This window comes from Plectropomus leopardus, chromosome 12, assembly GCF_008729295.1.
Source record: "Plectropomus leopardus isolate mb chromosome 12, YSFRI_Pleo_2.0, whole genome shotgun sequence".
NCBI classification, from domain to species: domain Eukaryota; kingdom Metazoa; phylum Chordata; class Actinopteri; order Perciformes; family Serranidae; genus Plectropomus; species Plectropomus leopardus.
In genome coordinates, this window is record NC_056474.1 from 4203951 (window position 1) to 4259610 (window position 55660).

The following is a 55660-nucleotide window of genomic DNA, read 5'->3' on the forward strand; positions in this document are numbered from 1 at the left end:
TCGTCCTGCGGTGGTTCGTAAAGCCACTCATACATACATACATAAGAACTGTATTAAATTGCAGAAGCAGTGCACTGGATTCTAAGCCATTAACAGGAGAGCGAAAGCGAGCGTTGAGGTCGCTGCTGGGTCCTGGTAGACTTTTTGTTTTTCATTAAATTGCAGAAGCAGTGCACTGGATTCTAAGCCATTAACAGGAGAGCGAAAGCGAGCGTTGAGGTCGCTGCTGGGTCCTGGAAGACTTTTTGTTTTTGTTTTTTTTTCCAACGGCAGAAAAAAAAAGATGAGTAAAGATCCGGGGTTCCTGCAGAAACAAGAGTTTGATCGACCTGAAGTTGAATGTATTTCATCTCACATTTCCTGCAACTTATCGTCCTCATAAAGAAATCATGAACATCCCTCTCCAGACTTTTCCAAACTTTTCGGACCTGCGTAGGAACCCTGAGGATCGCCGTCGTCTTCAAAAGGCCTCAACCGTTTTTAGTGCATCTTTAAACGGATCACTGCAGCCCTGGACTGTGCTCTCCTTTAGCGACATGGACCTGGAAAAAGTATAAGAATGTATTCCTCCTGTTTCTGTTAGAGGGATATTTCAGATTTTTTGATTTGGGGTCGTATGAGGTACTGATCCACAGTCGGTGTTTTACAAACGTTAGATGTCAGTCGTCACGCCCCCAGTTTGGAGAAACAGGCTGGTACTGACACTGACGCTAAGCGATGCAACAAATCGTAAAAAAACAAAACTAAAAACGCTGTTAAAGCGTTTGCTATATTCAGGTTATTTTCACCGCTTTACCTTTTTTGTCAGCCCATTTTGGCGGGGAAGCTATTAACCCTTTGAAATGTAAATTTACATCACTTTTCTTGGGCTGCATTCGGACACCTTTCACATAGGGCTGGGCCATATGGCTTTTAGATAATATCACGATATTTGTAGGCTTTATTGTGATACACGATATATCTCTCAATATTTTGAAACTACTAATTACTCTACACTACTTATATACTAAATTATTAAACTACAGTTACAAATAAATAATTCTTAAGTTGCTTGTTGTCTTCTTCCCATGTTTTTGAAAGAACTTAAGCCGATTTACTAACAGCTTCAGTTCCCCATCAATGCTCTTGTCGGAGCCACCAGACTCCACTGAGAAAAACATCAATTTTAGCTCGCTGAACACGGAGCTGCTGCTTTGATCAGTTACTTATTTTGTGTTATTGTGTGACTTTTGGTGAATCTGAACTAACCCCTTTAATGCCAAAGTAAAAAAAATAACACAAACAAACTGAAAAAATCGAGGCAGCAGTAGAGCAGCAGCTCCTGTGTTCAGCGACGTTAAATCGCTGATTTTCTAAAAGAAGTCTGGCTGTGAAGAGAGCAACATAACGGCTTCATTTTCAAGTTGGAAATCACTGTCTGGCATTAAGGTAAAGCAGTGAAAATACTCTCAATATAGCGTACACTGATATTGATTTTTTTAGGTGGCTATAGTATATTTTGTTGCTGACAGCATCCACAGCAGTACATTGCTTAGCTTCCATGTCAAAGTCCAGCCTGCTTCTCCAAACTGGGGGCGTGCCGAACGCCATTTACTGTTTTTAATAAAGTGTCTATGGGTACTTTACCCATACAACCCCATTTTTCAAAAAAATCTGAACTATCCCTTTAAAATCTGCAAAGTATGTGTGTTTTTTCTCTGGCTAGACTAATCACCAAAAACCACCCTGTCCTGTCAAAAATGCTCTGTACAGTAATCATTCTGCATTTTTCTCCGTCTTTAATCATGCTAATATAAAACCAGAAGGGGCTACACAAAAAAAGTGCTGTTACTTTAGTGCGAGAGGTTTTGTTGAAGCATCATCACAAGTGAGAATCAGACAATCACATGAAAATCTGCAGACGAGCCGACGCTTCGACGAGTTTAAAATTAGACCCGTAGCTGTTCTGTATTCGTTTAGTACTCGATTAGGAGCTACTGTAGCAAAGTAATGTTAGTGAAGCCGATTTTAAAATGTTGATTAAATACCGACTGAGAGGTCAAAAGGTCACCAGTTTCTGGGTTTATTACTGTGATCATACCAGAGTTGGTGTATCTCAATCACTGTGTCTTCACTGTGTGACGTTCATCAGCCGCCGCCGGCAGTTCTGTTTTTATAAATTAGCATTCATGAAGAGGAGATGTAAGGAATTATTTTTTCTGTTTCTGTTTTCCTGTTTTGTTTTGGCGTTTTCTGACGTGTGCAATATGTCCTGAATCCAAAAGAAGAAAAAAGGTGCAATTTGTTTTGACTGAAAAAGTAGCATTTTTCTTTTTGTATTCAGTTGTAAGATGTTACGATCCGAACTTATAACATGCATGCAAACGAGCTTGAAACGGTGACGAGAGCAAATCAACTTTACATTATAACAGTTATATCTTCTAGTTTGTGGATGAGACAAAACAAAAAAAATCCATTCACGTAGTTCTGTCATTGACTGGGTTATGTTAAAAATAATTTTCTTTCTTTTTTTTAAAAAAAAAAATAAACATCAGTCAAAAATGTTTGAAAAGCCAAAAACCCTGTACTTTTTTTTTCTTTACACTTACAAATGTCAAGAAAAGTGGTCTTTATCAAAAAACTGTAGTATATGTAAAATAAAAACTTATAGAAAATTGAACTGTGCTTAGCTTTTTTTTAAATTCCTTAATCTGTTTTTTGTTGTTTTTCCAGCAGAACAAAAAGACATAAATATCACGAAATTAAAACAAGATATTTTTAATTGGTACATTTTTAAGCAGGGTATGCAAATTTAATCCACAATTAAAAACAAAATATAGCCTTGATTCAGTTTTAGAGCTTATTGTTACAGACTTTGTAAATACAAACAACATGACATCATCGATCTTTGTAAACAGATATGTTTAACAGAAAATGAAATGATGGATAACAGTGTGTTTTCATTATTTATGCCAATGTTAAGAGCAAACATGATGCACTGAGTGTTTTTCCTACAGAGGAGAAACAGAGAAATGGTGTGACCACAGTAACTTTTGGCAACTAAATAATGTTGCAGACAGTTTTGAGGTAAACATGTTGGAAAATGGTGTTTATGTCATTGGCTCAGTGTTTTTATGGCTTATTTTAGCATTTATTTCAATGCTGCAGGTGAAACTTTAAAGGTCCAGTGTGGAGGATTTAGTGCCATCTAGTGGTGATGTGCAGAAACTGAAACTTCTCACGTGTACGAGAACTACGGTGGCCGATACGAAAAAGCAAGTGGCCCCATTTAAAGCCAGTTTGGTTGGTCTGTTTTGGGTTACTATAGAAACAACATAAAAGGGGACTTGCTCTGTATGTAGATATAAACATCTCATTCTAACGTAACAAAACACAAATTTTTATTTCAGGTGATTATACACCAAAGAAATTGTAGTCATGATTATTAACTATATTAATTTCTGCTAATAGATTCCCCTAAATCCTTCACACTGGACCTTAAATCTTTGGGGATGCAACTTAGAGTTATTTAACTCAGACTGTCGGTTAGTCTTTTTTATTTTTTCCGCCATGTTGCTCTTAAGTAGCCAAGAAGGGATTCCTGAAAGAAGACCTGCTCCCAATGTTAATACTCTAAGGTAACGTTTCCCAAAACTCTTCTTGAGCACCACTAGTCCTGCATGTTTTAGATGTCTCCCTGCTGCACCACAGCTGAATTAAATAATCAACTCGTTATCAAGCAGCTTTGGGAGTTCATGACGAGTCGCTCATTTGAATCAGCTGTGTTTGAGCAGAGAGATCCAAAACATGCAGGACTAGTCAAGAGGATGGGAAACGCTGTTCTCAGGTAAAGAAGTTATTATTTTCAGGTGATTATACACTAAAGAAAACGTTAATGAAAATTTTATTTAAAATTTCTGCCAATAGATGCTTTGAAATCCTACACGCTGGACCTTTAAAGGGTCAGTTCACTCAAATTATTACCAGAGAACTTCTTCAACTTCTTTTTGAATATCACTCTTAACAGCAACGTCTTTTCAGAAAGAACCAAAGGTGGGAAAAATTATTGTTTTGCAAGTCCCGAGTCAAGTCCTACGTTTTGAGTCCTAAACAAGTGATGACTCACTTTTTACCCAAAGTAATGCCATTTTATCAGAATAATAAGGTTAGGTAAGCATTATCTCACTAAACGTGTTAATATTGGCCTCTGCTTAATGTTCTTTGTGCAACTTTAAATGTTGAGCAAAGTTCGAAGTTGTTGCATCTTCGTCTGTAATAATTGACGTTTTGCATACTGCAAACTGTTTTCTGTTGACCTCTAATTCGTTTTAATATTTGAACAAATAGTATCATGTTTTCCAACTGGCAATCAGTAACGTAACAAAGGCTCTTCATGGTTTTCTCCTGCAACTTGACTGGATGATGTCAGATTGGATCAATCAAATAGTGTCTGAGAAATTAAGTTTTAGACTTGCCGGGGGTAGCATTAATGTTCAGGAAATGAAGGGAGTTTCATTTATTCATGCACACTTTCTAAAAAAACATGCTTTTGATATCTGGGTTCGGGGGAAGGTTTCAAGTGTTTTCAGAAAAGTGAAGTCACAAGTGTTAAAGTCCACGTAAAGTTGCAAATCTTTTTTGATTTTGTCGAGTCTAAAGTCATCAAACGTGACCTGAGGCCACACCTCTGAAGACAATGTACTTACTCTTTAAAACTCAAATCAGCAGTGTTCATTTAGGATTTAATCCTCAGTAAAATGTTGCTCCAATAAAACTGTTCAAGCAGGATTTTGTTCTCATAAACTTTGTTTATGAGAAGACACGATAACGGACAAAACAGTCTCCTCGCAGGGTCACTTTAGTTTCTGATCTGGAGCTTTTTGATCAGCAGATTCAGTTAATGTTCAAATTTCCATTATTTTCTCCAGGCACTTTAAAGACTGAATGTCCATGTTAGCTTATAGTTCATTACTGTCCTCAAACTCTTTTTCCTCGGTTGAAAAAAAAGAAATTTCAAATGATATTTTTCAAACTTTTCAGCAGCACAAAATAAAGAAAATTCAACCTTCATGGGTTCAGATCACAACAAGTAAATAAGATAAATATAAACCTGTCTGTAATTTGGGTGAACTGGCCCTTTAAGACTATGAAAAGGGTCTGATGCATAGTAGTAAAAAGTAGCTTTTAAAGGAATAGTCGGACATTTTGGGAAATACTCTTTTTTTCCGTCAAACGTCCGATGAAACGAGTCAGGAGGTGATTAGCTTAGCTTAGCACAAAGACTGGGAGCAGATGGAAACCGTTAGCCCGGCTCGGTCCTGCCAGCAGCTCTAAAGCACAAATTAACCCTTAGAAAACCAGAGCAAACCGGGGAGAAATGGGGAAAACCTAATGAGCAACTTATTAACAAATTATCAACAAGTTGGTAAAAAGTTACTAGAAAATTCTCTGAAATAAGTTTTGAAAAGGAAAAAAAAAAAACAACAAAAGTGCTGAAAATTGGAGAAAGAAATTCTGTGACATAATTAAAAAACATAATTATAAACAGAGTTTTCTGGACTTTTTTTTTTTTTAATTTATCAATTTGTATGAAAACAAATTTTCCAGGCGTCTTTTTGTCACCTTTATAATTTCTTGCAATTTGTGAGACACTTTTTGTGAAGTTGCTTGTTTGCCTTTTCTCCCGTGTTTTTGAAAGACATTAAATTGATTTGTTCAGGTTCCAAAGGGTTAAATAGGTTGTGAAAGTTGTCAAACTGATGTCAATCCAGGATTCAAAGAGTTAAAGTCTTTTGAATTAATGAGCTTTAGAGGTGTATTTCTTTTACCTTTGGAGGGAGACGTGCTGCCTGTTTCTAGTCATAATGCTAAGCTAAGCTAATGGTGTCCTGCTATAGCTTCATATTTAATATTCAGACATGAGAATTGAGTCAAATTTCTCTTTAAACTGCAAGAAACGAAATAAGTACATTACCCAAAACTATTCCTTCAACTAAAATATGTACGAGATACTATCAAAGTTCAGTCGTCCAATCGTGTTTACTGAAAAATGACCTTTAAGCCACCTGATCGTCGGCATAGAAATGGATGTTCGTCTTAAAATAAAACTAATTTTCACCTTTTTAGACATTAAAGATCAACTAAACTGAGCTTAGTTGTGATTCTGTGCTATTACTGTAAACGTGATAAATATATCGAACACACCTAAAGCCGCAGACGTGAGTAAATGTGCAGTTTAGTGATCGATCGAAGTGAAAGGTGCCAAAAAAGGAGTGTGGTCTTCAAAATAATTATATAGTCGTACCTTCGATATCATCGTCGTTTTTTGGCTTACTCCTTTAAAACGTGTACGAGGGGTTGCTGCGTCCGCCTGCGATCTGAACACCAGGCGATTTGTGAACCGGTCCCGTCACGTTGAACCCTCGCGTCTTCGGAACAGGTTTGGCAGCTAAAGGGCGACTTCAAATATGCAGGATTTTACAGCAACAGTGATTACTTTGGTATTAGTGCATAGGTGCAGTTCTAGATACCAGAGCTGTAATAATACGAGGAATATTTACACATTCTTTGATATATTATTTTAACTAAAGTCACGTCGGGCAGCAGGATCAGGTTAGCTCGACACTGAGCCCCTTGAGCAGAGACACACTGGCTGACGTCCTCCAGGAGACGGACTGAAGCACGGGGGGGACTTTTGTGGGAAACAGGATGCTTTTTATTATGCTAACGTGTCTCCTTGCTTTCTCCAATCATTACTTAGCCCCGCCGGGTGACGATCAAGGAGCCTTTGAAGCTCAAAACGTCCCCACAGCGGTAATCTAGTGTGCACTTTATTTTTTCTTCTCTTGTGATTAGGGGTCGACAGATTATCGGCCTGGCCGATTATCGGGCCGATATTTGGCATTTTGACAATTATCTGTTTCAACATTTTATTTTAATGATCGACGATAAAATGAATTAAAACGTGCAAACAAAGTGTCAGCATGGGAGGAACTTTTACTTTGTTAAACCTCAGGGAGCTATTTTTATTTATTTTTTATTTTTACTTGACTTTATTAAAAAAAAGTTGCAGGGAAATTGCTGTACATGATGTAAAATGGTTTCATTTAGATTAAATATTTGCTAAATGCATTTAAAAAAAAAATTGGTGTTGAAGTTTGTTATATTACAAATTCTAAAGATTTTCATTTCCACTGTAATCTGCTCAAAATATTGCTAATCGCTCTCATTAACTTAATAATCAGCGTCGGTATCGGCCCTGAAATACCGATATCAGTCGACCCCTAATTGTAATATCTCTTGTCCAGCGTCTGTTTTTCAGTCGTCTGGATGTGCGCGCAACATGTGGGCATAGAAGTATTTTCACTGAATAACCGATTCTCTCTATTCTGTCGTTTTTAGGTCAAATCGCTCTTAAATATGCTGCACCGTCCCTGTGATTTCTGGCGTTACAGCTCCATTTCGTCCGTGTCTGTGAGCTTTCAGAAAATGTGCACAAATACAGACTTGACTTGCATTTAAGGATAATTAAGATCCTCAGTTTGGGCCGACTGGGATCGACTGATGCACAAGTTCGCACAATAAAAAGCACCTCGTGATTGTTCCCTGAATATTTTCTTCTGATTGAAGGAGGCTTCGCCTCGTCTGCTCTGCTGCATCACGAGCTTCTATCTGCATTCACTCTGCGTGAATCACCAGCGAAGAGACAAACAAGAGAACAACCCGTCCATCCGTGTGGACAAGTATTTGTCCATCAGCTGGAGCCGGACTGAAGCCAGACAGACCAGCCGACCCACCGTAAACCAGCTCCGTGTCTCCTCCTGGTGGACTGCAGTGTCAAAGGGAGCTCTCGTGTCTCGCAAATGTGCAAAAGTTTTCAAACAAGTCAAAGACCCGCGAAGGTCTGAGACGCCGAACAACAGCCCGTCCTCATCATGAACTCCGTCCTCATCATAAACTCCGTCCTCTGAGCGCTTTTGATTGAGTGCCTTTAATCTGCAAGACAGAGAAGGTTGTTATCAGCTAGGTGAGTCGAATACACCCAAACAAACATTTAACCCTTTGAAACCAAACTGGTTTCTTTAAAAAACATGGAAGGACGGTAGTGAAAAAAGAAAGAAGAAATTAACCCCAGAAATGCAAGAAATTAGTTAAAAGTACAGGAAAATTACCTGAAAAATGAGTTTAAAAAACAACAACAAAAACACACAGAGAGGACCCGGAGGAAGCAATTAAAAATTACATATGTAATTATTATAATTATGAATATTTTTTTCCATAGCTTTTTCTCTTTTTTCTCAAGACATTTTTCCTAGCCTTTAAAAAATAATAAATCACCACTCATACACCAATATGAAACTACAGCCAGTAGCCAGTTAGCTTAAAGGGGCCTTTTTTTCTGTCACATTTCTGCTGGCTGAAGTTTCATATTTAACACAGATATGAGAGTGGCATCGATCCTCTACGCTGACTCTCAGCAAGAAAATTAATACGCTGATTTCCTGTGTCAAACATTTCTCTTTATTTTCATCCAATTCTGACCAAAAAAAATGAAGAAAATTACCTTTCATCCTGTCAAATCTTTAATCTTTCAGCAGCATCTAAACAAGAACCTTGGAGATAAAAAAAGAACCAAAATCAGATGTTTTTACACAATCTCAGGTTTGTCTTAAAATTAACAGTGCCTCAAAAGTATTAATACTGTGTATATAAGCTTAGAGGCTGCCGCTTGATTCTGACCCATAATCCTTTGTGCAGCAGAAAACACATCCCATGGACTGAGCTGCAGACGAATGTAACCATATTTTTTGCAACGCGTCTAAAGTTAACACATTAATATAATTTAATGTCGTGCTATGGATTTAATGGATTTATGAAAAAAAGGGACAAAGTTCAATGTCACCATGTTTGCATACTCCGTGCAACAGTGCGTTCTTTGTAAAGACAACTGCAACTCAAACAGAAAGTAAAATGACAAAGTACGTAAATCAGAGCGTAGCGTTATTGTTACCTGTGTGGGGTCGATCACCAGCCAGCGCTCGGTGCTCTTCTGCATGTCCTGCCCGCTCAGAGGCTCCCGCAGTCGCACCTTCACTTCAACACGACCTCCTGTGGGCTTACGACCGTCCATCACCTGACAGATACGCAGGAGTCACAGTTACTCTGAGATTTTAGTCGGTGAACATCTTCGCTAACTTCTTTCCTTGTTTCATGGTGCTGATTTCAGTCTGACTCACCTCTACGATCTCCCTGATTTCACTCTGCGACTCCAGTTTCTCCAGCTTTACGAGGGCCGTCCCGATCGGCTTGTCGCTCCGCAGGAAGCCGCTGTTAAGACGACACACAGCGACAGGAAACCGTGAGAGGAGAGAGAGGAATCGAGGAAATGATGCTCTAAGAGCGCGGCTCACCCTTTGTGAAACAGCTCCAGTTTGAGGCCTTTAGACGTCACCACCCTCTTGAAGCCGCGGTGGTTACGGTTGATCGTCAGAGTGAAGCTCTGGTTATATTCTGGTTTAAAAGAGACGAAAGGAAAGTTAGAAAATTGGTTTCCAGAAATTTAAGCCACACTGAAGACGTCTTCAAAAGCACAGAGTTCAGTATTTGCTTGACAAAGTTACAAAATATTAAGAATCAAGGAAAACACCCTTTTTTTCTCCAAACAGCAGAGTTCAGTGTCACATTCTGAAATAAAATATCCACGTTTGTGAAGAAATGTCACAGCAGATGTTAGTGTTCGACACAAAGAGACGACACACAGATGTATGTCGACGCTCACGTCTCACCGGGGGAGTTTGTGTTCTTGATGACGGCTGTTTTGTGTTTCTGCGGCTGCTCCTGGTGGCAACAAAACGGAAAGACTTTAAAGGAGAGAAGTCTGAGGCGGCTGTGAACATTAAAACGAGCTGCAGTTTGAGTCTCTTACCGAGTTCGGGTAGGGGAACTCAAACTTGACGTATGCATCCAGATCGTTTGTTTGGATTCCTGAAGGAGGAACGTAAAGTTTATCACAAAGCATCACGCAATGTTTGCATTTTTTAGAGCTCATATTCTCAGCTAAAGATTTTGTTTAAGTATAAATTATTCAAAAAAGTCGCAATGACATAAAGCTAAACTTCTATTGAAGACTTTTTAAGACAAATTTTAGCTCTAAACAGAAAACAGGCGAACTTCAAACACAGAGAAAACTACAAAATAACTAATTAATAACTAAAAAATTTACAGTTTTATTTTCACCACAGCCAAGCAAGAAAGCATCATTTTAAGGCGTCTAAAATTAAGGCTATAGTTTACTAATATCTATAATCATTTTTCTTGCAGACACCATGAAGACCTGCTGCACTGAACGTGAGGAATGATGGGTGAAGATTTTAGATTTTACCGCTTGGAGCAGGAAGATTCATCCCTTTGACGATTTCAACGACCATGTCGGTGCTACTCAGGTCCGGAAATATCCTGCAGGTAAGAACAGAGGAGAGAAAGAACGAAAAAGATGTTTTATTTCACTTTTACAATTGTGAGAGGAGAAATGTTTGAAACTGCAGCATCACAACTAACCTACGATAAAAATATAGTCGAATTAACGGCCTCTTTACATTAAAATCTTCCTAAATGTGGCAGATTTGTTTTGGATTGTATTAAATTATGGAAAAGGCCTCCTATGCAGAGGCAGTTTTATGGAGGAATATGATTATAAGACTGAGTTTGGTTAATCTTTGTTTTGCCAGCAGGTTAGAAAAAATATCAAATAAAAAGACAGTGTAAGGTTCGATGGTCGGTTTAAAAATTTGTGACATCAAAGTGTCGACTTTCACACAGAAAAGCTTTACAAAAACAAATAAGATGAATGAAGAGAAATTAGATTTTCTTTTAAAAAATGACCTTTAATGCTTAATATTTATATCATTAAATTTAAGAAAGTTAAAGACTTTTTAAGGACTGGTTGACACCCTGCAGAACTTGTCAGGATGACAAAAAAAAATCATATGAAATTTGAATTAAGTGTAAACTTTTTGCGGTGTAATACCGACCTGACGGTGTGAAACGATCTCTCCTCGAAGTGATGTTTAGGAGGAGGCAGACCTCTCGACTGAGCCAGCTTCAAGATCTCCAGACTCTTCTTACAACTCTCTGCCATCTTCTCAAACCTGCGTAACACACACACACACACACACACACACCACACACCCACACACACACACACACACACACACACACACACACACACACACACACACACAGGGAGCAAATATCAGCTGATGCTTTGTACGACACCAATCGCTGCTCTTTGCTGCATGTCCTCCCCTCTGTTATTTTAAGATTTAAATAATTATTTTTTTAAATTACATTATTAAATGTAATTATTTAATTCTTTAATTTTTTAAAGACATTTTATGGCTTTTTCACCTTTATTTGATAGGATAGAGTATATGTGTGAAAGGGGGAGACAGAGGGGACGACATGCAGCAAAGGGCAGCGATTGGAGTCGAACCTGCAACCACTGGGGCGAGGACTCAGCCTCCGTACATGCCCAATTCTTTTTTTTTGTTTAATTTAATTACAATAAATGATGAGACTTATTTGTTCATGCAAACAGTTGTTAGTTGCAGCTCAGTCCAACGTTAGAACTTTCACTTTTTTTATTTTTCTGTAACTATCTGTACGTGACGTGTTGTGACACGGGAAGCTTACTTTGTTGTTTCGGTGATGTTCCCCAGGTGTGTGAACTGCTTGGAGTGAGTCATACATTTCTGTGAGGGATGAAAGGAAGAAGAAATCTCAGACATCTCAAGGAAAAAGGTTTGAGAACCGCGCAGAGCAACCAGACAGGGAATGAAAAAAATAAAAATCTTTCAGGCATCAGAATTAATTTGGAAACTTTTAGATTAATGTCAGAGAGCAGAAAATGTTGGATTCTGGAGAAAGACTTCTGAACATCGAGACGTTTACTTAGATGATAAAAATGTTAAATTAAAAAGGAAAGTACATTAAAATGCATTCATTTAAACAATCACCAAATTTGTGATGAGCGTTAATATCAAAATTAGAGAGATCTGTTGTTATTTTGTAAATATACTTCACACTTCAGAATCAACATTTTTACTTTTGGAAAATGTTACACGACAACAATTTCTCAAATCAAAAGAGGTAAGACTTTGGTGATAAGAGGGAAGAAAGTGTAGTTAGGGAGCACTGACACAATAAAAACCTTTATTAATAACTGTGGACACGACATCATAATAATCCGTGATCCTGCAGGTTTACCTCGTGCTGCTCTTTGAGGATTTTGGCGAGTTGGGCGTAAAGCTGCTCTGCTTTCTCTGAGATCTGCACGTCGGCGTGATGAACCAGGATGAAGTCCTCGTCTTCGTCACCAGGGGGCGACGGCACCTACAGTGAGTTCACATCACGCATCGAATGTTTGAACAGAAGACACCAAAACCGCTCGTCCCCTAATTTTGACCAAAGTCAGTCCCTCCAGGGTCGTCTGATTTTTAAGGGTTAATTTATGAAAAATTAAAAATCATAATGCATAGTGGTTTTGCCTCAGTTAAAGCAAATTGATATGATTTCCTTCATGGAAATATGGCAATGAGCAACTTATCAGGACATGAGCCAAAATTTGCAAGGAATTCCTAAAATGTTACCCAAAAATTACTTGAAATTAAACCAAAAAAGTAAGAGAACAGAAACGTGAAAAATAAAAAATAAATAAATAAACAAAATATTTTTAAAAAAATAAAAATAGTAATAATTATGATTATTAAAAATAACAACAACAATAATATATATCTTTTTAATGTAACATGATTTTATATATATAATTCTAATAATTCTAAATCTAGTTTCTTGATTTTTTTCTTTAGTTATTTGATAATTTTCTAATAATTCTCTCCCTCTCTCCCTTTTACTGATTTTTGGCATTTGGCAGGAAAATTCACGCAAAGTTGTTGAATGTACCTTTTTTCCACGTTACTGTAAGAAATCGACCCAGTTTGCTCATGATTTCGGAGGTTAAAATGCTTGTGAAAGGCGTCTGAACGCAACACCAAAAACCTGATGTCTATCAAACAGTCACACTCTTAAAAGTATATACTTTTTATCATTTTCTTCCCGTTACGTTTTCAACCCACCAAGTGTAAAGTCTTTCGTGTGCTGTCACACTATAATGAAGTTAAACTTTACTAGAAAATGAATCGAAAAGAATCTCATTTCTCACATAAGAGATCCTGGGAGGCGGTTTCTTCGACAAACTAGAGCAGCTCAGTGACTCAGGCTGTGACGGACAGTAAACGTCCCGTCTGCTCACCGTGCTGATGTCTATGGTCTTGCCGCTGCGTGCCGCCTCGATCATGGGGTCGAAGCCTTTGGCGGTGCGGAGGAAAATCTTGGCCTGCTCCATGTCGTTCTTCTGCTTCGCCTGCAGAGCCGCCTTCATGTACTGCTTCTTCCTGCCCTCCAGGAACTCCAGCTGCTGAACCGCTGCGGGACGACGGAAAACAAAGTAAACGGCTCAGTTTTATGTTTATCTCTCTTTTACTGTCACAGAAATGAACGGACTTCTGTGATTTCTGAGCGTCTGGTGATTTAGACGACATCTTTCATTTTGGGGACAGACCTGCTGGCGAGAGTCCCTCTCTGGCGGCTGTCCTGTCAGGTGACGCTGACGGAGACCTTTTCCGTCCTTGACCTGCGGCGGGGACATCTAACGTGCGTTTCCTTGGCTCTTCTGGAACGGCAGGCTTAGACTGCGGCAAACACAAACACGATATCAGTAATTTATCCACAAAAACTGAGTAAAAAAAATACAGCGTGCATCTAACAGCCGACCTCCTCCTTCTCTTCTTCTTCTTCTTCTTCTTCTTCTGCTCCTTCAGCAGCGTCACTGGAGGTGAGCTTATCGGCTGCCTGCAGAGCTGCAATCAATCCCTGCTCGGCTCCTGTCGCCTTCTGGCCCGGGATCGGAGGAAAACCTGAGAGACAAAATAAAATTCCAAATTAGGACAGGCATGACAGTTCTTAACCCTTTGAAACCCGGACTGACACCAGTTTTCTTGTGTTTTTTACCATTTTTCTTTTTAATTTTTGCTAATTTGGGGTAATTTCTTGTAAATTGGCTAATTGCATTCCTCCCATGTTTTTCAGAGGAATCGAGCCAATTTCCTCAGGTTTCAGGCAGTTTAACGTGACATTATAGATTCACTCTTTTAGTCAACATTTCCTCTGTGGCTGATCGGGACTCAGTTCACAGTAACACCTCAGGACCACAGAACCGGAAACAGAGTGACTTTAAAATCACACTTTCAGCTGAAAAACCTGAATGACAGAAGAATCTCACCGGGGGGAACCGGCAGCTCCTCGAAGTTGACCGCCTTCCCGGCTTTGTGAGCTCGGATGGCGCTCTGGTATTGCTGCAGGAGGACAGAGGTGGAATATTTTTCACAGCTGAGCTTCTAATGATGTAACGTGGTAAAAGCTGAATCAGGTGTTGCTGTAAATTACTGGAAGTCAAGTGTTTCTGAGAATAGTGACGCTTTTGTCAGTAGTTTTACTGTCATGCTGGCTTTCAAACAACTTATCTATAAGATTTAACTGACGAAAATTAGCTTTAAAATTACATCAAAATCAAAATAGTCTTTTAACTGAACTCATAATGTGGCAGCTTTGTTCTACAGAGACGATGATGAAGGTCAGCGCCTGACAGACGCACTGTCAGCAGTACGGTTCTGTAAAGGTGGATGCAGATTTAAGGAGGAGAGGCTCTCACCTTTGCGATTCGATCATGCATTCGGGCCTTGCGGTCTTCTCCGCTGGCTTTGGCCTGATTGGACGCCTCCACATATTTGGCTCGTCTCTGCTCGAGAGCCTCCAGCACGTCTTTGGGAGCTGCAGGGGCTGATGGGGGGGCAGCGGCTGAGAGACAGAAGCCAAAACGTTAACAAAGAATCATCATCTATGTTGATTTTCTTCTCGTCTTTCTTCATCATACGATTTTCTTGTGCTGCGTTCAGATGCCTTTGACAAAATGATTCCTCTGAAACCTGAGAAAACTGATTGGATCTCTTTTGAAAACATGAGAAAAAACATAATGAGCAACTTGGCAAGAAATTAGGAAAAGTTGGCCAAAAAACAAGTTTGGGATGATTATTTGATATTATCAAAAAACAGGGAAAAATGAGAAAACTACATTTATATCTCCTTTTTGTTTCTTAATTGAATTTTCTTGTTGCTTTTAACTAATTTCTTACAAATGTTGTTTGGCTTATTTTCAGATAATTCTTTTAACTTTTTATTAATTTTTCTTGCAAATCTTTGGGCCATCTCGGTTGCTCGTCTCTTTTTTTCCTGTTTTTTGACAAAAAGCAAGCCAGTTTGCTCAGCTTCCAAAGGCTTAAGCAGTATGTTTGTATTTCTATTAGCTCTATCCATCGTAACCGGCGTTAAATCAAATTAAATCATTAACTTTCATGTAAAAGTTTGAAGAATATATTGTTTGTATTCCAAAGTCTCTGTCAGCATGCTCATACATGAGTCAGCTCTTACTGATGCCACAATACAAACACAAGCTGATATATGCAAATGAGGACATCATTAATACCGGGAGCTGCTGCGACTGGTTGGGTGACTTCTATGTTTGGCGCAGAGGAAGGTTCCTTCGCTGGAGCGGAGCTTCCTCCTGTTCCTGTGACACAGTAACACAAAACCATGCAAATCAGATTTACTATTGTTTATAGTAGCTTTTCCAGCATCTTTAAATAAACGAAATCCACCAGCGCTGAAGCTAAGCAACGCACTGCTGCGTACAGGCTGCAGCAAAATGAATTTTAGCCACCTGAAAGAATCAATATCAGTTTAAGTCTGTTACTTTTTTTTTGGCTATCAAATGGACAATTTGAGTGTGAATTGGAGGGGGGGGGGAATCCCGTGTTCGGCTACGTAAAATGACAGTTTTTATCAGAGTCTGGTGGCTCTGATATAACGACCACGGTTCCCCATCGGAAAGCGCTGTGTGACGTCAAGGTAAAAAAGTGAAACTTTATATTGATTTTCACATTTGGAAAATTCTAGGTGGCTGAAAACAAACTAATCGGGGCAGCATTTGTATTTGCTTAGGGGATGCGGGGATTTTAACGTTACACCAGCGCTCCTCACCCTGCTCTGGAGACGGAGGAAGGCCACTCAGATCGATCGCTTGTCCTTTCTCCAACGCCTCAATCACCGCATCGAACCTCTGCACCCAAAAATACAACAAACCACCAACTCTGTCAGACATAATGACGGGCTTTGTCCAAATCCAAATTGCTGGCATGCCTCACATACTCGAGAGGGAAATCCTGCAGTCAGCACATGCAGCAACACTCAGACAGCAGAGAACACAAATAATGATGTGTAACTGTATTTTAGCAATTTAACTTCAAATATTCAAATATAGAGATTTCTGAGACATTAAAAATCATATAATATAGTTCAGATTCATGGCTGATGTAAAAATGTATAAGACAATGATCTGAGCAGCCAGCAACAAGAAAAAAATGTATTTTTCTACAGAAATAATCAAGTAAAAAAACAAAGTATGTCTACTGTCATAAATTCTGCAGAAGAAACAAGCTCTGCTTCGCAAAATTGTTTGAATGTTAGCATCCAGCTGCAGCAGAAAGAAAGATTCATATGGGCATTTATCTTGAAGAGAAACATCGGTACATTAAATAAAACTAAACAATTGTATGTAAATTGTTTTATTGTAAAATTAGCTGAAGCTCAACAACTATTTATATAGATTTCTGAGGAAAATACACTTTTGATTTATCCTATTGATAATGTATGCTCTCAAGGAGTTCATAAAAAGCACTGAAACTGTTTATTTGGCTCAAAATAAATTGATGTTTGTTTATTTTGAAATTAAAACACAAAATTATTATAATCTTTTTAATAAATTATTATTATCAGTCATCTATAAAGCATATTCCCCCAAACGCTGATTCACAAAAGCCCTCTTAAAACTGCATTATTCACTGAGAATAAAAACACAGAGAAAACCTTTGTATGAGATTCAAATTTAAACAAAACACGACACCGCTGATACAGCCTCTCGCACAGGAGACGCCATCCTTGTTTTAATCGAGTCGCTCAGGTTGAGGTGTTTTCACTCACCTTGCTGGTCTTGAAGTAAATCCTCGCTCGATCCAGATCTCCCTGCTTCTTGGCTCTCAGAGCTGCCATCTTGTACTCTTTCTGCCTCTCCAAAAGCAGCGTCCTGGTTTCCTCGTTCACTGTTTATTCACGAGGACACAAACAGGGAACAATTACCGCACTGAAAGGCCACATTCATCACTAACTGAGAAGCCCGAGACGACCTCCACAATTTAATATATCTTTCACTGAAAAAAGTGATGAAAAACAAAAAAGACTTTCACATGAGCTCACACAAGCTGCAAAGGTGTCAGCATTACAGAGAAATATGAGGAAGCCTAAAACGTATTCCTATAACAATGTGTCAGTGTGCTGTATGCAAAGTGTGCAAAGTGAGGGTCAAATTATCAAATTAAAGTTTACTTTAGGGCAAAAAAAACTAGTCATTTAAGTCCTTATAAATCATTTGACATATTGGACAAATCTGCTATTCAAAGTATGTTTCGTGTGTGTGTGTGCGTGTGCGTGTGTGTTTCTGCCCTATGATCTCTGTTACATTGAACTTTTTTATATGTGCATGTAGTTGCTGCATGTATTGTTAGGGTTAGAATAAAAACAGAAATAAAAAAACACTAAAAGTAAACCAATAAAAACAAATAAAATAAAATAAATATATATATACATAAATATGAAGATGTATAAATTAATGATATTGAAAAAAAAAAAAAAAACAATATAGCAGACCCAGAGCAAATACACAAACAAACGCTAACGTCCTCGAGTTCGAGTCTGGCTCTCCAATCCTCACACACAAACCCGTCGTAGTTACGCCGCTCTATCTGCCAGCTGTTGGCACACGCGTTTTGACCACCTCATGATACTCTGTTTTAGTCTTTGTAAATGCAGTAAAAATAACTCCACTTGGGAATCCGAATGACACGGTTACACATCTGAGAGGCCCATTTTTAAATTCAGACACATTGTGGTCAAGGAACTACTAAAGTACTAAAGATCACATGGAAATCGCCTCAAAAACATGTTTTTGTTTGTATGTCAAACACTTACTTACAATACCCAATATTAAAACTAATGCAACTTTGTATAATCCAAATCACACAGACCACCTGGACTGGGGCGAGGCTGGTCTGCAGGCTCCTCTGGTGATGGGATGGTGCTCAGAGTGAGCGCGGCGGAGGACGACGACTGCTCCTCTTCGCTGCCGGGGGTGATGATCTCCGGTACGACAGGAGGAGGCGGGGCCTCTGATTCCTCCTGCTGATCTGAAGGAGCGGACTCAGGAGGTGAGGGTGCGGGAGGAGCAGGTCGAGGGGGAACAGCAGGACGAGAGGCGGCGCTCGGGGCTCCGGTGGCCACAGGAGGAGGAATCCCCGCCTCGTCCACAGGTCTGCCTTTTTTAACAGCAGCTAACATCGTCTCCAGAGTCTGTAGAGAGAAACAATCCGTTTCAGATGTCTGCTGTGTGAAGCATCACAGCAAAATTAAACCATGAACACAAGCAATTATCTGAAATTACAGGTTTTTAGAACTGAGATGACAAACAGACACAGGGCCTGTTTAGTTCTGTTCATTCATGTAAATGAGAGGAACGAGAGGAGGAGCTGCTGCAGAGGTGAGCGAAAGCAAACTTTAAGACCCAGCGCAATGACCTGTTAAGTTTCACCTCCACTTCACTTTGTGTTCTACTGCTCCGTTTGTACCCAGAGTACGCTCCGCGCTCCAGGAGTGAGGTGCAGTCAATAACAAAATGGTATGCATATTCCCAAAGTGCTCCTAATGAACGCACAGCTCCAAAAATCCGCCACAAAGAAAATTGACATGTGGAAAACATTGCTGAGTATTTCTAAGACTTTTGTAAGACTGATGTAAGACATTTTCAACAAAGTCAGAGAACAATTCATAAAGTAAACAATGCAATTCTGCACTGCGATCATGTATCTCGTCTGGAGTTTCACTCACCTTCAGGCCGCGCTCGTATCTGCGGGCTTTGGAGGTCTCCCCTGCACTTTTAGCGTTCTGTAACGCCGTCTTGTACATGCCCACTCTCTCCTCCAGGGTGTGCTGGGGGCTGCCGGGAGCTGCCGAGGGGGCCGTCACTTCCTGCTGCTTCTATACAACAACAGACAGGTACTGTCAGTTGTTGCTGTTTTCAGTGTACAGGTACACTGAAAACAGCTGGAACATCTGCACTACAGGTCAAGAAATGACCTAGAACTGTGGGCTGAAAAAGTATTTGTCAAGGATACATAAAAGGAGGGGGAAAATGCAGTTTCCTCATATCTGTATCTCATCTTTAATTGCTGGTTTGAAATACTAGTCACAGAAAGTATTTTCAAGTAGATCAAATACAAGTGGGATAAGTATCGAGGAAACCATAAAAGAAGGAAAGGTTGTGACGTCAGTGTGCCACTTCTGCTGAAGTAAGCTCTTTAAATTCCAGGTCTTTGTCATAATGTTTTTATATGAAAAACAAAAACACTAAATCTGAGTTATTTTCCATATATACAACATGCAAAGTAGATTTTTTTTATTATCACAGCTTGGGATTTATCACTAATAAGCAGCAACACTGATTGTAACAGTGTACCGAATGGAAATAACATGTATTTTCTCCATATGCCAAATATGGTAAAATGACTTCATCAAGAGGAAAATAGTAAAAATGACAAATTCCAAGACAAAAGCCCAGAATGACACCCAGAAATAATACCGTGCATGTTTTATGCTTTGATGGCTGTGGGACCAAAACTGCAGTTTAAACGTGTCTCAGTGGTGCATTTTTGGCACTTAACAGTATGAATGTTACGAATTTTGTTTACGAGGTGTATTTTGGACTTATTTTAGAAGCTGAGCTGCAAATTCCAAGAATGAATCAAGTAGTTTTATCAAAATGTATGCCATATGCATGAACACAGCCAAAATTATAAAACAAATCAAGAATGAAAAGCACTTAAAATGCATCAAACAGCCCCAAAGGGTTAAGATCAAAAAGGGAGCCAAGTTTATAAAGCAGCTAAAAACAATCCTTTTCTGTTACTGAAAAAAACTTCTATCTTTATCGTATTTTGGTGGCTGGTGGAGTCAATTCCAGCTCTGACAGCGAGTAACACGTTGTACCTGCTGCGGCGCTGGAGACTCTGGTGTTTCCGCTTGAGGAGATTCAGCAGTGAGAGAGGATGTGGGGGAGACGGCATCCTCAGCTTCCTCCTCACCCACCACTTCCTGTAGCTCTGCCTGATGGGAGGAAAATACATCAACCAATCAATAGCCAGCCACTGTTTATATGCAGGGCTGGATTTCAGTCAGTTTGTAAGACATGCAGCTGTTTGACAGATGAAAGTTGTGTAAACCAGAATGCAGATGAAATGAAGCGCCCTGCAAAGCAATTAATCAGCAACGGTTCATAAAAATAACTGAGCTGGAATGTTTGACCTGTGAAACCTGCTGGAGCAGATCGTTACTGTTGTGTTTGCACAGCGTGGTTTTACTCACAAGGTCAAATTTTTGTTTTTTTCTCCTGCCTTTAGGTCAGTGTATGAGCCAGTAATCAGCTGGACCTCTGAAGGTTATCATAGCTGCCCAGATCAAGTTGACCCCCCCCCATAAGGTTCAATTCACCCCACTGGATGTTTCCAACAAATAAAAATGTAAGTATAAATTACTCTTTTTGCTTTTTCATTTTTTATGAGAAAAAAATGCTCTTTAAATATGTAGGATCCCTAATTATTATCATTTTTTCACAATCTGAGCACACTGGGCAGAGTCACTTTGAGTAAGCCAGGAAAAAAATACAGAAAAATGTCATTTTAATTAAAGAAACTTGGGATCCTTGTACCATTTTTACTCCTGTCATACCTGCCACTTAAAAACAATTTTAAAAAATGACTTAAAAGATGCAAAGGAATCATTTATATTTGTTACAAAACCGACACAGATTTTCTTCCTTTACTTCTGCTGTCGTAGCACAAAGTAGCTCTGTATCAATCATAACATTGGCTACTTTGTTATTTCAGACCAAAAAGTACAAAAAGTACTTTATTTGCCAAACTCAAAAGAGTTAGTGAAGACAACAAGACGATGTGGCTGCAGAAACTATGCCGTTTGTTTCTGTTGGCTCTGCTGTTTGCTGCGTGACTGCGGCGGGTTTGTGCAGCTATTTTAATTCATTTCAGTGAAAATAAAGCTCACATGTGGTGAGAAGAGTCTCTGTCCAGACTCCCTGCAGCCGCAAACTCTGCCATGAGAGCAGAAATAAATACACAGCAACTCTCACCAGTAGATCTTCATCGTCCTCCAGGTCACCGTCCTCTTCGTCCTCATCCACATCTCTCATACACTCGTCAGCCATTCTTGCGATGTCTTCCATCGGCAGCGGGCCTAAAACACAAGCACGATGTCATGCTGTCATGATAATGTAGTAATGATGTAAATGTCAATAGTGTCTACCTAGAACTCCCGTCGCTGTTTATCCAGGATAATAAATCAAAAGAGCCATTTCTCCGTCACTTTTTTTAGAGACTTAGCCATTATCATCAGGGTGTGTACTAAACCAAACACATCCACATGTAGCATCCACATGAATGCCAGGAGCTCAGATTTCTCATCAGAACATTGTATTTTAACAAAATAATCCATGTTATTCACTTCATCGGCCAGTTGTTTTAATATATTTTGGCTGATCGGTGTGAATATTTGTCCAATAATGGTACATAATGCTTAATGTTTGTTCAGAAGGTCAGCATTAGGGCCTTTAAACCATCCCTAAGTGTCCCCCTGAGGACACTAGTAGAGCAGCCTGGGTCCATAGTTCATTCCTGAACTATCATGAGGTGTTAATTACCAATCAAGGCCTCAGCCAATCAGCAGAGAGACACCAGTCAGGACCAGCTCCAGTTTCCAGCTGCATGCTCTGTAGACTTCACAGTGTTGAAGACAATTCATCACGTCGCAGTGAGTTACCATGTTGGTGGGATATATAGTAATTCTCTCACAAACTCCTTTAATTTAAAGACATAATGGACTGGGACAACCTGTGTGTCCCTGAGACTGTAAGTTTTGATGGATAATTCAGTTGAGAAGTTTAAGATTGAGAATATTCTTGTTTTTTCTGCCTATTTAAATCAGTGACTTTGGTTAATTAATGTGCTCTGTGTATATTTGTCATATTTCATGTAATGTGTGGATCATCTCAGCTACAGTTAAAGTATAATTGAAGTAAATTCATTTCAAAACTGAGGAAGTTCTCTGATGCTAAAGTCAGCTTCCAATTCAGCCGTTAAAGGAAGAGTTAAGGGGTAATTTAAATTGCTTAGCGACTAATTCTTGGATTTTTGCACCTCTTACTGTTGCAAAAGCATGTTGGACATTTAAGGTAAAGCCCTGACGTTGTCAGATCTATGTGGTCATATTTGAAAAACACAGTGAAATCTTAAGGTATACAAATCTGAAACCTGTGTTTTTAAATACTATTTAGCTTTTCTAGGATAATCTAGTCCAGAACTGTCCTGTTGTGTTATAGTGGTTTTGGATCTGGACCTGATCTAATGGGGTCTACATGATCAAAAAAACACAGTGAAATCTTCATTTTTTGCATTTTCACTAACAGAATAAAGGTTTCAGACAGCATCAGGGCTAAGCAACATAAATTACTTTTCTCTTAACTCTGCCCGTAACTGATGAATCAGAAGCTAACTTCAGTGTCGTCTCTTTCACCGTTTACAGTACTTTAGTTTATATCGCTCACTTTTCCCCTTCGGCTTGGCTCTTCCTCCAGCAGCAGATTTATTTCCAGTGATAGCAGCAAGTTCAGCCTCCAAGTCCGGGTCGTCCAGATTCCCCTCCATCCCCATCATCATCTGCTCAGGGTCCAGGTCTACAAACAGACCCATCTGAAACCAGGAGGTACAACATGACTAACACCATGGCAGCAACTGTCAGGAGAAAACGTCACTGTAAACATGTTTGCCGGTGTGACGTCGAAATGCGTTTCCCCACTGAACAGTGTTTCCCTCCTGTTAATGCCAGCACCTCCCTCTGAGATTAGGGTTAGGGACTGTTCATTATTTATGAGGCGGTAAGGGGTGGTGGAAAAAGGGGTAAGCTATCAAAAACAAATTAGGCTTAGGTTAGGGACATACAACTTCTGGCAAGTATTTTGTATTTATTTTAACCCTTTCACAACTACATTTTTGCTAATTTTTGGGCCATTTCTTGCTGAGTTGCTAATTGCTCTCTCTCAATGTTTATGAAAAAAATCCCACCAACTTGCTCAGGTTTCGAAGGGTTAAGAAAACCGATGTTTGCTGTGTTGATAGGGCTGTTTGCTAGTTGCATTGGCTCCAACACTATACCTACATTTAATGTGAATACATTAAGAAGTTATTTATGGTGGAGGAAGAATGATTTATAGGTGAAAAAAAATAGGTTATAGCTTTGGAGAGGATCAAGATAAAAATTAATAAATAAATAATATCCTGCCTATGGTAAATAAAGCACAGTCCCTTACAGGGTTTGGGTGAGGTTTAGGTAGGAGGACACACACGTGGACGAGGAAACAGTCTTGAACACAACACCGGTTGTTGTTGTTGTTGTTGTTGTTGTTGTTGTTGTTGTTACCTGCTTGGCTGCAGCAGCTCCCTGGCCTCTGGGCTGCGGAGCTCTCTTCTTTTTACCAAACATGTTGTTGTTGTTGTTGTTGTTGTTGTTGTTGAGGCTTGTAGTTTAACTTAACAAGCCCCGAGGCGACACTCCAGCGATCCCAACTGCAAACACATGAGAAGATTTCCTGTGGTATAAAGTCATCCGTGTGTGGTTAAAATCACGTGAGTGGTTGTCAGGTGGCTCCAAACGGACAGTGAGTAGCAACCTGCTGCCCAACTGACGGTTATGTTAGCCTAGCCGTTAGCTTAAACATGTCTGTCGCCTCTGAATCGAAAAGTTTGTTCGGAAGAAAAAACACGACTGTTAGTGTCACTGTTGGCAAACATTACACAGAGTTTGATCCAGATTTAAGAAGCGTGAGTGTGTTTTACCTGCTCGATCAGCACTTCATCAGGTAGTTTTCAGGGCAACAGTTTCAGTTCTGTGGTTTGACATGGTAATGGATTTGTCTAAGTGCGCATGCGCAGAGCCAGGGAGCGTCCAAGGCCAATTTTAAAGGTGCAGCTCCTGAGAATAAATAAAGTATAAATATACATCTGTTAGGGACTGTTCTTTATTTATCACAGGGGGGAGTGGCTGAAGTGTGACTTCGTTTTCTTTATTTTTTTTAGTTTTGCCACTCTGCAGCTTCAAATACCTCCCTGAGCGACTGTTAAGCCAGGGAAATTTATTTATAAAGCATAATTAATCCTTAGGGCCTGCTTAAATATTCTACACACTTGTATTGCTCTTCACAAAAATTTGCTTAGTATAGTCGAGCTTTAAAAATATTATACATTAATATTATTTTCTACTTTGAGTTATTTTTTAACCAGCAACAGTCCTTATATATTCTTGAATATCATAAATTAATTAATTTTCAGAATTTTTACACTTTAAATGTAAGTTTATTTTCATGAAAAAAACACACAAAATAAGAATTGTTTTAAATGTACTACATGCTAGTATTATTTTTATTATTACAGCCTAGGACATGTCAGTGATTAGCAACAACATTGATTTTTATACATAATTACATTTTGTGCAATGTCAGATACTCACTCATACTGCTCTGCACACAAAATGCACTTTTCAAAATCAGGCTATAAAAAATATTATACATTAATATGATTTTCTACTTTCATTGAGTTTATTTTTTAAAACAACACTGATCAGAAATATCAAATATTTATTAATTTTCAGAATTTAATCTGAAAGATAAAAGGCTTTGGGTTGTCAGATATATTAACTTAATGATTAGGTTTCTGGCTTCATATATATGATATTACTTTTTTAAATGTCAAGATTCGAGAAAAGAGGCACTCTTTAATAAAGCTGCATCAAGCACTTTTTTCTTTACAGTAAACTTATGCACAATTATTTAGTTACTGCCTGCCAATTTTTTAAATTTTATATATCTATTTATTTATTTTTTGGTGCTACAGTTATGTGTAATCTGAAATGATACTTGGAGTGAAACTAACATGTTAAAAACTGGAGCTTTTATTTTCATTTCAGCTCTGTGACAGAATTTTATGATGCTTGACATAAATTCAACCTTAGAGTCCAAATTCAGGGCAAAAAAGACCCAACGAATGCATCTACACACTCAAGAATCCAGCTTTTTTTAATATCCCCAAATCTCGTGGCCTAATTTCTCGATCAAAAAAGAATAAAAATGTCAACACTATTTTGTAAATAGAGGGTATTTTAATTACTTAATGACGGTATACAGAATACAGATATATGATTAAAAAAAGCAATATTCCTTCAATGATATCAGTCCAGATCAGGAGGTTTAGGCTAAAAACTTTATACACAGTCTGAGCCTGACGTTTAGTGCAAAGAGAACCTGATCCAGATTTTTCTTAGGTTTATACTGTGTAGGTATGAAATTAAAGTGTAACACAAACTGTAAATGTTAACATGACCACTGACAGCTCACGTGGTGTGATATTACAAATCCCTGTGGTTGCTGCTGAGCAGTTTGGGGAAGGAAGTGCCGATGGACCGCCCGTGCCGATAGACAACCAGCTCCAGCACGTACTCGTCCACTTTCACCACCACGGATGTCATCTTCTCATTAGACATGAGGAAGATGATGGTGAAGAGAGCCACCTCGAACTCTGGACTGACTCCGATGAAGGAGCCGCCGACCGGCTTCACCAAACCTTTCCAACTGAACTGCAGGTTCAGGACGTGGTCGTCTTCATCAGGCTGGAAAAAAATAAACATTAAATTTATTATGTGTTCATTGTCTTCATAATGCACATGGTGAGACAGTATTTTCTTACTGTGTCTTTGTTGTCTCGTGCTTTGTAGCCTTTGTAGTCAACATGGTCGTGTTTTTCCTGCAGGTAGAACTGGACCCAGTTGTGCAGACCCATGATCTCCTGACCGTACTTTGTTTCTCCCACAAACACATGTTCAAATCCACAGGAATCCTCTCTATAATTAAAAAAAAAAATCCAAACAAAAACATTAATATGTTTTAAAAGTACAGGCGCATCTCAAAAAAATTGAATATTGTGAAAAAGTAAAGTGCTCCAAAATTAGAAAGAAATTTGTACAAAGTTAATAGAAAATTATAACAAAAAAAAGAGAAAATGACCCGAGAAAGAAGTGCAGAATATTTTCTTTTCTGTAACTCAAAATATCAATTAATCAGAATTGTAGTTTTATGAACACTTTGCAGCTGTTCTTTCTTTTTTTCTTCCTTTACAGTTTCTTGCATTTTGCTCGACATTTCTTATTAAATCAAACCAATTCCCTCACATTTCAGACATTTAAAAGCTTTTGAAAAGCATCTAAATGCAGCACAAATAAACAGATACTCGATCTCGGTTTCAAAGGATTTAGAAAGAACACAAAACATAGACTATACTCATAAAAAAGGATTTAAAAGAAAATCTGTAACTGTATTTATTCAAGCATGCATATATTTTTAGATCTTTCATTGGTTCCTGAGGTCATCTGTCTCCATACCAGCTGACTGAGCTGCAGAAAACAGAAAAGTTGACTTTGTGAGTTATTCTGTAGATGATTAAACCTGATCTCTTTCTGTTAACCTCCAGGATCTCCGTTTGGACGCTGCAGCAGCTCCCTCTGCTGTTACTGTGAAACTCACCCTCCGCTCCTGTCCCTGTGGTAGAGGCGGAACCAGATGTCGTACAGCTGCCTCTTGAACTGTCCGGGGTCTGATGATGACTTCCCCTCCTTGACCAGAAACTGGTGAGCACGCTAAAAAGAAAAAAACAACCGTATGAGAACATGTCGAGCTTCAAAGTTAAAAAAAATGATCAAAGAACTGCATAGAAGATGAGTACAGTGCAGAGAATAGAGGATATTGATGGTACAGATCATTTTAAAGGCTAAAACAGTCAGAAAATGAAAGTCTAACCTTAGAATTTTAAGACGTGAAAAAGAAGTCCTAAAAGTGGCGAGAAAACATATATTTTAATTATTTTTTTTGATCCATGACAGCTGAGAAAAGTTGCTGAAGAAGATGTTGTGATAAAGCTGCAGAATTAAGCATTTTTTCATGAGAGATTTTCCTTTAACGTCATTTGTGTCATGACCGTAAACATCACTGAAAGTAAACTCTTTTGTGCATTCTGTAGCTGTAATTTTGGGTTGCATATTGTATGCACATTTTATTTAAATTTCTTTTCTCATGTTAAAAGCCATCAGAGTTTCTTATAAAATGTTTCTTGTTAATATGGAAAATCCTCCAACAAACATTTTCTTTTTAAAATTCTGCTGACTGATTTGGTCTTTAACTAAGGGAGTGTTTGTTATTTATGAGGGGTGAGGGGGTGGTGCAGGAGGCATGTCATATTATATATATATTAAAATTTGGCTTAGGGGATGGGCATACAGATTTAAATGGATATATTTATATTTCTTTTACAGCCAATTTCCTTTAAAAATCACCATTATAACACTTTATCATAGCCAGAAACTGTCAAAAACCGAAATTATCATTGGATTTTCAAATTTCTGACGGTTCTTGGAGACATCATGTAGGATGAACACTTTTGTCATAAAACCAAATCACCAAATTTGAGCTTAAAATTGAGACATTTCATAACAACTACTTTATTTTACATGTCTCATTTATAATTTGGACAAAAATAAAACACTTGCATGAACTAAACAGCATGCACAACAAGAGTCAAAACACAACCATTATCAACTTCAGGATTTTGTCCTCAATTTTTACCTTTCACACATCGAAAAGATAAGTTTTAAAAATCAATAAATAATTTCTGCTGTAGGAAGATTCAAGGAAATATCTTTGTAGCTTCGGGGAGGGGGGAAAAAGGAAGCGCCCACCTCCCTCCTCTGAAAGTTAAAGAACAGTCCCTAAGTAATTAGAAAAGGTACATCAAGCTGGTTGGTAAATAACAGCTTGAAAATCTGTCAGCTTTTTGGGAGGTAACCAGGAGAGTAAACAGCTGCCGTGTGGCCTCTGTGTGTGTCGTTAGACTGCGATGATAGATGTGTTAGACGATAGATGTGTTAGACGATAGATGTGTTCGATGACAGATGTGTTAAAGAGATCTCTCACTGCACCTTCATGACTTCAGTCTCCATCATGGAATCGATGAAGAGCCTGTTCTCTTTCAGCTCCTCTGACGTCACCGTCTCCGCTACACCCGTGGATGTTTCATAGTTGTCCAGCAAGTTAATGAAATCTGCATTAAAAACACACTTATTAACCCTTTGGAACCTGGATCGACATCAGTTTTCTTGTGCTATAAAAGCCTTTCAAAAGTTATTTGACCCTTTGAACCCTGAACAAATTGGTTTTATTTCTTTGAACCATGGAGAAAAAAGGCAGTGACCAACTTGGTCACTGCCTTGACCAATCCCACAATAAATTAATTAACTCAAAGCACAAGCAGCTCCATGTTCAGCACACAAATCGCAAGAAATTCATAAAAGGTGACAAGAATATTACCAATAAATTAAAAAATAAATTATAAAAAGAGAGGATAATAAAAAATAAATATTCAAAAAGATTCCAGAAAACTATATTTATAATAATTTTACATTTAAAATTGAATACATACTTTTTTGAAAAAAATAAAACAAATTTGCTCACGTTTCAAAGGCTTAAAGGTGGTCCAAGCAAAAAGGCGCAATGGTTGAAACAAACTGCTACTTACGTGAATATGTCTCGATACTCTTGAGTTTGTCTTCATTGACGTATGTGAAGAGCGGAGCCCGGGCCCTGTCTCTGGCATTGTTGCTGCCCTGAGCCACATAACCTGCCCTCCCCTGGACAAAATGCACAGACAGACATCAGCGTGTAACTGTGTGGGGTTTGCATGTTTTTTTGAGTGTGTTGCATTACAGAGGAGTGATGACTTGGGTGGTGCTGACCTGCAAGGAAATGATGTAATCCGTTCCCGGCTTGAGACGGTTGGTGTCCAACTGCCAGAGTTGATTTAGCACCTCTGTGAGCTCCTGGTTTGCAGGTTGACTGTGGACGGACATTGAAACATAGATTTTGCTCAAACTTATAAAGATTTATTTGAGATATTTTTTTATTCTTCAGAGAGAGAATTCAGAGACAACAGGCTTTTTTCACAGCACATATTTGACTTTATCACAGTGGGAAAAGCACACTTGTTTATTCTTAAATGTCTTCTGTGAAAAAAGGCCTATTGTTTGGGTTAAAAAGTTGGTATTTTCTTCTTTTGAGCAAATTATTAGTTATCCTAGAAGGAGTTAACTCTTTGATACCTGAGGAAATTAGCTCAATTTCTTTCAAAAACATTTGAAAAGGGCGCCAAGCAATTTAGCAAGATATGGCCTCAGAAACCAGAAATGACAAGAAATTAGTAAAAAAAAAAAGAAAAAAGAAAAAAAGAAAACTACCAGAAAATGAGCAAAAAAAAAGATACCTAAAAAACGTGCAAATATATGTATTTTTCTTTTAAAGATATCACTAAGACTATAATAAATATAGTTAGACATTTTTCCCCCATTTTTTGATATTATTATCTAAAAGGGATGCACAATACTGGATTTTTTGCCAATATCCGATATGCCGATATATAAAAACTAATTTTGCCGATGACAAATGCTGATATCAATACATCCACATTTTCCCTATCTAATTTTAGTGATCATCAGGTCTCTTCTGTAGTAAAATTAACAGCATATGCATACTTTTATTATAACGGCCCACCCAGCAGATGGAGACATGAAATACAATACTTTTCAATGCATGTAATATTAATTCATTGTGTAAAATTATGAACAAATCTTCAACTTGAAGTTGATGTTTTGTACATGTTCACTCATGTCAATAAATAAATTTGTGATATCAGCAGAAATCAGCACGTTGGCTGTTTCTGATATTTCATTTTAATAACATGCCGATATTATCATGCATCCCTATTATCTAATAACCCCCCCCCCCCCCGCCAAATTTCTGACAATCCTGAACACCTTCTACTTTTTTTTATTTTTATTATATTTTCCGGTTTTGGGGATATTTCTTGCCAAGTTGCTCATGATGTGTTTCCCAAGTTTCTGAAAGAGATAAAACCAATTTTCTCAGGTTTCAGAGGTTTAATGCTTGTGAACGCAGCACAAGAGAAGTGATGTCGATCCAGGTGTTAAGGGGTTAATAATGAACAACAGTTTTGTTTTCCACAGCCAGTGTGAGTTTGAAAGAAGTCCCTTGTCTTACCACCGCTGATCAAATCAACCAGTTAAACCCCCGCCTCACGGATGCCTTTTCATGAGAATGTGATTAAATCTTTCAGATGACAGTAACAGGAAGTTGCTGCAATGCACCAAACCGAATCCTATAATTTGATTGCATACAAAAAACTTCCATTTATCCCAAAAGAGGCAATTCCCGAGGCAGGACATGTGGGGAAAATATGGAGACCTTGTGTCTGGTGACTTTGTTGTTGGGTTGAAACAGTCCAGAAGAGCAGCAATACATGACCAACAGCAGCTGAGGCCATGCAGCAGAGACGGAGTCAGACGGTGAAAACAGTGATAATAAATAACATAAAAGCATTAAAATGTGAGAGATGTGCAGCAAAATAGACGAGAGTAAACATAATAACAGTTGTACAGGCAAAAATCTATTTAAAAATGCAAATTAAAGCATTTGTAGGTGAGTGCAACAAGTTTTAAAGGTCCCATTTTATGCAAATTTTCAGGTTCATACTTGAATTTTGGTTTTGTACTAGAATATGTTCACATGCTTTAATGCAAAAAACCCCACATTGTTTTCCTCATACTGTCTGCCTGAATACATCTATATTCTAAATTTATCTAAAATGCTCCGTTTGGGCACCCGTCTTGTTTTTTTTTTCTCCAACACAAAACTTTGTTTAAATGCAAATGTTTAATCAAAACTGAAATGTTAAACATCATATACAGAAAGTTCCCAGCACTTTTTATGAAGTCAAGTAAATAATTGAATTTAGAAAAAACGATAAATAAAAAGTCATAGCATAGCATGCCGAAAAAACAGCCAAAAAAGCTGTTTTTAATGTTGTAAAAAGTCATAGTTCAACATGTCAAAAATGCTTCAGTATAATATGTTGAAAAATGGCAGAAAAGATTTAAATTCAACTGCCTTTTGCAAATGCTAAATCAAAACAGAAGCATTCAACATCACATACAGCAAGTTCCCATTAACATTTATTTATAAAGTCAAGTGAAAATTTAAATAATATATATATATATAAATAGCTCCCTGAGGTTTTACAGAGTAAGAGTTACTCCCATGCTGACAATTTCTTTGCACTTTTTGATTAATTAATTTAATCAGTGATCACTAAAATAAAGAATCTACAAAAATGCCAAATATCTGCCCCAATAATTGCTCAGGCCGATTATCTGTCATCTGGTTTTACTTGCAAAGTTTTTGAGATTTCTGTGGCCTCAAAACTAAATAAGACAACTTCAACCAGGGCTAGACATAAACATGAGATTTTTGGGGGGGATTTGGACAAACTGACCCTTTACTTTCATGCAATGTTGTACTATTATACACACATGGCTGAAATAACACACAAAAAACATGTGGACAATCCAGTTTTAAACAAGTTTACCAACTGTTATCTAATGAGCCACAGGATACGTTTTCTATCTTGCTCCTGGTGTTTCCTTTTGTTAGAAAACATAATGAAAGCACAAAAAACTGAGGGAAAACCATGAAGAGACCCCACCTCCATCATTAAATTACACATGCATGGCTCTGAAGTTGTAACGTGAGACAGACATAAAAAAAAACGCACCGTCCAGATGGTGTTTCAAGGTGCAATTAAACAAACATTCAGTGTGAGACCACGATCAGTCGCTTCTATGGATCTCAAACCTTCAATCTCATTGTGCAACACATCATATTCAAATGCAATAAAAGTGTGTGAATTAACTGGCACACGCTTCCTGTCATACAAACACAGCAGATGTTTGACACATTGGGAGGGGAAAAAAAAGTTGAGTAAGAAGCAAATGACAGGAAGGACACTAAAACAGAAACTTCTCTGTTCTTTATATAGCCAGTTTACAGCACTGAATATCACAAGGAAGAGCAGCTGCGCACTTTTTCACATTTCCATTGCAGCACAAGTTGTTTGTTTCTAGTCTAGTCCTGTAGTGTTTGTTCTGTTGTGTAATGAAACCCCCTAATCACAACAAGACCCTGCAGCTCTCACACACAAACACAAAACATGCAGAAATCCACTTTCCAAACCTGCAATCTGCACTGAGAGCAGCTGTTTGTCTGCACCAGCAGGACTCTTATATTTCATACACAAAAGCTACAAACTGGTGCTTTTTTTTTTTTTTTTTTTTTTAAATCTACATTTAAATCAAGTGGAAAAACGTATCATGTTACAGTTTGGCTTATGTTTACATTAAATATTTGTCCTGAGAGAACACAACGTGCATGACGGACAGAGAGTGGCTGAAAATATCACTTTTAAACGTGAACACAACAGAAGATAAAGAAAAAGCGTTCAGATGATATTATTCTGATGTATTTCTGTTATCTGTTATCTTACCTTCTCGCCATGATTCCGTTCAGTGGAAAAAGTTTCTCTGACTCCCCGTCAGAAAAAAAGTACAGTTATCTGAGAAGTCAATCATGACGTGTCCAAGGCAACCAGCCAATCACAAGAGACGTAGACGCCCACACCCCCTCCCCTCTGTTATAGGGAGGGTAGCTGGCCCCTTTCCTGTTATATTAAAGTGTGGTTTATACTACTACTACTACTTCTACCACTACTACCACCACCACCACCTACTACAACTACTACTACTACTACTAATAATAATAATAATTATTATTATTATTAGTTGTAGTAGTATAGTGGTATTAGCATAAAGCACAGCATTTTCTATGTGAAAGAAAAGCAACATAATCAGCATATTACAACAAAGTTATATATTCAGATGTTTTACATACTTGAGTAAAAATTGAAACATAGTACACATAAATGCACATTTATTTTATATATTTTTTCAACTCCCTATTGCAGAAGACAGCAACTCTGAAAATTACTACTACCACAACTACTACTACTAATAATAATAATACTCTTTTATACATTTATATCTAACCTTTACATACTAGTTTTGTATAATTTGATGTAGTACAAAGCATAACATTTTCTATTTGATAGAAAGGCAACATTATCAGCATATTACACATATTAATATTATACACACTTTATCTGAATTTTTTTTCAACTCCTTATTGCAGAAGACAGCAACCCTGAAAACTAATGTTACACAAGCAATGTAATCAGCATATTACACGAATGTATTTTTTTCAGATATTTTATATTCTTTTGTGATAATTCATTTTATTCATTTATTTATTTTGGTGTTTGTTTATTTATTTTTTTATTTGTTTAGTTGTTTGTCCGTTTATTTGTTTATTTATTTGATTATTAAAAGTAGTAACAACGGTACTTACAGCAATGCAAGCCGGGCATTTTTTTTTTCATTAAACAAACTTTTCTTAATTGATCAAAATTCAAATATACCTGCACATTGTACAGACAAAAATTAATTTAATTTTGGTAACATTAAAGAAATATTATTTTAACGTCACATATGAAGCATCAATATCAAACATAACAAAATACAGATCACAGAAACAAAAACTAATACAACCAATATTTAAATGTACAAGGGAGATATAAACCCAGTCATAATCAGCCTTATTTATTTAGATTACATATAATTTTTCCAGTTATTTAAGAAAAAAAGGCCAGACGCTCAATAGCAAGTTTCAGAAGACTTTTATTTTGAAAAACAATATCGACCAACGGACGGAAATTCTCTTTTGCGCATGCGCGTTAGTTGCACACGTTGTTTTGGATTTTGAAGTGGTACAAATGGCTAATAAATAGTCATGTTTAATTGCTCTACCGCGCCGTTTACCTTGTTTATTGCCTCTGTGTTTCTCGTGTAGGTTCTGCTTGGACTGTCCGGAGCTGTTATAGTTGTTATTTTAAACCAGGCGAAAGAAAAAGACAAAATTTAAAGAAAGCTAACTAGCCGGCTAGCTTAGCTCTCTGTAGCTACAAGTGGCAGCATGGCAGCTGTTCTGGAGCTGATAGCTGGGAGCTACGAGCAGGTCGCCTTCGGTTACCGAGTGAAAACTGATGAGAAAGTAAGTAGATTTGTCTTTTTTGTAGTTGTGTGTAATTGTTAATGTCCAAGATTGGTCTGCGTTGATGCTAACTTGACGGTTGAAGAGATATTTGGGTCCTGTGGGACAAAAACTTTGTGTAATAATAAGTTTTTTTGTGTGTATGATGTACTGTAAGTACTGAAGTGTAACCTCTACTTTTAATGCATATGCTAACTTTTTTAAATCACCTCTCTAACTTGTTTTATTATTATTATTATTATTATTAATTTTCCATCTTGCTGTTGTCTATTTTTCATTTAGTTTCAAATATATAGATATGTTCCCTTCACTACTTTTCTTTTCTTTCTCTTTTTTTTTTTTTTATTATTAATTTTCCATCTTGCTGTTGTCTATTTTCCATTTAGTTTCATATATATAGATATTTTCCATATATTACTTTTCTATTTTGTTATTTCAGTCCTTGTATATTGTATGTTAAAGTAAAAGTGTTCAACCCCTGTTTTTCCTATATTGTTGCATTACAACCCATAATTTAAATAGATTTTTATTGGGATTTTCTGTAATGGACCTACACAGAAAAGTTCAAATTAGTGAAGTCAAATGAAAAAAATAAAGTTAAAAAAATCTGTAAAATAAAATAATTAAAACTGCCTGTGCATATATATTCACCCCCTTTACTGTGACGCCCCTAAATAAGACCTGGAGCTCCCAAACTTTGAACATCCCATTGAGCATCTTTGAGTCCATTATTACAGAATGTTAGAAATACAGCAACACCACAAACCTGACTATTTACCTGTAACACAACAAAATATACCTGTACCTGTATACCTGTAACACAACAAAATAGGAAAAAGGTCAAGAAGGGTTAATACTTTTTTGCAAGACACTGTATCTGCACTCCTCCAACATTGTATTGCAGCTGCTGCACAGCAGTTTTCCTCTGGATAAATAAAACTTTATTTTATGGTGCAGGAGTGGACAGCTACAGCAGACTTCACACATCACGCCCACACAGCGTCCATATCAGTGGCAGCAGCCAGTGAGAGGTTTGTTGTCACAGGAAGCAAAGATGAGACCATACAGCTGTACGACATGAAGAAGAGGACTGAACACGGAGCTTTGCTGCATCATGACGGTGAGTGTTTACGGGGTAGATTTTCTGCTGTGTGCAGAGTAGGATAAGTAGCTGTCACTCAGTGGGACTGAGATATCTGGTTTGATTGCCACAGGAGCTTCTTAACGATGTCTAACCGTGTCTGTAGCCTGACATTTAACCCTTTGAAACGTGAGCAAATTGGCCCAATTTTATAAACATGAGAAGACAGCTGTGAGCAATGAAAGGAGAAATTACCCAAACATTTTTAAGACAAAAATCAAAAGTACAAGACAATGACCTGAAAATTAGCACAAAAAAAGAATTAAAAATGTATTAAAATTTTGCATCATTTTTAAATATGTAGTTTTTTTTCTTTTTTCCCCTCATCATTTTTCCCTAGCTTTTTAAAAATAATTTTCTAAATCTACTAATTTCTTGCTATTCCTGGAATATTTCTAACCAAGTGGCTCATCGTCGTTTTCCCCATGATTTTATTTTATTTTATCTATTTTATTTTTTTTTAAGTTTCACCAATTTGCTCAGGGTTTAAAGTTTAAAATACTTGTGAAAGGCATCTGGAAACAGCACAAGAAAAGTGATGTCACTCCAGGTTTCAAAGGGTTAAAAAAACAAGCAATTTAAAGTGAAAATCCAAGACTTGAGGAATAAAATACAAAAAAATGTAGAACCGATCAAAAATCTATAAAAAATAGAATATAAGTATACTTCTTTTCAACACTTTTTTCGAATATGTAAACCAAGTCATCATGTGTTTAACCGTTTCCTTTGCTCTGCGCTTTTCGTTGTCTGTAAATATTGCCTTTTTTCTGTCCACTTGTTTGTAATAATTTCTGCATTTTCTTTTTTACGTGTTCGAAACAAATTAAACTTCCCTGCACTCCACAGGCACCATCTCCTGCCTGGAGTTTTATGGGACGTCTCATTTACTGAGCGGAGGAGAGGATGGACTCATATGTGTGTGGAGCACGAAGAAGTGGGAATGTCTGAAATCCATCAAAGCTCACCAGTGAGCAGAGAGAAAGAGAGATGCTGCTGTGATTGTGTGTTTTGTTGGACGAGGTTTTACTAACTTGCTCAATCCTCTGGTTTTCCTCAGCGGTCATGTCACGTCGCTGTCCGTCCATCCGTCTGGGAAACTTGCGCTTTCAGTCGGGACGGATAAAACTCTCAGGTGAAATGCGCAGCTCTGCTTTAAACTCGGTCGCGTAGACGCTTCATTTAACCGGGAATCAAAAATGTTGCATCTTTTCATCTTTTTAGAACGTGGAATCTAACAAACGGAAGATCGGCCTTCATCAAAAACATAAAACAGAGTAAGTGTCCCTTTGGATTGTGAAGTGAAGGAATGTTGTGTTTAATTTTTTTTATTATATTGACTTCAACTGTTTTTGTCTTTTTTTGCTAAACGTCTTTCAGACGCACACATTGTCAGATGGTCTCCAGATGGCGATAAATATGTGGCTGTGGTGAATGACAAAGTGAACGTCTACGACTTGGAGACAGCCTCTGTGACGGGGACGATCACAAACCCCAAAAGGATCTCATCTGTTAAGTTCCTAAATGTGAGTTCTCTGACGGTGCCCCTGAGAAACTTTATTTTCTTAAAAAAATATTTTATTTTATTTTATTTTACTTAATTTTTTTATTTTGGGGGGTGGGAATTACAAGTAGTACAAAACAGAAAATTTACACATTGTTTTAAGTACCTAAATCAATACAAGCCAGCCAAAAAACTGCATGAGTTGTTTTTTTATTGATCATATTTCAAATATAACGGTACATGTAATGACAGATATATATTTCACGTGATTTATTTTAATATCATGTTTGAAACAACAATGTCAAACATAACAAAAGAAAAGAACATATAAAAAAAATAATATAAACATTAAACTGTAAAAGGAAAAGGACCTACACATAATACACCTTATTTGTTTAATAATTTTAAACGATTTTTTGAGAGAAAATCGCACGAGTGTCTGACGCTCAAACACAACTATTTTCACAACTCTGGCTTTTATTCTGAACTTGTATTTACAGTGATGTTAATATGTAATTCACAGTTTATTGTGGTTGAAATGATTAGTATATCTGCTGTTAAACCAAGATATTACAGTAAAAAGCAACATTAGAAAAACAAAACCTGTAAATATGAGCGGAAACCTTTTCAACTTAGACCCTGTTTCTCATGTTTTAGCTTGTACATAATGTGCCGTAGGTGTTCAGCCCTGTCGCTCAAAATGTGACCAGTTTCATAAGTTTTTGTTCCCATTTGTCACGTCAACACACACACACACACACACACACACACAGACACACACACACACACAAAACAATCGTAAAAAAAAATCGTAAAAAAACCTGCTTGTTTTTCAGAACTCCATCCTGGCGGTCGCAGGAGACGATGAGATTGTGAGGTTTTGTGACATCGGAAAAGAGAAGTGTGTGTGTGAGTTTAAGGCTCATGAAACCAGGTAATTTCAGAGTGTGTTTTTTTTACATTACAGATCCATAAAATGAAAGCATGCGGAGCTGCATTTCTAAAAACACATTAATGATGAGGAGAGAAACGTACTTTTTTTGTGATTTCAGAGTGAAAGCAGTCGACAGTTTCATGATGGAGGATTACTGCGTTGTGGTGACGGCTTCAAACGACGGATTCATCAAAATGTGGAAACTCTACCTAAAAGAGGCACGTCTCTAGTGTTATTTCTGCACATCTGTGTGTGAGCCATCGACCTGTAACTTCAACCAAATTCAACAACACTGACATTTACAGCGACAGTGTGTGTTTTAAAACAACTACCTACTGGCCCCAAAATTAGCAAGAAATTTACAAAGTTACAAAATAATGACCAAAAAAAAAAGCAAAAAACTACATGAAAATCCTAAGAATATATATAGTTGTTTTCTATAACATATTTATAATTTATTTATTTTATCATTATAAGAATTATGAACATAGTTTTGTGGGCAATTTCCCTACTTTTTGATAATATCTAATAATCTCTTCAGCTATTTTCAGGTCATTTCCCTGTCACCTTTTATTTATGTATTTATTTTTTATTTGCAGGACATTTATTTCTAAGTTGCGTAATGGTTTTTTTCCATGTTTTTGAAAGACACCAAATGCATTTTCTCAGATTTCAGAGGTTTAAATGCTCATCGAAGGTGTCTGAATGCAGCACAGGAAAACTGATGTCAATCCAGGTGTTAAAGAATTAAAAGCAATACAAACTAAAATCAAATGTGCAGATATAATTAGATCAATAGTAAATTTCATAAAGGCAAAGATTGGAAAAGTGGCACTGGTGATACCTGATCTAACAATGTTCTGCTGTCCAACAGGAGCTGGAGTCGCCCACGCTCCTCGGGGAGGTGAACACAAATGCCCGCCTGACGTGCATCGCTGTGTGGAAACCTTCATCAGTGCAGCAGCCCGCTGAGGAACCGGCAGCTGAGGCGACGACATCTGAAGGTCCTGCAAAAAACGACTTTTGTTGCACTTTATGTTATGAAACTGATTTGATCTACAGATATTTGATGGTGTAGTGAGGCTGGTGATTTTGGTCTTTTTGGTGTTGATAGGGATGCATTGTTGGTGGTTCAGCTTTTTCATACAAGATTAAGGAGCTTTTTGTTTAATTTAGTTTCTCTGTGTGTCTGTAACAAACTCCATCTGTTTGCTTTCATCCACAGAGCTCGCTCAGGAGCTTTCAAAGACGAAAAGAGTCCGAATCGCTGCAGAAGAAGTTGTTCTGGAAGACGAGAGCAAACCCAAAAAGAAGAAAAAGAACTCTGGAAAATAAAAAAATCAACCCTGTTTTATTATTCATGGACGGTTTTATATGTGGACTCGTTTGGTCGCATATTTGTGTGCTTTTTGTGGTTGCCACAGGAAGGTGATAAATTACAGCTTTTGTGAATATATTGTGCTGTCAACACTGAAAAGTTGAGATAATGACAGTGGAAAAAGAGACAGGCAACAATAAAAACGTTTTATAATCCATAAACTGCTTTTTATTTTTAATTGCATGCAAACACACGTTTACTCATGGTCACCACAGGGAGGTGACAAAGCACAGCTGCATAATGTATGTTTTGAAGGATATATTTTGAGGCATCACTTTGTTTGTTTGGCACTTTGAAATTGGAGCAAATTGGCTTGATTTCTGTCAAAAATATGGGAATTAGTCAATGACCAATAAAAGAAGAAATTATCAAGAAATTAGTAAAAAGTATAAGAAAATTACCTTTAAATTAGTTTAAATAAACAAATGAACAACAAAACTAAAAAAAAAAAGTTAAACAAAAAAAAGAAATTGACCTAGAAAAAAAAGGTTTAAAAATATGGTAATTCTTTAACATAAATTTAAATATGTAATTATGATTATTTCTTACCAAGTTGCTTATTGACTTTTCCCCCCAGTGTTTTTGAAAGAAATCCCACCAACATTGTAGAAACTACATATTGTCAAAAAGACAATCGACAGGCTAAAATTGAATAAGGAAATACATTTTAATTTAAAAAAAATACTCAATGGTAAGAAAATTAAAAATAACAACAAAAAAAAAACATTAAAAACTTTAATTTGAAATACAGCCTCACTACCCCGGAAGTGACGTCATCAGGTTTCGGAAGTCACTAGGAGCCAAACTTCCAGAAGTCAGGTAAAAACCGATGTTTAGATCACTTTTAGTGTGTTTCTGGTCATATTTTGATAGATAAACGCTTGTCAGGTTTTTGTGGATGTTTTAACACGTTTAAACTGTTTACAGTTTGTGGTTACGTTTTGGTAAATCGAGTATTTCTCTTGATAATCGTTGGTTTCCTCCATCAGCAGCAGCAGGTTTGTGGTTGCTGTCATGGCTGCAGACTGGGCCGGGTTCGGTTATGCTGCTCTGGTGTCAGCAGGAGGAATCATCGGTTATGTGAAAGCAGGTAAGAGGCACACACACCGACATATTTTGTGTTCAGACACAAATACACAGTTGTGGATGAAGTGACGTTATTCAGATATTTAGGTAAAACCACTACTACCACTATTCATACATCAGAAGTAGTCCTGCATTAAAAACATGATTTAGTCAAAGTAAATGTAATCAGGAAATTGTAATCTGTAAATTAAAACCAGAAAAAATGGCTTTACTGACTCCTAAAATAGCAAGAAATTAGTAAAAAGTTCAAGAAAATTACCTGAAAACTAGTTTAAAAATCCCCGTAATAAAACACTAAATTAGAAAGTTATAAAAATGATGTGAAGAAGTGCTGAAAAATAATAATTTTGTAAAGTCATTTCGAATATGTATTTATGACAATGATAAATATAATTTTTCCCTAGCATTTCTTTCTTCCCTAGACATTTCCCCTAGTTTTTTTTTAAAAAAAGATAGACTTAAAAAAAGGAAAAACAAATAAGGAAATTACCTGAAAAAAAGGCTTAAAAATGAGGAAAAAACTGTAACATAATTTTAAATGTGTAATTTGATAATTGTAAATGTAGTTTTTCCCATGCCTTTTTCCTAGATATTTCCTATTAAGATAAAATTAAGATAAAATATTCTAAATGACAAAATTTCTTGCAATTTGTGAAACATTTCTTACCAAGCTGTTCATTACCTTTTCTCCCATGTTTTTGACCGAAATTGCACCGATTTACGGCGGGGTTCAAAGGTTTAAATACTTGAAAAAGGCGACTCAAAGCAACACATGAAAAATGATTCTGCTTCAGGTTTCAAAGGGTTAAAGCTCTACGGTGGAGGATTTAGTGGCACCCTGAGGTGAGGTTGCAGAGCTGCAGCTCCTCTAATGGCTCCAAAACAGAAAGTCCCCACAGACTCCTGCATTAAAATGTCCAACTTTACAGAAGAAATAAACATGTTTACAGTCGTGTACAAAAAGAGTTTTGGTCTTTAAAGCTAATTTCAACATTCATGACGACTTCACTGGGTGTGAATTTTTATATAACTATAAACCATTAACATTTTATTTAGGCTTTAAGTTACACACTTTTAACAGTGGGGCCACTCGAGTGACATGCTGTTTGCCAAAAGTGTTATGGGCTTCTCAGGGTATAAATCGACACCCTTAAATATGTGTAACTTTACTTCTTAATAAGATATAAACAGATGAGTTAAATAAAAATTCACTCTCCGTACAGTTGTCATGAGTATTGAAATTAGCTAAAGAGACCAAAACTGATGTACTAGACATGTTTATTTATGCTTTATTTATGCTTTTCAGAGGTTTCCGCTTGTTGCAATTATAAAAACGGCAAAAACATCTTAACACCAAAACGTAAATGGCCTTATCTAGATCCAGTGTTTGGTTTGTCCATTCTGGGCTACTGTAGAAACAACATGGCGGACATTGTGGGTGAGGACCCTCTCTGTATGTAGATATAAACGAGTCATTCTAACGTAACGAAAACGCGACAGTTTTTAGTTTCAAGAGATTATTAACTAATGAAAACATAGCTTTGAATATTATATACTAAAGATGCCCCCCGCTCCCCCCCCCCCCTCCCCCCCCCCCCCCCCCGTGTGACTGTTACTCTTTGATATTTTATATTTCCACATCATTATATTATTATTACTCATGCACCTGCCTGTTGTCTCCACAGGCAGCGTCACCTCTCTGGCTGCTGGGCTCCTGTTCGGCCTGCTGGCTGCAGTCGGTGCTTATCGAGCATCTCAAAATCCAAAGAATGTCTGGCTTTCACTCGGTGAGCAAGTTTAGTCTGTTAAACTGTGACGCTCCAAATTTAGCTTTCACAAACACACGACGATAACTTTTTTCTCTGCAGGCACCTCGGCGACTCTGGCTGTGGTGATGGGACTGAGATTTCTCAACTCGTGGAAGTTCATGCCAGCTGGTTTAATGACTTTAGCAAGGTAACACCAGTCATTTTCTTTTTCGATGTTACTTTCCCTCCGATTCTTGGACCTGAAAATTATGAGCTTCAGTCACATATTTTCATGCATTCTGGTGAATTTTAAGCACCGATTTTTGCTTTTTCTGCATTGATTTATGGTGTAAATGTCTAATTTTCTCAGAACAAAAGTCCTCTCCTACGTTCATGTTTTTATTTGAGCGGGGAAAAATGATGTCTGGGATAATAATAAACAACATTCTGCACCACATAGACGGATTTGGACCTTTGCTTTTATAAAATGAGACAAACACAAATTTAGACATTTACTTTATTCTGATATAAATGTTTCTTTTCAGTGGACTGATGCTGGTGAAGATCGTCACTGGAATGCTAAAGAAAACACATAAAACTTGAAAATATCGAAATTTACATTTCTGTCTACATATTTTTTTACCAAAAAAAAAAAAAATCTAATTTGTGCTTTCACATTTACAAACATTCCCTCTGTGCAGTTTTCTATCACAGTCTGTATAAAAAATGTAATATAAAATATTTTTTAGAGGAAATAGTACAAGAAAAATATAGAGTTGGGTAATATTTTTAGTTTGTAAATGTATCTGCTGCTGTAAAATAATAAAGTCACCCTCTTTGATATAAAAAAAATAATTTATTTTCTACTTCATTATTTTTTAAAAATCTGACTGTAAAAGTTATGGGACACTTGCTCATCACTGAACTATATTTAAAACTGTGGCAAATGTCACAACAGATTAGCAGGAAACACTTGAAATTTGTATTTCCTTGCAAAAGTGCAGTGGGAACTTTTCCCATGAGTCACTGGTGCAGCAGAGTTCACTGCTGCGCTACTGGTGGCCTCCATATTTGGCGGTCCAGTCGACGCGTCCGTGCACCGGCGGGACGTTTGCGCTCCTGGGAAACGTGTTCCTCCCTGCAGGATTCAGAGCTCTGCTCCTCCAGCCTTCGTGTTCTGGGAAATCATCGTGAGAGAGAAGAAAGTGTGTTTAGTCTGAAAGTGACGTCACGCCGCATTTTTTGGTGCTCATAGTGCTGATTTTTTTTTTTTTTGTTTTACCTTCATGTGAGAGCGGTAGTTTATGTGCGGAGGTCTTGCTCTTGGAAGATTTGATTTTAGATTCAACTCTGAGATCAACTGGATTCACAAAAAGAAAGCGGGTACAATTTCAGGTTGAAAGACACGATGCTGAAGTGCGCAAATTTGAGATCCCTTTGTTAATTTCTACAGATTTTTTAAAAATGTTCAGTAACTTTTTTTCAGTAAGTTATTCCTTAAATCTCTGCTCTGACAGAAGTAGAAATGTAGTTTGGTCCCAGGAAGAGACAGGTGCATACAGGGGAAAGGGATTATCATTATTATTTATTATTATTATTATTATTATTATTATTATTATCATTGCAATTTCTGTTAGTATCAGTATTTTATTTTATTTCAACTTTTTTTTTTCTCTCTTTTTTTAATTGAAATGACTGATTGCGGATTTTCATTTCTCAATTTACTTTTAAAATTATTTTTATGTATATTTTATAGTTTCCACATACTGTGTAGATGTAAGGCGGGATGTACGTTAAGTTTGTATTAAATATATCGGTATTGGTAGTATGTTGGTATGAAACTTTATGTTGTCTTTCATGTTTAAAAAAAGAAAGATGTGTATGAGACCATAAAAGGTTTGATGGATATTTCTTTGGTTGTCTTGATAAAAAAGAAAATTAAAAAAAAAAAAAAAGAAAGACATGGTTAGTGTGCTAGTTAAATAAATAAATGAATTAATAAATTAATAAATAAATACTAATAATAATGAATAATAATTAATAATAATAATAATAAAATATCCTTCATCAGTGACTTTTATCTCTAATGAAATATTGACTCTTTTCTAACACCAGGGGGCATTTTTGCTAAAATAATATGGAGGAGAAAATAACAGAAGTGTATTCATGAACTACCGGACTGAAAACACAGAGTTAAGTTTCCATTGGTCTGATTGATACGAAGCAACACTGAACGCAGCCGATATTCTGTCTGAGAAAATCACACATTTCTCACCTGCAGAGGCGATCGGTGCCAGGATAATCCTCTGTCTGCCTGCTCCTGTTTCAGTCCTCTTGTTTGTGTTGCTGCTCAGGAAAGAGTCTGAAAAGGACGACGAAGAATGAGACGTAACAACTCTGATGTTGTTACTTTAAGGGGGTTTTATTTGCTTAAAATGTCAACAATGTTAATGATCTCCGAACAATAGCAAAATAGAAACATGACCATAAAACCAGCTGTGATTCTGTCAACTGCTCTCAGATTTGAGAGGTACCTTTGTACGGATCCAGATCCTCCAGAGTCTTTTCTTTTAGAAGCTGCTTATCTGTACGATTAAGAAGAATAGTGTCTAAAACCACAACACAGAAAAGATGAGGTTAAAAAAAAAAACACTAGAAAAGAAGAAATCTCAAGTTTTCCCAGTCAGTGTCTTAGATGGACGTGCGGTATAGTTTGCTCATCATCACGTGTCCTCTGGTCTTTCTTACCTTTATTTAACTCCAGCATCTTTCCGCGGGTCAAACACGAGTCGCCCCACAGGTTTCTGCTGACCAGCTGGCGTCCCACCGAGACGTTGTTTTTGGGATTTGTGCCTGAAAAGGAAAAACTCAGAGTGAGCTCACTGTAAATCAACAGTTCACTCAGATCTGATGATGGGTTTTGTCTGATTGATTTTTGTTTTATATCATTGTTTATTGGCAGAGATGCCACTTTTTAATCCCATGTCAATGTATAATTAATTTAAATAATTTCTCAATTTTTCTTGTAATTCTTGTGTTCCAACTGGTTTGTAGTTTGAGTATTTTGAGTATTTTTTTTTTTCGTAGTGTGAAACTTGGACCCTTTTTCCCTGTGTGTGTATATACTTGCAGATATATTGACTTTTCTTTTTAATATTCTATTTTTTCTATTTATTTTTTTAAATTCAAGTTCTTATTGGAGGCTAATTAGTACACATCATACAGCACAGCATAGTGACATTTTGACGTTTTACTTTTGGACAACAAAATTCAAGAGAGATAAATCAGAATAAAATAATACAAAGTCTATGTTGCAAAATCATTCATGCAAACAATTTTTCTATTTTTTTTTTGCTGCAAACACTTGAAAGCACATCTGGCTTTTGTGCACAAGTGTGCATTTCTTATGCTGCTGTGATGTCCATATCAAATAACTTAAACTAAACTATACTGTACTATTAGTCAATTAGACACAAAGTTGCCCTTTGAGAAACATAAAGTGTCATAAAGAAACGTAAACTTGACACTCTTTGTGAGGCGGAGGAAACGGTTCATGTGGTTTTTGTGATTCAGGTCATTGTTTCTCACCGGGCAGATATCTGGACTGGCGGAGGTAGTGCTGCTTGGCAGACGTGGCGGTGGAGTCGTTTCGGTTCAGCCCGCTGCTCCCCGGCACCTTCGTGTTGATCTTTGACTCCGGAAATCTAGACAAACAAATTTTACTATATTTTTCTTTTTTCAAAACTGAGATCAAAACAAATCATTGACATGCGAGTGAAAAGGTCTCACCGACAGCTGGGCCCGTCCCTGTCCTTCAGAGAGCTGATGGTGGGTTTTTTGGAGATTGAGACTCCAGCGTCTGCGTCCTCACCGTCGTCCCAGCTGTCCACAGACTTGAAGGACGTCTGGCCCCATCGTCGCCGTCCTGTCCTCACTCTGGTTATGCTGTTCTCTGCTCCTGCTGCTCTTGTAGGCTTTAAAATGATCAAAGAAAGTAGAAAAAGAGTTTTGTAAGTCCCCAGGAGGCCCGACTCGGACATGAAGAAGCAGAGTGGCACTTACAGCCTGCCAGCTGGTGGGTTTACTGGTTTTCACCAGGCTGAGAGGTTCCTGCTGCCCCTCATGCTTTGTGTTTGGCTCAGTGTTGTCCAGAGGTAGAAGTATCTGCTGAAGAGGCTGCTGGAGAGACTGGCTGCAGGTCTGCGTCCTACTGGATTCACTGGTCTCTAGGTCCGTCTTACAGAGGGACAGAGGCTTTGTTTCTGCAGCCGCCTCGGACAGCTTCGCCTGAGCCTTCAGAGGAGCACCGAGCGTCTGGCCGACATGGAAATATGGATACCGTAGAGCCTGAAACACAAAACAAATGTAAAATATCTTCAGTTACTTCTATTTATAGGGTCAAAAAGTATGAAATTGTCAAAAATTAATGGATCAATAATTTGTGTATGTGCCCCATGAGACCCCATCTGTTCCAAAATGTATTGAGCTCTTCGATAGGCCTGAGCCCATACACTCATCCATCAAGTTTCATGAATATTGGGCCAGTAATTTTTACGTAATCCTGCTGTCAACGGACAAATCGAACCAAAAATGTAATGATGGAGGTAGATATTTGGAGCACTGGAAACTTTTTTTGTAATTTTCAAGCTTCAGGTGTAGTTTAAATGTTTTTGATAATGATGTGTCTGAGGTTAGTAGACATGCGTCGCCTCAGTGGTTCACTCAGACTTCAAATTTGGTGTTTACGGTAACAGCCGAGGTAAGCTGATTGATTCCCTCATGGGCCTCCAGCGCTGAAAATAGCTGCACTCAAGGTGCTCAGGAGAAAAGCACTCACCTGAGGACTCGTGTTACTCTGCAAACATTAGTCAGTTTTCTTCCCGGTAATCTTTGTTTGTTCCAGCTGTTCTATGCTCAAACTGAGTGGGTTTTCAAATGTACCTGAGCAGCACTTGGTCTCTTCTCAGGGTCCCACTGCAGCATGTCTTTCATCAGCGTGATCGCCTCATTGCTGGCGTTGGGGATCAGCGACCTGAGGCTGGTGGGGACGCACTTTGGGAAGCGGAAGTTCATGGAGGTGGCCAGGTTGTAGCCCTCAGGCCAGTCAGACTGATGGAGAGACACAACAGCAAAACAACAAATGAGTCTCATAAAGAAATGTGATTAAATCGTTTGATGTTCACCATGATTCAAGGATTCATCCAGGACGACGGCAGAGACGCAACACGTGACACATTGTGGTGATGGTTTACCTTCTTCAGCGTTCCCAGCACCTGACAGATCTTGAAGATCTCGTCCACCTCGCTGTTTCCAGGGAACAAAGGTCTGAGTGTGTACAGCTCCGCCATGATGCATCCAACTGCCCAAATGTCGATGGGTGAGCTGTATGAGTTAGATTTCAGCAGAACTTCTGGGGCTCGGTACCTGTAACGAAATGTATGGAGCATTTAACTCTACTCTGACTTAAAGTCCTCTATTTTTTCACAATATTCTATTTTCACTCATGCCCTACTGGAGTACTATTTGTTGTTCAGTTAAAAAAATCTACAGCAGGGGCTGGCTCAATTTGCGGCAGCGGCACCTAACTGTGGCACCTCGTGTGGCACCCCCAGATGCCGCAGCTAGGTGCCGCTAGCAGTCGCAGCAGTCGCAGCAGATGCCACTGGTTGCCGAGACGTGCCGGAAGGTGCCAGTGCTTGTGCCACTGCTTGCCAGGAGGTGCCGCGAGGTGCCAGTGCTTGTGCCGCGGTTTGGCGGTTTTTAATATAGCCTACTCACAAAATTAATATATTACAAGGTGACAAAATTATCTGCAGCAGCGGAAAAATCCGCCGAAAAGGGGACAAAATCTATTTATTTTATCTCAAGTACACTATAGAAAACATGTAATTTTGCAGAACTTTCCTGTATTCTTTTAAAATTGATTTTTTTTTTACTTTGAAATGTGAAATATCAATTTTCTATTTACAAAAATAGATTGTCAATTTACATATCAGATCTAAAAATGTGCAAAATTATTTCTAAGAAAATTTACAATGTTCACACAAAAAACTATTTTGTTTAAATTCAATTGAAAATTTATCATAATTCCACATTTTTTCAAATTTAATAGATAAAAATGTAAATGACAAAAATAGACTTTGAAATTACATTTCTGACATAATATGACAAAAAAACAACTTAAAAAAAAACTTTTTAAAGTTTACAATTTGAGTCACTTAAATGCATCACCTGACTTGGCATCTCAGGATCCTCTCATTGAAGGCAGGTGTGCTGAATTAGTCGAGCAGGGCAAAAACACCAAGAGGATACAGTCTTGAACTGCCGTGTGTTTGGTTAAATCTTAGTTTTATTGTTTGATTCATTCATTTAATTTATCTGAATGTTTTTTGTAGACGCCTGTTTATTTTTGGTAATGTTGTTTTAGGGTTTTTGACTTTGTTTCAAGTCAAACGGTCAGTCAAAACAGTTCAGCTTTACCCAGCAACTCTCCATACATCCTGCAAATCAGTCATCTCCGAAATCATCCGAAGCTCCCTGGATCATCAAACACACAGTGAGTACAAAACATGACCAGCTGATCTGTTTGCCAGAGGTACTAAACTTGCTTTGCCCAAGGGCCACTTGTAAAATGACAATCACAGCAGCCCAAAATATGTACAGTGTATGCAGGGGGTGTTTTTAGGAATTTAGGGCACTCAGGGATCCTCTCCTGGCACTATTTCTTTTAACCCTTAGGGGCTGTTTGACACATTTTACACACTTTTCTTTCTTAATTTTTTGAGCATTTTGGCTGTGTTCATGTATATGGCATTCATTTATGCAAGACTGTGTATTTTTGTTTAATCTTGGAATTTCCAGTTCAGCTCCTACAATGAGTTTGAAATACACTGTTCAACTAAATTGTTACATTCATACTGTTAAGTGCAAAAAAGCGCCACTGAAACTATGGATGCATGGCAATTATCGCCCGATAATGGGACTTATGACAACATACCGATATTGATATTGGGATTTGTATTGATATGTTTAAATGTATTTTTTTTCTGTTTTTTTCACCTTTTTTTCCCTTGACATTTTTTTTGTAGCTTTTAAAAAAAATATTTTTTTGAATCTGCTTATTTCTTGCAATTTGTGAAACATTTCTTTTCAAGTTGCTCATTACTTTTTCCCCCATATTTTTGAAAGTCACACCAAATTGTTCAGAGGTTTAAATACTTGTGAAAGGCACCTGGAAACTGCTAAAGAAAACTGATGTTTCTCCAGCTTTTAAAGGGTTAAGGGGCGAGAGGGGCCTCTGAGAGCTTCCAAAAGTTTGTTTTTTTTAATACGAAATTCAGTCTGCCAACCGATTTTTTAAAGCCAATTTTAAGTTAGTTATGGCACTGATTACTTAAAAACAAACAGAAAAACTTTTCATTTAAGGCATTTTCAAAGCTTTTCCCTCCCATTGTGACTTCAGGTAATTAGTTCCACTTTTTGCACAGATCAAAAACTTCCATCCCAGCTCATTATGTAGATCATCGACAGAATGACTTAAGTTCAGTCTCACCATCTTGTGGACACGTAATCAGTGTACGGTGGCTGCGAGCGGATTTCTCTGGCGAGTCCAAAATCAGCAATCTTAACCAGCTCTGGGCCCATGCAGAGCAGGTTCTCCGGCTTCATATCGCGATGAAAATACCCTGAAAAACACGAGACAGTCAAATAAACCTGAGCTGATGCTGATATTTGCCTAAACTTAATAGTTATTATTTCTACTACCATCACAGCCACTACCACTTTTCTACTACTAATGATATGACTTTCTATCGATGCACATCACAATTTGATCCATTTTTTTTTAGGTCTGAAGGTTAAAGGCATAATTCTGATTTTTATGAAGTGGGATTGTTTGGGGTCCTTAACTATAGTCTGTGTATTACAAACAGTAGTTGTCAGTCGGTATGTCCACAATGAACACAAACTAACTAACTGATCAAAGCAACAACAAACCATCAGCTTCTGTGTTCAGCGAGCTAAAATGACTGTTTTTATCAGTGGAGTCTGGTGGCTTTGACGAGAGCGTAGACGGGACACTGAAGTCATTGTTGGCTCACCTGTTGAAACGGGCCGTCTGATGGGAGGTGAAAACAATAAAACATCCACCCAAACTGACATTGACATCGTGCCTTTTTTTAGCATATTTTTGGACAACTCGAGTAAGCAGCCCTGTTTAAAAAATTTGTGAGGAAAGTATTTAAAAAGTTATATTACTTTGAAATAATAAAATAGGTAAGTTAATACATATTCAGGGTAACTTGTAAGTAAAAAAGTAACTTTCCCAACACTGACTGTATGTGATACACTGTCTTTGAATAGGTACACCTACAAACCCACCTCAAAAAATCCAAACTATCCCTTTAAGAAAGTGGAGAGGAAAAGCGAAAGACAGGAGGAGTCTCTTACCGTGCTTGTGCACAAATGCTAAGCCAGACAAAACCTGGAACAGAATGTTCCTTATCTCATTTTCAGAAAACATCTTATCTTCCCTGTCGGCGGCAAAAGTGGTAAAAGACAAAAGAAAGAAAGAAGAGATAAAGAAAAGAAAAACTATGCAAACAATCATGCCTTATTGAAGTGGGAATGACACCAGCACCCACGAGCACTAAAAACAGTGCAGAGAAAAACTTGTTCAGTTCAGCTTCAGTACCACTCACACCTCCTTCTCACAGGAGGAGTGAGTCATTTTTGGCTGGAGAAAATCCTGCGATGCCTGATGTCGTATCAACCGTCCAGCACTCGTGTGCGTTTCGGTTTTAGATTTCTGTTTATTCAGTTAATACCAGGATGGTGCAGACAACTTGATAAGACATCGTTTTATAAGAAAGAAAAGACAGAAGTTTTTATAAAGCAAGGCCTTGCTGAAAGTCACCTACCATGTTTATGAATAAAGGACACTCCCTGTAATATCTGAAATGTCATGTTTCTGACGACTGACTCAGGGAACAACTTGTTTCTGCAAAGACCAACACAAGATGACTCAAGCTGACCCAAATAATTCTCAAATTCACAATACAAAAAACCCCACTGCTGTATTAAATCACAAAAATAACAGCTGGTGAAAGGCTGTGTGATGAGTTCTTACCTTTCTTTCATGAGCTGATAGAGGTTTTCCTTCATGTACTCAAAGACAAAGTAGAGGTAGTCATTTTCTCTGATGACCTCCCTCAGTTTCACCACGTTGGCGTGGTTCAGCTTCTTCAGTGACTGACAACACAAAGTATTTAAGAGACACATACAATAAAGTCATTAAGAATCAGCTTATTATGTAATAAGTTACCTCAAATGCCTCAACACAGAGTCTGAAATTAGCTTTTTTACTCAGCTCCAAAGGGCTGGTGTTAAAAAAACAACATTACGTGCCAAAAATAAAACACCACAGCAAATGAGGAAGACGTTAGCTTCAAAATGTTCTGTCATTTTAAATTGTGCATGATAAATTCAGATCTTTGTCCACTGCATAAGTAAGTGAGAACGTTTACCTGAGATGTGTGTAAAAACACACTCACAATGTCAAACATCTCCTTAAACCTTATTAACACCTGGATTGACATCACTTCTCTTGTGTTGTGTTCAGACACCTTTCACCAGCATTTAAACGTTTGAAAACTGAGAAAATTGGCCCGATTTTATACAAAAACATAGAAAAAAAAACACATAATGAGCAACTTGGCAAGAAATGTCTAACAAAGTGCAAAAAATTAGTAAAATGATATATTGTACTGTATATTCTCTTAGTTCTATATTTAAAATAATGTTACAGAAAAAAATATTTAAAAAAAAAAATTTAGCACTTTTTTCTTGAAGTCTTTTCTTGTTTTTTGTTTTCTTTGCTTATTTTCTTGCAACTTAATACAAATTTTGCTGAATTTTTGCCTATTTTTCTGTTAAGTTGCTTGTTGCCTTCTTCCCATGTTTTTGATTGAAATCTAATAAATGTGCTCAGGGTTCAAAGGGTCAATATGTTAATACACCTGTTATTTATATGGTAAAAACAGCATTGGTTGGGCTTTTAAATATGAATTACGGCACACAAATATAATAAGTTGGTCAAATACAGTACATTAGAAATAATTTGCTGTCTTCACAGCTTTACTTGATTATTTTAATATCTGAATGCAGAAAAAAAGCTGGATTATACATGCGAGAGGTGAATCTGACTGTAGAAATGCTTCACAAACAGCCTGTCACACAAGCGGCCCATCCTTAAATATGTGTAACTTTGTAAACCAGTGAGTTATTAAAAAAATCACCACCCGTATAGTGGTTATGAATGTGGAAATTAGCTATTGAGATCAAGACTGTTTTTGTTGTTATTTTTCATATAAGGCTGTAAACATGTTTATGTCTGCAGTGAAGTTGGGCTTCTTAACATGGGGCCCCATTGGGACTGACTCTGTTTTGGAGCCAGCCTCAAGTGGCCATTAGAGGAAATGCAGTTTTTGGCACTTCTGGATTGGTTTCATTTTTCTGCCTCGCAGATTGCTGCTTGGTGTCAGTTAGTGGAGATTTCTTGTTTTCTCACCTTCACCTCTCTTAGATTCAAGCACTCATCCCAAGAATAAAACTTCCTCTTCATCCTGTTAAGAAGAAAAAAAAGTTTTGCCAGATATGACCATATGCATAATAAATGTAATATTGAAAGTAATTGTAAGTGCCCAGAATTTATATAATACAAAGCCCTCTGACTGTGGTTTACTGCTGTTTTTATTATTATGTCGTACTTTTTTTATCGTTCAATTTTTTATTCATTTTAACAACATTTAAATATGCTGACTTTTAGACTTTATACAAAAATACAAATTATATTGATATTAAAAGATTCACAGTCAGAAAAAGGGGTTAAAAAAAGCTAAGATAATTGAACCAAATTAGACAAACAAATAAAAACAGAATAAGCAGGTCCAACTTAACAGACAGCCAAACAGAACCCACCCCGGCACCGCGACCCCCCTTCAAAGTACATAAACACACATACGCATACATAAAACAGTATTGTGTAGTACTTTGAATTTCCACTCAGTATACGTGTGTAAGAAGCTAGTATATCATACTTTCAGAGCTTTTTTTCTCCAAAAAAGTTCTGCATCACTATTGTGCCCATAAAAACCTAATTCTGGGCTACACTTCTAGATTTAAATGTACTTTTTTGAAATGATGAGCATGTGTAACCTCTTTTAACCCTCTGTTTTCCCATACTCCAGGGGCCACACTATGCGGTGTACTTTCACTCCTTTCACTGTCATCAGTAGTATCGGCTTGCACTATAACCTTACATTTACAAACAGCGCCTGGCGGAGCCTCGTGAAACATTCATTATTAATTTCTTGCCAAAGATCTTAAGCAGCTCCTCATTATAAGGAAATAAGTTATGAAAGTGCAACTGCATGTGGTGAAAATACAAATAATAATAACGATAAAAAAGACAAGAAATCTGCATTTTTTTTAAATCTTCAAATTATCCTTGTAATTCCAGGAAAATTTGTATGATATAATGTCAACATATGATGCACAAAAAGGTAAAACTTGACTCAAACATTTTCTTTTTTTATGTGTAACGTGTCTGAGTCTTTAGCACCTTGCAGCAGCCACTCAGGGTTTAATCAGCTTAATGCCTCGAGACAAAACAATCCCTGGCATGTTTACTGGAGCCACACTCACCTCTTTATGGCCACCAGCTCCCCAGTGTCGTTGCTCTTTCCCAGTACCACGCTTCCATACGTGCCGTCCCCCAGCTGCCTCAGCGTGGTGTAGCGGTTCATGGTCCACAGAGAGCCCTGCCTCTCCTTCACAGAGGAGCCTTGACAGTCCCACACAGTCCAACAGTTGGTCATTGGAAGCACACTTACTCAAAGGCTTTCACTCTAGAAACACAGAGATAAAACATGAGCGCTCATCCTTTACCTTTCTCTCTGCAGGTTGGTGATGGAGGCAGGTTGGAGGTTTACCTGGCGAGGGAGAGTGGAAAAGTGACGCTGCCCGTTGCTCTGTGTCTCATCTATCCCGAGCTAAGCCTTGGCGGCGGACAGAGGAAGAGCGATCCCCTACGAAGGGGAAGTGGATTAAAGTTGACATGTGATTAGTTGACATGTGCCAGAAAACAGGCTTGCAGGAGAACCTGGAGACGCGTGAAAGTAGGACACATGGTGAGACATACTGTAAGCTGTGATGATTGTTGTGATCTTGCAAACCAATACTGCGTTCATGAGACTGATCCAGAAACAGAGGGCTTTTTTAAAACTTCTGTTCATTTTTTCAAAATACACATGCAGAATCACCTTCTGAACAAATATGCATACATTCTTATGTGCAAAGATCATGTACACATACTGTAAAATTTCAAATAAAAGCCTAGTCCCAGTTAAACACCCAGTCCCTTTTACTGGCCCAGTGTGGTGACACATTTTGGCAAATAAAGGCCTGTCTCGATTAGAGGCCCAGTCTGGTTGCTATGCAGTTTTTTGGGTTTTTTTTAGAAGTTTTTGGATGTATAAAAGTGGGTGTTGGCTACCTGTTGGAGATATCGCTGCTTGGATCACGTTTACAGTATGTTTAAACTTTTGCTCATATGGACATGTTACTGAAACTGTGCGCACCAAAGAAGACGGTTTTAGCGGCATGGTAAACAAGAGAGATGCAACAAAGATATTAGTGCATGTAGAAGACTTAAGAAAAAAGGGAAAAATTTCCAGTGAACTATATTTATAATGATATATTTTAAAGTATTTTACAGAATTATTGTAATTTTTAGGCTTTTTTTCCCAGGTCATTTTTTTGTTTTATTGTTCTTCTTTTGTTGCTCATTACCGTCTTCCCATGATTTTGAATAAGCAAATAAAAAATGTCAAGGTCTTAAAAGGTTAAATAAATAATTTGATTGTATTTCCCATCTTTGCTGAGCAACACTTTTGTGTGAAAGGGATTAAAAGCCCATATAGACACCTGTCCCAAATATAAGCCTGTTGAGTTCTGTAATTAAAGAAAATGAGAGCACAGGCTTTTTAAGTTTTACTTTACACACACAGTAAAATAGCAAATAAACAAAATAATAATAATAATAATTCTTCATGTACATGTTTTATTATAACGTTCATTAAAATTAGGTGGCCTGGTGGGTTTTTCTGTTGCCATTTCAAGAAAATCAGTGCCAACAATGTCACGAAGCTTATTGGCTATTTGTCGGCTCTAATGTCGCGGCTTTCTTTTCAAACATTGCTAAAACTGGTTCGAGTAGGATCTGTAAAACTTCAGTCAGAGTTTGGAATATTTTATTCCAATAATTAATGATCCTTGGGCAGCTCCAAAACATGTGCTAATAAAGCTGGTGCCCCTCCACGTCGATCGCAGGATGGATTTATTGGAGGAAACATACTGGAAAGTCTAAGTTTTGTGTAATATGTT

The 55660-nt window shown here is 37.6% G+C and overlaps 5 protein-coding genes and 1 long non-coding RNA gene across 9 annotated transcripts; 3 read left to right on the forward strand and 3 right to left on the reverse strand.

The window, feature by feature from the left end:
* Positions 1-6981: 6981 nt before the first annotated feature.
* Positions 6982-24244, reverse strand: cc2d1b (coiled-coil and C2 domain containing 1B). 2 transcript variants are annotated; one of them, XM_042497377.1, is made up of 26 exons: positions 24159-24244; positions 23743-23888; positions 22871-23015; positions 21401-21504; positions 20245-20361; positions 19087-19236; positions 18234-18552; positions 17131-17249; positions 16132-16210; positions 15578-15661; positions 14747-14892; positions 14318-14390; positions 13810-13952; positions 13598-13727; positions 13289-13461; positions 12244-12369; positions 11671-11729; positions 11010-11126; positions 10361-10434; positions 9905-9963; positions 9765-9816; positions 9390-9489; positions 9216-9306; positions 8990-9112; positions 8543-8591; positions 6982-7974 (listed from the first exon to the last, which is right to left on the reverse strand). In XM_042497377.1, exons 2-25 carry the CDS (start codon positions 23803-23805, stop codon positions 8580-8582), a joined length of 2658 nt encoding a protein of 885 aa, XP_042353311.1. In that variant the 5' UTR covers positions 23806-23888; positions 24159-24244; the 3' UTR covers positions 6982-7974; positions 8543-8579. The 2 variants fall into 2 exon arrangements, with proteins under 2 accessions (XP_042353311.1, XP_042353310.1); XM_042497376.1 differs by having other exon boundaries at positions 18231-18552.
* On the forward strand, positions 22050-28476 carry LOC121951137. 2 transcript variants are annotated; one of them, XR_006106383.1, is made up of 4 exons: positions 22050-22175; positions 22901-23028; positions 26841-26997; positions 28396-28476. It is a non-coding gene; the product is annotated as an uncharacterized LOC121951137 (long non-coding RNA). The 2 variants fall into 2 exon arrangements; XR_006106384.1 differs by lacking the exons at positions 26841-26997; positions 28396-28476 and adding an exon at positions 25753-25833.
* Positions 25415-32840, reverse strand: si:dkey-222f8.3 (Poly(U)-specific endoribonuclease-C-like). Of its 2 annotated transcripts, XM_042497379.1 has the most exons (7): positions 32811-32840; positions 29155-29254; positions 28938-29049; positions 28342-28463; positions 26894-27006; positions 26061-26214; positions 25415-25983 (listed from the first exon to the last, which is right to left on the reverse strand). In XM_042497379.1, the coding sequence occupies exons 1-7, from the start codon at positions 32819-32821 to the stop codon at positions 25723-25725; spliced, it is 873 nt and encodes a 290-aa protein (XP_042353313.1). In that variant the 5' UTR covers positions 32822-32840; the 3' UTR covers positions 25415-25722. The 2 variants fall into 2 exon arrangements, with proteins under 2 accessions (XP_042353313.1, XP_042353312.1); XM_042497378.1 differs by lacking the exon at positions 32811-32840 and having other exon boundaries at positions 29155-29578.
* Positions 32841-34245: 1405 nt separating this feature from the next.
* On the forward strand, positions 34246-39544 carry pak1ip1 (PAK1 interacting protein 1). Its single transcript, XM_042498165.1, has 10 exons — positions 34246-34429; positions 35387-35549; positions 36417-36537; positions 36628-36702; positions 36792-36844; positions 36948-37093; positions 37908-38005; positions 38124-38223; positions 38880-39009; positions 39231-39544. Exons 1-10 carry the CDS (start codon positions 34352-34354, stop codon positions 39338-39340), a joined length of 1074 nt encoding a protein of 357 aa, XP_042354099.1. The 5' UTR covers positions 34246-34351; the 3' UTR covers positions 39341-39544.
* A 628-nt stretch (positions 39545-40172) lies between these two features.
* LOC121951476 (transmembrane protein 14C-like) lies at positions 40173-43006 on the forward strand. Its single transcript, XM_042497808.1, has 5 exons — positions 40173-40202; positions 40373-40473; positions 42155-42256; positions 42338-42425; positions 42763-43006. Exons 2-5 carry the CDS (start codon positions 40398-40400, stop codon positions 42818-42820), a joined length of 324 nt encoding a protein of 107 aa, XP_042353742.1. The 5' UTR covers positions 40173-40202; positions 40373-40397; the 3' UTR covers positions 42821-43006.
* Positions 43007-43269: 263 nt separating this feature from the next.
* LOC121951475 (serine/threonine-protein kinase MAK-like) lies at positions 43270-54093 on the reverse strand. The gene is made up of 15 exons (XM_042497806.1): positions 53921-54093; positions 52785-52839; positions 51345-51466; positions 50666-50748; positions 49770-49902; positions 47470-47641; positions 47159-47326; positions 46280-46564; positions 46007-46191; positions 45806-45921; positions 44966-45070; positions 44752-44826; positions 44493-44579; positions 43500-43577; positions 43270-43394 (listed from the first exon to the last, which is right to left on the reverse strand). The coding sequence occupies exons 1-15, from the start codon at positions 54091-54093 to the stop codon at positions 43270-43272; spliced, it is 1962 nt and encodes a 653-aa protein (XP_042353740.1).
* Between the last annotated feature and the right edge of the window lie 1567 nt (positions 54094-55660).

Coding starts and splice junctions, on each gene's coding strand:
- cc2d1b (XM_042497376.1), bottom strand. CDS start 23,805: ATGTTTGGTAAAAAGAAGAGAGCTCCGCAGCCCAGAGGCCAGGGAGCT. Junction 9,817..9,904: donor AGTTCCCCTACCCGAACTCG/GTAAGAGACTCA, acceptor TGTTGCCACCAG/GAGCAGCCGCAGAAACACAA. Junction 9,307..9,389: donor CTGGAGCTGTTTCACAAAGG/GTGAGCCGCGCT, acceptor TCGTCTTAACAG/CGGCTTCCTGCGGAGCGACA.
- si:dkey-222f8.3 (XM_042497378.1), bottom strand. CDS start 29,268: ATGTCCGTCCACAGTCAACCTGCAAACCAGGAGCTCACAGAGGTGCTA. Junction 29,050..29,154: donor ATTACATCATTTCCTTGCAG/GTCAGCACCACC, acceptor CATTTTGTCCAG/GGGAGGGCAGGTTATGTGGC. Junction 25,984..26,060: donor CACGAGACAACAAAGACACA/GTAAGAAAATAC, acceptor ATTTTTTTCCAG/CCTGATGAAGACGACCACGT.
- pak1ip1 (XM_042498165.1), top strand. CDS start 34,352: ATGGCAGCTGTTCTGGAGCTGATAGCTGGGAGCTACGAGCAGGTCGCC. Junction 36,538..36,627: donor AAATCCATCAAAGCTCACCA/GTGAGCAGAGAG, acceptor GGTTTTCCTCAG/CGGTCATGTCACGTCGCTGT. Junction 39,010..39,230: donor TGAGGCGACGACATCTGAAG/GTCCTGCAAAAA, acceptor TTTCATCCACAG/AGCTCGCTCAGGAGCTTTCA.
- LOC121951476 (XM_042497808.1), top strand. CDS start 40,398: ATGGCTGCAGACTGGGCCGGGTTCGGTTATGCTGCTCTGGTGTCAGCA. Junction 40,474..42,154: donor CATCGGTTATGTGAAAGCAG/GTAAGAGGCACA, acceptor TTGTCTCCACAG/GCAGCGTCACCTCTCTGGCT. Junction 42,426..42,762: donor GGTTTAATGACTTTAGCAAG/GTAACACCAGTC, acceptor GTTTCTTTTCAG/TGGACTGATGCTGGTGAAGA.
- LOC121951475 (XM_042497806.1), bottom strand. CDS start 54,093: ATGACCAACTGTTGGACTGTGTGGGACTGTCAAGGCTCCTCTGTGAAG. Junction 50,749..51,344: donor TATCAGCTCATGAAAGAAAG/GTAAGAACTCAT, acceptor TGCCGCCGACAG/GGAAGATAAGATGTTTTCTG. Junction 47,327..47,469: donor TGCTGGGAACGCTGAAGAAG/GTAAACCATCAC, acceptor TCTCTCCATCAG/TCTGACTGGCCTGAGGGCTA.